The sequence below is a fragment of the Molothrus ater genome, chromosome 1 (genome assembly GCF_012460135.2).
Source record: "Molothrus ater isolate BHLD 08-10-18 breed brown headed cowbird chromosome 1, BPBGC_Mater_1.1, whole genome shotgun sequence".
Taxonomy (NCBI): Eukaryota; Metazoa; Chordata; class Aves; order Passeriformes; family Icteridae; genus Molothrus; species Molothrus ater.
The window spans coordinates 133936771-134008859 of NC_050478.2; the positions used below are offsets into that span (position 1 = coordinate 133936771).

General features: G+C 39.0%; 2 protein-coding genes across 2 annotated transcripts; both read right to left on the reverse strand.

Moving 5' to 3' along the window:
- Positions 1–12331: 12331 nt before the first annotated feature.
- Positions 12332–34393, reverse strand: LOC118701412 (Y+L amino acid transporter 2-like). Its single transcript, XM_036406030.2, has 10 exons — positions 34137–34393; positions 27221–27738; positions 25834–25959; positions 23065–23209; positions 22081–22204; positions 21238–21341; positions 20870–20966; positions 19729–19878; positions 17413–17596; positions 12332–16727 (listed from the first exon to the last, which is right to left on the reverse strand). The coding sequence occupies exons 2-10, from the start codon at positions 27720–27722 to the stop codon at positions 16636–16638; spliced, it is 1524 nt and encodes a 507-aa protein (XP_036261923.1). The 5' UTR covers positions 27723–27738; positions 34137–34393; the 3' UTR covers positions 12332–16635.
- A 2833-nt stretch (positions 34394–37226) lies between these two features.
- Positions 37227–58355, reverse strand: RIPK2 (receptor interacting serine/threonine kinase 2). Its single transcript, XM_036379206.2, has 11 exons — positions 58165–58355; positions 54387–54540; positions 53083–53238; positions 50649–50806; positions 47583–47632; positions 47093–47254; positions 45609–45694; positions 45321–45410; positions 44379–44484; positions 40304–40483; positions 37227–39179 (listed from the first exon to the last, which is right to left on the reverse strand). The coding sequence occupies exons 1-11, from the start codon at positions 58353–58355 to the stop codon at positions 38854–38856; spliced, it is 1659 nt and encodes a 552-aa protein (XP_036235099.1). The 3' UTR covers positions 37227–38853.
- Between the last annotated feature and the right edge of the window lie 13734 nt (positions 58356–72089).

Here is a 72089-nt window from a genome sequence, read left to right on the forward strand (position 1 = left end):
GTGTGCTTATTCAAACACTCCTGACTCCTTATTTTGCTTATATCCTTTTTCTCTCTATGGTTGTATTCACCCCCATATTTGTTTGGCAAATTATCTCCTTCTCTTGTTACATCTGTTTTTTTTTTTCTCTTCTGTTTCTTTTTTAAAATGACACTCCTAATAGATGTGAGTCTTGAAAAGAAATAAAAAGAAATCTGGAACCAGAAGTATTCAACCTCAGTGTTTGATCAAGAGTAACAGTCAGTTTAATTCAACATTATAAGTTTCACCCAAATAATATTCATTTATGTGTTTATTTGACCTTTAGATGTCATTGGTTGAACATATCTGTCTGTTATCCCCATACTGTGGTTCTGAATTTAGTTTTTTAATTCAGGTGTTTTTATATGTCTTCTGAAACCACAAGTTCCCTTGCCTCTGCCCTTTCCTTCCCCACACACACATTCTGTGGCTCTGCTGGTTGAACTACTATTTGTAGTGCTCTCTCCTTTCTCTGAGCCATCAATCTAAAAAAAACCCCAGTGCCTGGTTTATTTTAGCTTTATGGATCACTTATGGAAAGACAGAAAATATCTACTGATTGACTGTATCACATGAAAAATAATGGTGGTGATGCTGTTGTTATGACAGCTTAAAGACATAATCAAGACAGATTTTCTTGCTGAAAACAGTATCTTTTATTAGACCAGCTTGTACCACTGCCAAAATTATATGAGTTTTTGGGCATGTGAGTCCTTTTTCAGGTCTGAAATAGAATCAGAAGTCTTCAAAGCTAAGTACAAGTTGAGCACATTGTCTTATCACATTAGTTGTGCTCAGACCATCTCAAAGGGAAAGTTGAAGGAAGGAACAGTAAGAAAAAGAAGAGTCTGAGGAAATGATACATCAAGGGGAAGATGGGGAGTTTTTTTCTCCCAGAAGCACTGACTCTGAACTCATTGGTTTTGATATCCAGCAGATTTGTGAAAGCACCCAAGTTTTTCTTGGAAAATGTTGTAGGAATCCTTTGGGGTCTGGCCTAAGATATTCAAAATGCAGTGGTTATCTTGTGAGAAATACTCTCTCCCTGATGACTGGGGAACTTCTGTCCTTTACTTGTGTGTGTTCTTTCTTTCAGCTGCCCAGCAGTTGCTTAGTTTCACCTGCATAGTTACCCTGAGAGCCCTCAATGCACCTGATCAAAGGTGCCAGAATTACAGGCATCAGATTTGACTGTTAAAGCATATTTGTTGTGCTGGTAGTGGAGAGATGTTGGTTAAGTTTTGTACTTGTGAAGGGCCTAAATTAATTTAGTTTGTTATGGCCACAGGCAGCTTGCCTCCTAGTGGGTTTAGTGAGGCTGGGGCCTGTGCAATTGGAAGGCAGGATCTGGAGAGCCCTATTTCAAAAGAGGATTGTTTTCCAACACATCTTTCAATGTTTGTACGTGTGTTCCAGTACATGAAATTTCAAGTGGGAAGGATGTACAAGGGCTTGATGATCTGCTACCACTACGCTATTTCAACACTGGGCATGTCCTACAGTTGGAGCTGTTTTTCTATTTGTAACAGTCAGTCTAATAAAATACATTATTAATAATAGAAATGTGTATTATTAATAATTATATGCACTTGCTTTTAAAAAATAAGTCCTAACATCAAAAAAAATAGGATAAATTATGTTAAGATTAGCTTTTGTACAGTCTGTGTCACCATTTGCCAAGAATGTTGATTGCACTGTAGTTAAAACAACATTTAATAATCACTCTGTGGGGGAGGATTTGCTTCTAGTGTTACATTTAACCTTTTCCCTAAATCTTTTTGTTTAGGAAGGAGTACAACATGATGATCAGTGTATATGAGCCTTGTTAACATTTGTTAACCTCATCTTCATCAACCTCTTTTACTTCTGCTACCAAGGATCTTTCTTGGTGACAGTGCTGAAATACTGTGTCCATACAGTCCAAGTGAATAGTCTACACTGTCCTGTTCACTGTTGGGAATCCAATCTGTGTCCAAATAACCAGACAACTGTGCCTCCTCTATTTGAGTCATGATTTACAATCCACTTCTCCCTGGTTTCCATAAAGCTGTCTCATGATATCTTCTCTTTCAGCCAAGTCCTCAAATCCTTGTTCCCCGAAGCTCCAGTTGTATATTCTGTCCCTACATGACCACGGGTTCCACAAGAGGGAAAAGTCTCTAGAGTTTCATCAAGTACATAGTATAGGTGGGTAATTGGCTTTTGTGATGTTTGTAACATGAGTATTACAGCAAATAATATCAGCAATATTATTTAGTATTAAACATTGGAAAATGTACTGAAGTGATGCTATGAGTACTTGTATTTTTCAGGGTTTGGAGATGACAGTGCTTTTCAGGAAAACTTCCACAAAGCATCATATTTCTTAGGGGAGCACAAGAATTATTTGGCAAAGGGCAGTGAAAATGTTCTCACTGTGTCCCATCTGAGAGAAGGATCTAAGGAACTTGCAGTTGGAGCAGAATTTGTTCTAAGTCTTCATTGGTTGAAAAGAGTGGAAAGGAGAGATTACATTAAGGTAGACCATGAGTTTTGAGAAGATAAAGGTAACACTTCTTCATGGGAAAATAAATTAATAAAAGTAAAAAAGGAGCATGGAGCATTGCAGCAGTTCTTGATGTCCATTGCTTCCTGAACTTGAAGTTATTTCTCTCTCTACTTCTCACTAGAAGCCAGACACTTCAAAAGCAATTCATAGTGTGCAACTGCCTTATTTGCAGCTAGAACAATATATTTCCAAATTGCCTTTCCTTTTTTTTTTCATCCTTCAAAATCACAGGAAACATGAAAAAACCTGCGGTTTTAATAATGGCATCATATGCTCGTGTTTTCAGCATTTAGAGGTTACTAATTTAAGGATAAAGGCTCTTGTGACCTGTACTTCATAGTCTGATTGTAAAATATTGAGCAGAAACCTTTTGTTTTAAAATTTTCTTCTTTCATGTCAAAACTTCCCACAGTGTTTTCTATACCTTCCAGCTGGCTCTACTAGAATTGTTTCATCGTTTCCCAGTAGAGACATATATTATGGAAAGCCATTTGTAATGGTGTATGTTCAATACAAAGTATAATGTGAGATAAATTCTTAGTCTTTTGTGGAAGACAAAATGTCTGAAGAGCAGCAGCCCCCAAGAACATACCTGCAGAGGCTCTCCCTCCGAGGGGACACCTTTGAGGGTCCTCTCATGCTTTCCCCCAGTCACCACTGTGCTCAAAAGCCATCACCTCCCTGAGTGATATTTCTCTTTAGTCTATGAAATCATCATTCAGAATATGAAATCATTTTTCAGAATATGTCTGGGTCATTATATCCTACATGGGATGCAGAAAAATGGTTTCATTCCAGATGACCCCTTATAAGTTTATTAAGTATTAGGATTTGTTATCTGGAAAAGAGCTTTTTTTTCCCCATGTTTAGAAAACAACAGAAAGCATGTAATTTTGTTATTAGCTGAGAATACTATGCAATTCTCCAGTAAAGCAACTGGTAAAAATTTATTTTCCAGAGAAATGCAATTTACACTAGTATTTTGCCATTATTAATTAATAATAATAAATAATAATTCTAAAGTAGAAAATGAAGTATTAATCAGCAAGGTTTAATGGGATTTTGCACATTATAAACATAGAGTATTTAAAAAATAAGGAAAGATTTCTTCACTGTTTTGTTTTTTGTGTTTGCAGCTGTAGACTACACATTCAAATATAGGTGAAACAAACTGCAAAACATCCTTGGTGACAAGATAACAGGGTAAGATTTTCACCACAGACACAAATTTTTCAAATGTCCTTAGACCCAGTTTAATCTTTGTTCATGAGAGAATGAGGAGGAGGTAGAGGGCATAAAATCGAGTGTACCATTTCTGTTTTATGTAGCTACATTCAGCTTTGACAGACATTCATTTATTTCAATCAGCATGAATCTTGGCAGCTGTATTTACTATACTGGCTCAGAATAATCTGTTTAAAGGCAGAAGTCTTGAAGTGCACTGCAGCCACACGGTACTGTGAACTGATTACCTGAAGAACAGAGGTCTGTTCACACCTTTAAAGACATGGCAAGTCATGGAAAACTTATTTCATCAATGTGCTTTGGGGAAGCTGATGACTCAGTACTTGACTTTCAACAGTGTTCATCTTGCACACCTCTGTGTGCAAATCCTTCACTCTCCCTGTTTAACCAAGCTAGTCTGTATTGCCTGCACACAACAATATTACTGCTGGGTATCTCAGTCACGGGTTTTCAGAGTGCTATTGCAACTTGTGTGTAAACAGCTTAAGGTCTGCTGCAACACAAAGTCTTCAGGGACTTAGCCAGTCACCCTCTTTATGTTTACACACTGTTCAGACTAATGTCAGTGACTAAATAAATACAACTGACACCTTTTTATCAGACACTTTATTTTTCAAAGACTAAGAAATTAGCTTCTGTGTGTCTGACAAGTGGGAAGTTCTTGCCTTCACATTTACAACCTGGCAAAGAAAGTCAAATAGATCAAGTGTCTTGTCAAGGACACACCAGAAGAGAGTGAAGTAGCTGGGAAGAGCTATTTTCTGCTATTGAGTCCATGTGCTTTAACCCCAGGATCAGACAAATGAATGCAGACAGAAGCCTGACCTGGAAATAGCAGATTTTCAGTTAAGTTCACTAATGAGGATTTTAATTAGTTGAGTAAGTCAGCATCAATACAATCAGTAAACCAAGCTCCATGACCTAGCAGCCTAGTTCTTTCTGAAGGCAACTGTACTGTAGACAAGTGGATATCAGGCCTTTCTCAGCCACTTTTTACCATTTATTAGCACAAGTCCAGCTTCATTACTTAGTATTTTAATTAATTTAAAATAACATGGCCCTTCTTAGAGTGTAAATCCATTCTGAATGCTCTCATCTGGACTGTGATGGCCACCCATTTCCAGCAAGGGCTGGTATGGCTCTGTGGTTCACTTGTGGGGACCTGCTAGCCCTGTGTCTCCTTCTTCCCTGGCAGTTGGACTTTTCCCCTCCCACCTCTCCAGGCTGTCATTGCTTCTCTTTCATCTGGTCCCAGCAGTGGCCCTCCCTGGGTTGCAAAGGGAACTTTCCACTCTGTGCCAGTTGTTGTAGGAGAGCTCCCTCCACAGCATTGCAGGACATGGCTGCTCCTTAGGGAAAAACAGCTAAAATAAATCTTTCAGCAGATTTCACTCCTCTGATTCTTATTTTTTTAGCACATTACCCATTGTGAAAAGCTTGACACAGTCTATGCTATCACAGCTTGAAATTAATCTAGACAATGTGTCCATAGTATGTCCATATTCTGTGATAGAACAGGGTCTCTGTCCTTTTAAAGTAGCATGATCACCAGTGGAAACAATTTCTTTCCTGGAGGTGGTTTCTTATGTCCCTGGTGTGAATTGATGTTTACAACAACAGTCAGGAATGCTTTTTAGCTGAAGGTTTGTGAATATGCAACAAGACAGTGAATTTTGAATTTGCAAATAGCTTAAGAAGACTGCCTGCATTATAAACAATAGGCTTGCAACAATCATAAGTGCAATGCTTTGTGCAAACCTTGAACTTCCACATCCCACAGAGCTTGTAAACTAGACTGGGTGAAAGGGGAGAGGAAGGCTGAAAAACAGCTGGATAGAGAATGATGCGATAGCTGACAGGCATCAGGGCAAGGAGGAATGAGGAAACCAAGACAGGAATGGTAGGAGAAGCAGGTAGATTCCTTCCAAGCTCCTAGGAAGGGAGAATAGCTGCACAGAAAAGGAAATGTGGAAGGGAGAGCACAGTACTGCTTTGCTGAGCTCTGCTGGATGAGTTGCAGAATGTCTCTGTTATCATTACACTGGGAAAGCTGCACTAGCCTGTGAATGCACCACATAAAACAGCCACAGGGCAGAGTTAGTGCTGGTACCAAGAACTATTTCACCAGTAGGATTAAATGGTTTGCTCAATAGCAGTAGCTGAAATGTACATTTCTACATTTTATTTATATCTCTCTTTTATAGAAACAGTACATATTGGTACTACGTAGTAGTAGTAGTGTAGTTCTCGCTTATCTTCTTTTATCATTTTATGAATTTTATGTATTGAATTTTAATTTTATTAAAATGAAACAGGCTGCCCAGGGAGATGGTGGAGTCACCATCCCTGGAGTTATTTAAAAGATAGAAGACATTGATCTTAGGGACAGGGTTCAGTAGTAATGCTTGATTAACAGTTGGACTTGATGATCTTAGTGATGTTTTCCAACATAAATGATTCTATGATTCTCTCATTCCGAGGAAGAAAAACCACATCTGAATCAAATCTGCACAGAACTAAATAAGAGAAACTTGATGCTGGAAACAATGTGTTGGCAAGGGCAATAGAAGGCCTTTGCAGCTCTCCATTCCACTGGCAAATCTGCATCTCCTAAGACTGAATACAGACAGAAATGTAGAACACCCTCAGGAATGAGAATGCAGGGCAAAATTGTCAGGCTAGGTTTGATAAAAGTTTGGAGTTAAATCAGATAGCTTAATGAAGATACAGATACAAAGTCAATAACATTTTAAAACCTTTAAGGTGGGATCTAAGTGCTGTTGTGAATGAAATGGTAGTGCACAAGACATACAACAAGCAATCAAAGACAAAGCCAAAAAAAGTTATAAATTAAATCTTCATGTCTTGGTTTTACATACTATTACATGGCGAGAGAATAATGTCAATTTGTATTGATTTCCGCCATTTATAGCAGATGAAAATGGGCTCCTATTTTTACCCATCATCAGTGATGTGCTGGTAATTAAAAATATCACAGCTTAAAATAATTTTCTAATTCAATAACTTTTCTTCTACCCTTTTACCCAAGTTCAGAGTGAATGAAAGGAAAAAAATCTTAAATTTTCACCAATTAAAACTTTAGCCAAATTCTGGGAAGATTACTTGAATAATTTTTCATGTCCAACATTTTTTACAGGAGCATGATTTTTATGAAAAAGAGTGGCAATTTTAATGGTGTTTGTCAACCAGTCTATTTTGACTGTTTCAGAGCCTTGTTTCACTTTTCTTTTCATCCTTTCCTTGCTAGACCAAACTCAGATCAATTTGTATTGATTTTTTTTCTGCTTTGCAGGGCATTCCTACAAGTTCTTTAACTCAGATCTCATACAGTTCTCTTCATTACATGGAAGACTTCAAGGAAGCTATGTTACTGAAAGAAGGCCTGTACCATCCATCACTCATCTTTTCAGTGAAAAGCACTGGATTTATCAATGCAACAGCAAGGCAGAGCTGTTTTTGAAAATATATTTTATCAAGTTTTCAGGTAACATAGCTCATTTTGACCCCACAAACATTGGCTTGATTTTTGGTCCATTTGTAATGTGCTCAGAAGTAGTTTTTAATTTCAAACTGTGGTCTAATTCTTACCATACCCAGATAGTACTCAGCAGATTCTCTTTTTAATAGTTAATAGTATTATATGAAAGCAATAAGCACTTTAAAGGCAAACATATTATTTTTTTGTATCCTGTTTATTCCTAAAATGTAACTGTCTTAGCTTCCTTGAGTGCAAAGATATAATGAAAGCTAAAAGGGAGGTAGCAGGTACTAATTATAATAATCAGTCTGCATGGGTACCAAATCTGCAATTATAATTTACAGGTTTAAGTGATCATACCACAGAAAATCTGGGAACATAATAAAGAATTTTTTCAAACTTAATTAGGACAAGTCATTAAAGCAAATCTTGAGGGGGAGGAGGGGAAAAAGGAGGCAATGAGAAGAAATTGCTGTCCTTAATACTTCTGTACAAAGTAAAATCACTCTCATGTGAATTCTAGTTATGGCAGTGAAACGGTAAGGAAAGGAAGAGTAAGGGAAAAGCAAGGGAAAGGAAACAAAAAGGAGTAAACTGTTGGTATATGAAAGGAGAAAGAAAAAAAAAAACAGGCATATGGCATTCTAAAACTGTTGTGGGCTTTCTGCTGGCATAGCTGCTGCAGAAACGTTGATGTTTTCCTTCCACACCAGTTGCTGATTTCTACCCTTGTTCCATATCAGCTCTCTGCATTCTGCAATTGTTAATTGCATTTCTGCTTTTAACTGCTCTGTATTTGTGGTTAAACCCGAACTTGAATCTTTTGATTCTATAGTACTTTTTCCTTTTAAAACCAAAAAGTAACTAATAAAAGAACAAACCTACCTGAACAAATGCCCTTTCCATGCCCCATTATTGCAGTGCAAGGTTTGAAATGCAGCTAAAGAATAAACAGAGAAACTAAAAGGCCTGACAGAAAAGAATTCAGCACTGCTCTATTAGATCGCAGGTTTTTTTAGGTTAATTAATTTGAGAGCCTGAATACCAGCTCTGTCCTCCCTTGCTCCCCACAGGCACTGCCCATCCATGCTGGCTCTCACAGAGAGCTCACACCACTTAAAGGCTGACAGCCTCCAGTCTACCAATGCAGCAGCCACTTCATTAGGATTATTTATATCCTGGTAGATGTCAGAGTGTGAGTATTCCTGTTCTGGCTGAAGGATGCTGAGTGTCTGTTCCCTTTGTGCAGAAAGCTACTTGTACCCCTCTTCACGTCCTCAGCAATGCTATTGCTCTGTCTGCCTGGCTGTCATCTTCAGCTCTGCTCAAGCTACTGTCATTTATCCTCAGATCTCCCTGGCACCACAGGACTGTTCTGATGCCTGTGCTCAGCAAGAGCACAGCATTTCTCTGACCGTGCCCTAAAGTGCACTTAGGGATGAGAAATATATATTGTGGCTCTACTTCACACCAAAATCATTCCTGGCTGATTATTTCCTAGTGCCCATGTTTGTGTTGCAGCCTATTTTGTTCTACCAAAACAATGTGGTAGAGCCACACAGCAGCTGAAAACCAGCATGGCTTGAGCCCAGAGTGTTGAAGTCATGAAGATGATTCACTGTCAAAATCTTTTGCCCTATGTCTTGTTTCCAGGGAACTGATTTTGCAAAAGCACCCTGCTTTGAACCATTAGTGGAAATTGATTGCCTGTGCTGTATTCAGGAAGCTGCACTATGCCACCCTGGACTGTGCTGATACATCTTCCCAGCCACACAGGAGGCTGAGCTGTCAGCCCCCATCCTTTCTCTAAACTGGAACTTAATAATTTATTGCCATGGATATCAACAGGAGAAAAGAATTACAGTGCAGGAGCTCAGGGCTCTCTCTGCTCCCCTCAGCAATTCAGCCATAATGAAGAATCATAGACTCAGACTCATAGAATCATAAAATAATTTGGGTTGGAAAGGACCTTTTAAGAATCCTGCCATGGTCAGCGATATCTTCAACTGGATCAGGTTGCTCAGAGCCCCTTAAAGCTGCTCTTGAATGTTTCCAGGATGGGGCTTTCTTTGAGCTTCTTTTTCTGGCAGACACACCTGCAGCAACCCTTTCATTTCCCTTTGCATCCCTTGCTAAATTCTGCTTCAGCTGCATCTTGGCCTTCCTGACCTTGCCCATACAAAACTGGCAAGCATCCCCATACTCCTTCCATTTCTTTACCATCTGGATTTGTAGCAAGCAGTACAACTAATGCAGATACTCTGCCTGGGAGTAAAGTAAGCAAAATGAAGAAAAGAATATGAAATCTGCATACCCTTCCCCTTTTGCTACCTTTTGCTGCCTACCTCTTCCAGATATCTCACCTACTTTGTGCCTATTGTTTACTTGCAGATATTACTAGGAGGAGCTGATTAAGAGTACCTTCATGTATCAAGAGAATTACTGGCAGCAGATGAATATCATAAGCTGAGATGGAAGGTGAGGATGGCTTGGTATTCCATTAAGTGAGCAGAGCGAGGGGATTGCTCTAGAAGGCAGTTAAAGTGGAAGTGAATTCAACAGAGTGATACAGAAAAATAACAAATATAGAACAAAGGCTATAGCTCCCCATGTACTGACATCATATTGGCAGCAGGTCAACAGGCACCTGATGCCAACATTGTATTTTCCAAAGAGTGTCTTTATAAATATTTCTTCACTACCAAATAGCAGAGAGACTTGGATATTTCACAAGTTTTATCTGACAAAAAGATAGAGAAGAAAAAATGGGATTATAAGGATGGAAAACTACTCAGACATTCAAGCAGAACAATTTTTTTCATTTCCATAAAATAGCTAATTTATTATCCATTAGCTATGATTAGTTTGTTTATTATTTATGGTTAATATAGAAATTCTGAAAAGTCTGTCCTCAATCCTTTTCATTCATGCTGTTACATATTAGAAACAGCCAGAAGGAAAAAAATCTGTCTGCTGCTACAGACACCGAGGCAATGCTGTAAAGAAAGAGGAATGTTTGAACTTTAACCTCATCTTCATTGGACTTTCTGCAGGTTGTTATAGATACATATTATTCAGAATATGTAGGTGACACTTTACATTGGAGTTAAGCCTGTACATCTCAGTACTTTTGCTGGGGCAGGAATATGCACATGGCTCTGGTTCTACTGCTCCAAGCAGAAGATCTGAAAACAGCAGGCTCTTTTTCCTGAGAGCACCAGGCAGAGGAGTTCTCCCTCTTGTGGAGTCAAATGTGACTCAACTGGCAATTTAAATTCTGCTTCCATGATCACCCAGTCTCAGAGACAGACAGGACATAAATCCTAAGATAGCAAGTGAGAGATGGATGCAATTTGCAGGATCCTTCATATGATGGCACAATACAGGCAAGAGGAAGGTCTAATCAGAAATAAGGTAATATCACTATGAAGACCGTTTTCTGACCCGAACACACGCTTTTGTGTGTTCAAAACTATTGCATTGCAATAGTTCTGAAATTCTTTTGCACATCAGGCATCTGGTTCAGCAGCTTGTCCTTTAACTTATGACCATTACTATCAAATTTGCCCTTCTTCTGTTTCTAAATGACTCTTTGCATTTCTACATAGAGTAAGGATTCATTACAGTTTTAAACCAGTACATGCTCTTTTCCTTTTTCTTTTTCCCCCCTCTGGGCTCTGCATGTAGGTAGAATGTTTTCAAACATCATCAAGCAGGTTTTCTTCCAGTGTAAACTCTTCTTGTCCTCCTTCCCTCCCTCCCTCCAGCAGGTGTGGCTAGTAAGAGCTTGAGACAAGAGATGTGGGACTTCAGGTGGCTCTTCAAAATGCAGTTTATTGTATCCAAGATGTTACAACAGTCCAGGGTCCTGGGTGACAGAGTCTGTGTCTACAGCTGTCAGCTCCAATTATAAAAAAGCCTGAAGACCCTTTTGTTTTGGCTACAATGCATTGTATACTTTTATTTGCTGAGCATCTTAAAACGTAAGAACCAATCTATACTTTTACTATTACCTGTAGCCTATCCTAACTACTATCATTACCATATTATGGTCAATACTATCCAATCACAACATAGTATGTTACAGTTTAAGCTTAAAATTGTTTTTCAGTTTTTCTTGCAGTGGAAAATTCTTAGATCTTTTTTATACTAGCCACATTGACATGTCTTGTTTGCCTGTGGTATCTTTCTGCCTGGTAAAAACATCCTTTTGTTTGTGGTCAGCTTATCCTTTGCTCTAAGTCATAAAATCTCTTTCCAACTTGACATAATCTTTGCTTTCTTAGTTGTCCAGTAAGACCAGCTCAGCAAACCTCAATTTACACATATATTATTCTTCTATATCAAAACTTGCTTCCATCTCTATTTCTTTGTCAGATTCTACATTCAGAGACCTTTCTGCCAAGCATGCATACCTGTTAAACTTTCTTGTCAAACGTTCATCCTTTCCAACATCTCCCCCAATCTGATGAACAACAAAGATGCTAGAAACTATCTTCTTATTCATCATTCTCTGCACACATTGAAGTACAGAGGGCACCACTACTATAATTACAATTACCACCACTAAAATAATCAAGCCTACTTTACAAAGTTCCTTCAGCCAAGGTGCAAAGCTCCAACCATCAAACAAACAGTCTAGCCAAGATGTCTCATCTGTTGAAATTTGGTTAGCTAAATCTCTTAAGTTTTGCAGCTGTTTATGAATAGAAGTAGAATGATCAGACAAGTTCATACAACACAATCCTTCAAAATCTTCATAGCCATGCCCATGTGCTTGTAAAAAAAGTCAATAGCAGCTCTATTTTGTAAAGTGGCATGTCTGACTTCTTCTTCATCTGTCAGCAAATCCCTAATCATAGCAAAGTTTACTTCTTTACTGAGCCAACACCCTAATTTGTTTGACTGTTTCAGTGCAATTGAGGACAACTGAGGCAAAAAAATGCTTGTAGCAATTGATTTTCCAGAGTTCCAAGGGTGAAACTCACTATCACAGTTGCTGTCATAATGATGCCCCAAGGAAGATCTTATTTTTCTATTTTTCTTTTTGATTGCTCTTTTGACACTGGGAGCAATTATTGTAAGTTGTCCCAGGGCACAAGGGCCACCATCTGGTTCTGAGGGAATACCTTGCCAAGCCCTGTCTCCACAGATGAGCCAAATTCCTTAAGAAATCGAATAGGAAGTTTGTTTAAACAATCTGTGTGAGGTTCATCGTGTGTAAGAAGCTTAGTTTGACAACACCAAGTCATATTACTATAAACTGGGTGATAAGGAGTAACATTTAGATGAGGGCTGTTTTTTCCCACAAAATGAAACAAGTAACAAGTGTCCATAGTTAATGAGCCTAAAAATTCCAATTCTTGAATGTCAGATTTATCAACTTTATAATTACCAATATAAGTTTGGTGTCTCGGGCTGGGAGTTGGGGAAATGTGATGATTGTCATATGGCCGATATTTATTAAAAGTGACATTATCAAAAGTTTCTGGGAAAGGCACTCCAACTAAACAAGTTGAAAGAGTTTTATTAGGGGACTGTGTTGGATAAGCAGATGGTGTCGGAGCCTGCGGACTTGGCTAAAGAAACCCAAACATTCATCTTTGGTTGAATTACAGGTAAAGCTTCACTGTAAAAATAAAAACAAAAGGGTAAAAGCTGCATTCACCCACACAAATAATAATAAAACCCCATTATTTTCTTGAACTGTTTCTGGCAGACAATTTTCGCTGGGTGATTCTGCGTAGTTCACGTTTGGTTGCCAGTATCTCAGCTTCCACTTGCAGGGTCACTGGCTGGTGTGGAAGCATCAAAAAGCATTGATGGGTGGTGCAGTTTCACGTTTTTTGCTGGCAGCCACTTGAGTCCTGTATCTGTAGAAATACATGCAAACCCCTTGCCCCATGTTATAAGATCATATGGTCCTTTTTGTCCTGATTCTAGATTTTTAATTAAAACTGGGGGGTACTCTTTCAGTTTTGCTTTTTTGTTGTTCATGAAATATCTGTAAATGGGGGGATCAGGCTCTTCTGCAGAGCTATTCAAAAAGTTATAAACATACAAAGCTTTATTCAATCTCCTTTGAGGTATATCCTGGGCTCCCCCCCTTTCTGTTGATCTAAAATGTGTTTCAGAGTTTGATGTGCTCTTTCTACCATTCCCTGGCTTGTAGGAGAATAGGGAATACCAAATGCACGGCAAACACCCCAGTTATTTAAAAATGTGGCCAATACTTGTGAAGCATATGAAAGACCATTATCAATTTTGATTTCTTGAGGGACACCTAATGAGGAAAATGCTTGTGAAAAATGCTGCCAAACATGCTTAGCTGTTTCTCCTATATGTACAGATGCAAAAACTGCTTTTGAAAATGGTATCAGTAGAGACATGGATATTTTTAAATTTCCCAAAAGAAGGGTACTTTGTGACATCTGTTTGCCATTTTTGAAAACTTTCCAACCCTCTTGGGTTGGTGGCTCCTGTAGAAGGGATAGGTTGGACAAGCTAGCAGTCAGGGCAAGCCCATATAATGGCTTGTGCTTGCTCTAGGGAAATGTGAAAATCTCACCTGAGTGCCTGTGCATTTTGGTGAAAAAAGGCATGACTCAATTTAGCTTGTTCAACAATGTTAGGCAAGGTAGCTGCAGGAAGCACTGAAGTGGAATCTTTAATGTCTCCTGCAGCTCCCTCACCACATGCTGCTGATGCCAATGCATCAGCTTGTGCATTCCCTTCTGCCATAAATCCTGGGAGACCAGAGTGAGCTCTAATGAGGGCAACAAAATAGGGATTAGTTCTGTGTAACAAAATTTGATAAAGACAGGTGAGCCAAAGACACAATTTTTTGTTCCTAACATCTTTTAAAACATATCCTCCAATTCTCTTAACAATGTTAGCAACGTATGCTGAATCAGTGACTAGGTTAAAAGGCTCTGGAAAGAGCTGAAATGCTCTTACCACTGCTGCCAATTCAACAATCTGAGGAGAACCTTTGACTTTTTGAACATCTTGTTCCCAGGATTTAGTATTTTTATTTTGCCATGTAACTACTGCCTTGTGTGTTTGTCCTGGCCCATCAGTGAAGAGATTCTAAAGGTCCTTCCCTGATAAGGGGTTTCTCTTTGTAGCATAATTTAGCTTTGATCAATTTGTGTGCTGGATAATGAATGGAGCAAACACCTGGAAAATCTAACAAGGCATACAACAAATCTTCTGACTTTTGCATGGCCCAATCAAAATAGGATTTAATTATAGGTAAATAGATGATTGTAAATTTGCAACCTGATATAAAAAGAAGCCTTGCTCTGCCTTTGATGATGATTTGAGAAATCATCTCTAAAGATGTAAAGATTGTCTTTGGTGACCTGTAAGCAAGAAAAACCCATTCAGTTATGAGCAAAAGATCATTTTGAGAGGAGTCCCATTGAAAGATGAGGCCATACAGTCTCAGTGTTTCTCCTAAAACTGCAAGGAAAAAAGGTTTATCTGGAACATAGCGATGTGCTTGTCTATTTTGCAGAGCATCAGTAATTTTCTCTAAAACTTTGCAAGCTGCAGGCATAAGAGATCTAGGGGATGATTTGGTGGATCCCTCAGGGCTTCCTGCTGGCGGCGGCAACATGGTTAAAAGATCTCTTCCAGTCATGGGGGAAGCCCTGGGATTATTTGGAAACAAATCTGGTTGGTTTTGGGGGTTTATTGGTGATGGATTTAAGGATTTGGTGTGGATTTAAGGGATCCCTCTCATCCTCCGAGGTAGAGTACTTTTAGTTTGGTCTACCTCTCTTACTGCAGCTGCAGTTGGTGTTTTCTTCTCCCTCTTCCTCCTCCCCCCTCTCTTGGCTGGAGAGGTGGCACGGAGGGTTCAGGTGGAATGGTGGGGGGAAAGGGCACTGCAGCGGGGGTTTCCCGGAAAAGATTTCTACAAGCACACAGCAAGTGGGGAGTAAATCTGCTGCTGTTTTGTCGTGGTGAGAAATAGCATTATATCATTTCACCCCCGGAGAGTCCCAAAGGTCTCTGGTAAACAGCTGTAGAATCGGCACTTGGGAAGTTGGTCTCAGTCCATGGTAGAAGATTTTTAAGCTCTTGTTTTGGTAATTTACTTGTACTGGATTTAATTAGAGATTTTAAATGCTGATACACATCTCTCTGATTGGCAGACACATTCTGCCCCATTGACTCCCCGCTGCTCACCTGCTGTCCTCCTTGCAGCAGGTGCTGTACGTTGAGCTCCGATCCAGGTACTGTGCAGCAGCAACACCTGTCCAGCCTCTGGTCACCTTCCTTTCAGGTGCCTGTTCCTCCTTTGGGCTCTTCTTTCTGAGTTCACCAGGAGGTCTCTTATTGCTAAAAGTCGGAGTTTGCCTACTAAAATGTGGGCGCCATTTGTAAGAGCCTGAGACGAGAGATGCAGGACTCCAGGCGGCTCTTCAAAATGCTGTTTATTGTATACAAGATTTTAAAGCAGTCTTGGGTTGTGGGTGACAGAGCCATGCTTACAGCTGTCAGTTTCAGCTATAGACAAGCCTAAAGACCCTTTAGTTTTGGTTAAATTGCATTATATATTTTTCTTTGCTGAGCATCTTAATACATTACCAATTAATACCTTTACTATTACCTATAGCCTATCATAACTACTATCATTACCATATTATGGTCAATACTATCCAATCACATGAGTTAATATGTTACAGTTTAAGCTTAAAGTTGTTTTTCAGTTTTCTTGCAGTGGAAAATTCTTAGACCTTTTTTCGACTTGCCACATTGGGATGCTTGTTTGCTTATGGTATCTTTCTGCTTTTCCTAAGACCTATTTCTGCTTGGTAAAAATATCTTTTTGTTTGTGGTCAACATATCCTTTGCTCTAGTCATAAAACACCCTTCCAACTCGACTTAACCTTTGCTTTCTTCGTTGTCCAGTAACGACTGGCTCAGCAGCTGTCAATTTAGACATCTATTATTCTTCTATATCAAAACTTGCTTCCATCTCTATTTCATTCTCAGATTCTACATTCAAAGAGCCTTCTGCCAAACATACATATCTGTGAAACTTTCTTGTTAAACTTTCATCGTTTCCAACAAAGTGCTTTATAGTTTCAACATGTTGCACGATAACTCAATATTAACAAACAGAATTTTAAAAAGAAATCCTGGAAAAGAGAGTGTTTTATAAAACCATCACAACTTAACTGACAGCAAACTGATGCACAGTACAGTGGTTTGTACTCTAGTATGACTGAACATATGGGGAGAACTTCAGATGATAAAAATTGTTCCAGATAGGAGATGTCAAGGCAAAATTCTCAATGTTGAGGCAACTCTATTTACTCTTAGCTGCTGTGGGTTCCACGTCTATGTCCAGGTCTGACAGAGCACAGTAGAAGAGCATCTGAACATACTTCGTTGTTGTAGCTGTACTGGCAAAAATGTGTGACAGAAATTTAAATATATCTTAGACATACATCTGGATTTTGAGGATTTGAAAACACTACACAGATATTAGAAAAATCTTGAAACACCTTAATCAATAAAATTAGGCATAAGTTATAAATAGCTAAAGGCAAAAGAAGGCAATTATTAAACTGAAATTCTTGTTTAATCAGGTTTTCATCAACATTTTCATTGAATTGATAGCTGAATTCAAAGTATAATAAATAAAAATATTAAAGATTTGCTTTTCAAGACTGCCTGAATTTGAGGACAGGCAACTACCCTTCAAACCAATAATTAATTATTTCACTGTTTTTGAAAATCTGTGCACTCCTCTGATTTGGATTGTTCCATTCTTGGATGGAAAGTGAAGCAAAGATGCTCTGGTATTTCTGCCTTCCAGGGTATTAAAAAGATTAGGTTTAGTATTCACAATCCCACGTGGCTTTTATTGGGCCAATATAGTTATTACACTTACATATTGGCCTGTTTTGTACAGGTGAGCATGGTTTTGTTTTCAGGACCATGTGCTAAAGCAGATGATCTCAGACATGCCACATACCAAAGCATAGCCACACTTCATATAAATAAGGATTTTAGGAAAAATTATTCTTTCCTTCTTCTGACCAAGGTTTTGACATGGTGATTGGGACATGATGTTGCTTACCAGAGAGCCAAAGTAGACATTTAGGTCGTTTTTCAACTGGCAGATAGACTCCCAAATAATATGCAGGAATGCCTGAGAGGGCAATACCAACCCCAATAAGGGAATTGATTGTGTCACTGTAGAGAGGCACTATAATCAGGAATAGGGAACACAAACAATATACTATAGGGAAGAAGAGGCTAAGCTGTGAAGACAAAAAAAAAATACAGCATTTATTAAAAGATGCAACAAACACTCTGTTGTAAAAATTCAGGCTTTGCAGATTAAAGTTAGACATGTCAATAATAAATGTACTGAATCTTTTTGACTGCTTATAGTCAGCATAATTTATTAACTTCTGTGTACACTGCTGAGAATCTCTTATAAGTAATGGGTAGCTTTCTCTCCAACTTCAGTTGAGAATTGTTACGTGTATTTTTGGTTGGGAACTACCTCTCTAGACCTTCAATTACATTCTTGATGTTGTAGAACTAAAGGACTGATTTACAACCCTTTTTGTGGGCACTTAACAAATGTCATATGACAAATAAGGAAAGTTGGGCCATGAAGCTGATAAGAAGACTGGAGCACTTTCCCTACAACAGCAGGCTGAGAAAGTTGGGGCTGTTCAGCCAAGAGAAGAAAAGGTTGCATGGGCACCTCGCAGCAACCTTCCAGTGTCTTAAGGGTGCCTACAGGGAAGCTGGAGAGGGATTCTTCACCAGGAACTGTAGTGATAGGATAAGGAATAATGGGTACAAACTGAAAGAGGAGAAATTTAGGTTAGGCATTAAGAAGAAATTCTCCACTGTGAAAGTGGTGAGACACTGGAACAGGTTGCCCAGGGAGGTTGTGGATACCCCAACTCTGGCAGTAGTTCAAGGCTAGGTTGGGCAAATCCTTGAGCAACCTGGTCTGGTGGAAATTGTCTCTGCCTGTGGCAGGGGTGGTTAGGACTAGGAGATCTTTAAGGTCCCTTCCAAACCTTGACTTTTTATGATTCTATGAAGGTTTCAAAAACCTCTTTATGAATTTATTTTTCACTTTTTATTTTTCCTGTCTCTAGTAGTGAGCCTTCTCAAGGGTCCAGGAGTTGACATTTGAATTCCAGCTGAAATTGGTGAGAGTTTACTGTTGTAAATACTTTTTTTTTTCTTTATAAAGGTTAAAAATGTAAGTTGATGAAAACCAACTACTGCATTTCTGAAAAGGAAATGGTGTATGTGGAGTTGTGGTGTTGACTAAGCTGGCAAATGCTGACAGGAATTAAACAGTCTTTGTGTAAAATCTGACTGTAATCCTTAGTAGAATCAGAGGCAAAACTGCCAATAAGGCAAGATTTAATCTTTATCTTCCACATATTTTGTGGGAAAGTTTGGAAATTGAGTGTGAACATGCTTCAGGAAAATTTAGTCTGCTGTGGAAAATTAGGAAGGTTTCTAGGAGGAGATACTTAGAATATTTTATGCCTTTGTTTGAACTTTTTAAAAATTAATCAGGATGTGACACTTAAATAGAAAGAAAATGTGTTTGTAAAAATGATGCAGGAGTTAGGAAGAGAGATTGACAAAGAAGAAATATTTAGGGGGTTTTAATTTGTAATTCTCTTGATTTTTACTGCATCACTGCAGAGCCGAAATGCAGGTCACGGAGCCAATAAACAGGAGGCAGTGCAGGTTTTGTGTGCCTGCTGTGTGTTTCCATCCTTGCTTCCTGGACAATCACTGGATTAAAACTAGAAAGAGGTTTTAGGCACACTTTGTTTCTGTGCAGTCGCCCTTGTCTAACTGATAGTCAAATGCTCTTCTAAGTCAATCATTAAACTTGCACTTTACTGTCTATAACCACTCCCCAGTGGGAGGGAACGTTCAAAATATATTTGATAATTTAAGCTAACTTCTGTGTGGGCAGAATTGTGGACATTTATGGGCTTTGGATGGATTTTACTGTGTTTGTTAAATCATGTAGGTTTGATCAGAGTGTTAACCTCTCTGGAGCTTCCATCACCAGCTCTACTGAGTCTGCTGTTCTCCCAGAATGGGCTAAAAACCTCAGACATTTTTTTATTCCTTGTTTTGAAACAAAAATTATAATAAGTCTGAATGAAAGAAGAATAAATGGTGTGTATCATTTCAATATCACAGCAAAACTTCCAGAACAGATGTTCTTGTGGACTCTTAATGGATTTTGCTCCTTTATCTTGTATTTTGAAAGAATTTCTATGGCTAATAAATAATCTATAATATAACTGGTACTGTTATGGTTGTGATAATAAAGGTCATATAAACACATGCATTAGGTGGCTTTTAGAGCTTTCTTCCTGACTTTTTTACTTACTTTAACAGGTCGTGGTCTATGTGGCTGAGTATATCTCAGATAGATTAGTCCTGCAATAGATAGACCCACAAAGAGCCAGTAGTTGAAGCAGTAGTAATTAATAAGGAGGAAAACATCTTCCACAAGAAGATAAAGCAAAGTCATTAAGCCCTAGAAACAATAAAAAACAAAGACTTTTTAACGTGAAAATAAGGACAGAGTAAAATTATAAACTGATCTGTTTCAGCCTATTTATATGAGCTTAGGATTTAAGTCCACTCATAAACTGAGACCATTAGAGTAAATTCTGTGCCCTGCAGGTGTGCTATACTGCCTGCAGAGAAAGACCTAAACCACCAGGAATTCAATGTCTATTTTAACAGATGAGCAGAAAAACTTCCCCTTTCCACATGAAAAATGTGAATGGTTGTATACTGAGAGTATAAATCAACTTGCTAGTGAAGACAGAGTCCCTGTGAGAAGAGTCTTTATAATGAGATTATAATTTTTAGTAAATTTTTTGATGTCAAACAGGATGAGTATGATATTCATAACCAATATGTAACACAGAGCAATGGCAGATACCAAATAAAATGCATGCTTAAATATATGGATTATTTATGAAAAGAATTTCCAGTAATTCTATAACACAAGATCTCATTTGTATAGTGGCAACAGTAAAAAAGTCAACAGGGTTATAGGCATCCAATGGTAGAAATTGAATTTTAAGAGCTTTGTCATTCCTGTTATTACTACAGTTGTAGAACATCAGCCTATGGCAGGGTCGAAGAGATGTTCCTGACATATTCTCCTCCAGTGACACTTTAAAAGCTCACATAAGAGACATAAACAGCTCTTGTCTATACCATTACATCTTTAGCCATTCTCTGTTGTTTCAGCAATGCTATTGTACTTCTCACTAATATTGTTTGGAGAGCACATGAACAAATCAAGCCATTCTCTTTCCACTGAAAAAAACCCCCTCGATCAAACAAAATAACACCACTCCCACGCCCTCAATGAGTTTAAAAGTTGTGGGCATACGCAGAAGATGTCTCCAGGGCAGGAGAAGTCTGTGAGAAGTCCAGGGCAGAGCAGAGATGTTTTACCCCAGGTGCAAACCCCAAGTGCCCAGCCAGGCACGAGGCTGGGTGTCACTTACGTTGAACAGGAGAGCAGGGACCGGTGTGAAGCACTTCACATGAATCAAACTCAGACTGACAGGGAGGTGTCCTTCCCTGGCTCCAACATAGAAAAGCCTAAAAAAGACTAAGGAAACTCAACCACAGGAAGAGCTTTTTGCTTCCTGACAAAGCAAAGAAACAATTCTTTTAATACTCTGTTGTAAGTGCTGTTCTCTTCTTAAGTGGCTTTAGTTTATCAAATGTTGCTAATCATGAGAAGACATCTGATTGTGACAATACCTCCATCATAAATGTACCACTTCACATGGCAAAAATTACCAAACTAATAAAGAGGCAGATTATAGATTCCTCTTCAATTATTTAAAATAAATCTTCTATTCCATACCGAGATGCTGCAATAATTGATGAGTTTAAGCCACTATAGCAAGACATGGCCACTGCTATAGGAATTATCCACTTGGCATGACTAAGGGTTTCACCTGCAAATGTCTGTAACAGAAAAAAAAAATGATGGTGAGGCCTACTATGTTAGGAATATGGATAATTCTGAGAAACTCTCATGAAAACACATTATCCCAAATGTAGCATCATAGCCCATGCTTTTTGGTGGCACCCAATAATGACTTAGGAAATTAGAATTGGGAAAAGCTAATCAGCATCAAAACAAAATTGGCAGATACATTAAAAATATTTTTAAAAAAATCTAAGCCTAGATTAATTTAGTGATGGAAAAAAGGATGATGTATTGACTTTAAAGTATTCTGACAAATCCCAACTGTAGTAATCCATGAATTATTATTTTCTTTCTGTATAAAATATTGATAAGGTTTTAAAAAAACATTATAGTGCACACTTCTGCACTGCAAATATTGCTGTGGTTGTGCAGCATTAAACATTACATACTGTACATTAGAATGATAACAAAAAAACCTGGTTCTCCAACAACCCAGACTTTCTATAGCTCTTTGGTCCTGGCAAAAGCATCTTTCCTATGATGTAGTGTTAAGAGCAGGATTTACAGAGTATAAAAGACAATTTTTCAAGAGCATATTTATTGGATATATTCTTGATATGCACCTTCTAATATACTGGTACTGTTACATGAAAAAAATCTTTCAAGCAGCCTCCAACATGATAGTATTTCAGCTGTTTGCCAAGCTGAAATGCTGCCATGCTACCTGAAATTTTCCTGTAGTGTCTTTTGTTTGAGTTATGTTCCACAACTTACCACAGCCACCGCATCACTTGTGAGGAGAGCCGATATGTCCAACACTACATAGTATGCTATATTAGTCAATAAGTAAATAATAGCTACAATAGGCATTGAAATTGCAATAGAAAGAGGTAAGTTCCTGCAAAAGGAAAACGGAAAAATTATTCCATGTTATTTAAAAAAGAAATAATTAAATAGAAGATTGTTCCCAGAATGGATACCTCCATCACGTCTTGTAATCCATCATTTTGAATCATGGGGTTACAAAACAACACACAGCCATGTGTGAAACAATGCCATAAAAAGCTTAGTTTGTTGCTTGTGTGTCTGTCACAAGTTAAAAAAAAAAAAACCCTTAAAACATTCATACATGTAAATTTAATACACTGTCTGTTATAGGCAGCAATGTAAGAGAGCTCTGAAACAATGAGATTTAAGTGCAGACTTAGGTATTTTCTTGATTGTGGCATTTTTTCCCTGACTCATAACCTATCCATGTTCCCAAGACAAGATGGACTATATCAGCTTGAGTGGCTGACTCAAGCCAACTCCCACAGGGCTGACATCCCTACAGAAGGGAGGAGATGATATTTGCCCATAAACAATAATGTTGAAGATCACATCATAAAAGCCACAAAGCTGACACAGTCTTACTCTACTGGTGGCAAAAAATGTCTTGGAAAAATAATTCTGCCTAACTGAAGAGATGCAGGGAATTTTAGAGGGCCAGATGCACCTTTGCCTTTCCTTGCTTCCAGCAGGGATTTGTTCTTCTTCTTTAAAAATTGTAGTCTGAAGTGGAAGATGTAAAATACACATATAAAGGTAAATGATTCATTAGTGTGATATAAGTGATAAATGAGCACAATAATCAGAAAGAGTTCTCCTACTTACTCCTTCATTTGAGAAGAGAAAATAATTTGGCTAATCAGAAACAAATACAGAGTGGCTTGTCCTGCCATCACCTGTCAGCGGTTCAAAGGGAAAGCCTGTGTTTACCTCTCAGGATTCTGCATTTCCTCGGTGACATAGTTGAGCGTGTCCCATCCTGAGTAGGAGAAGAGGGCAGAGTAGAGAGCCAGGGCAATCATCCCTGGGTTTGTTGCTGAGCCCTCAAACGGAGCTCTCAGGTTTTCAGTTTCCCCTGTACAAATGGCAGGTGCCAATTGACTGTTACATTTCAAGGATTGCAACTTAGAAGGGCACTACACCTCAAGTGCCAGCTAACCAAAAGGAAATAACACCCCACTGCAGCCAGGTTTCATTACTGTATCTAAAACTGCACAACTTACATTTTTAATTAACAAACAAGAGAGTTTCAACCAGATGTTCAGACAGCTACACTTGCACAGGGAGAAAAGAGAACATTTTCACATGTTTGTTATCTGGATGTGACTTTTGTAATTCTACCAGAATTCACAGAGTCCCCTCCTGACATTACTGCTGACCCTACCGAAGGAGGGAGCCATACCGAGGGCATGCAGTACCCTGTCAGCCAGGATGAGGCGCTTTGCAAACCCAGTTTCAGTTCCTGAATCTGTCTCATATCTCTTCCTAACAGCTGTGCTTTTATTTTCCCCAGATGAATTAGTGGCCACTAGAGGGGGACCTCCTTTAGTTTTCAGTGGGATGCTCTGACCCACAAGGGGCTTCCCCAAAACTAAGGGATGAAATTAAAAATTTTTCCTTTCAAAATTCTGCTTTAGTTAAGTTCCATTGGTTGAGATGACAACCTGCAGAGTGCTGCAAAATAGGCCAAATGTTAGTGAAACTGCACAAGCCTTCACTGACATGCTGGAAAGGGGAAGAAAGGCCTTACTGAGATTGCAGAAGGAAAGTCTACCATCTAATGAAAATTGAAGTGGGTTAAGTATTAAGAGAAGACAGAAACATGCTGAAACTTCAATTAGGAAAGAAGGTAATGTCTTTTTGTAGTCTTTTTTTGTAAAATGAAAGCACTGATTCAACTAAGGAGTTTTTACATACTACAAATGCAATTCAGTCATCGAAGAGCAGGAGATTGTTTGAACCAAAGAAGAGAAGATATGAGATGTACACATACTTTGGAGAAGAAAATGGTTGGAAGGTAAAAGAAAGAAAAATCCAAAATGTTCAAGAAGAGTTTTTGGGTTGTTTTTTTGGTAAAGACAGTTCATATTCAGAATCAGTTATATTTACAGACCTTTAACACAAGAAGTGTATCCAAGCACATTAGAAAGAATATGGCAGGGCTAAAACATCATAACTGTTCTTTTCATTAAAACAGCTGCTGAGTTTAAAAGGGTCATTGACCTGATCACAGCTTCCTCCAGAAATCGACATCATTCCTCCTCCCAGACTTTCTCGTACTTAAGTGCTCAGTTCTGCTTAAACAAAGCAGAGATGAGACCTTTACTACCAGTAAAAGCTCTCAGCACTTCGTGTGCCTCACCATCATGTTCCCTTTATGCTTCAACCCTCCCTGAGCCCACAGAGCAATGCAGAGGAAACAAAATGAGCAGTATGTGGGACCAGAGGGAGCAGCCCCTGCATCCAGCAGCACGCCAGTGAGCAGGAGGGGAGGCAATTTTGAAGGAGGCAATTTGAAAGCAGGGGTGGTGCTGCTGCAGAGGTGACATCACAGAATCACACTTTTGCAAAACTGCAGCAGTTTTATGAGGGGAACTACTCCTTCATGCAACTGTGACCCTTAAGCAATGCTTCTTCTCTGAATCTTCGCCTCTCTGCCCTTAGGGCTGGGTTTGGCTGTCCACGTTCCTTTAGACTCCAACCAGCTGGTGACAACTGACATGCAGAGGTAATGGCTAAACAAGAAAGCTTTCCTAAAGTCTAATGTAGCTTTATGGTGTAACACCTGATGCAACTGCAGCCAAGGAAAGGAGGAGGCCAGCAAACATGGAAAAGAAAGCATGCTTGTTAGGTTTTACCAGCTAATTTAGCAGGAGAAAAAGATAATTCCTAAACTGGAGAGGGAAAACCACCTTTATTTCAATGGAATAAAGATAAAGGCTATGCAATTTAAGAATTTCAAAGAAAATGAAAATGTAAAAACCTTAGTAATCTAATCAGCAGAGCTAGAACTAGAGGAGAATTCACTGTACCAGAGGCCCAAATTAATAAAATCAAATCTATTGCTATATGCAAAGCTCTGAGGTAGCACCAGAATAAACTGCTCTCCAGCTTTGCAGTGTGTTCAGTTCAGTCCAGTCATTGCTGATAGGAGGTGGCTCATCTGCCCTGTGATGCCTTTCAGTAGCACCATGCCACAGTGATTCACAGAACTGCACTCTTGCGGTCTTCTCCTCCGTTTCTAGGAACAAAGATGCCCTCCCACAAATGCCACCTATGATTGACCTGGTTCTCTTCTGGGCAGGGTGCTGTGGCTGGGGGGTGGTGCCAGTGGGGTGAGGTGGGGGGAGAATGGTGGTGGGGGGAACTGTGAGAAGCAATGCAGTTTCTGTTTCCCTGTCCTGTAGTAATGCATGAGTTAGACACCGAGGCTGACTTTAACTAGTCAGCAGGTAAAGTGATGTTAATTCAGCTGCTATTTGCTATTCAGACCAAGCAGCACAGGACTTGGCCTGAATAATTAATCTCCTATTGCTTAACAAGCCATAAAATACATCTGATCTTCGTATGGCAGACTTTTTTTTTTTCCAGAATAAGAAACACTTCGTATGTAAGTGTTAAAGATCTCCCTACATGCATTTTAAAATCATCATATATGATTAATTTAATAGAATTTAGGTAAATGAAAATGATTCTTACCTTTGCCAATTTTGTAAAGGCCAACAGATATCACCAAGATTAGAGCCATGACTTTGGCATATGTGAAAATATCTTGTACACGGGTACCCCACTTTACATTAACACAGTTAATAAATGTTAAGGAACCTGCAGAGAAATAGAATATGCATGAAAGGAGCCCTGGATGTTTAACATCACTTAAGTCATATTTCAAACCCATCTATCCATATACCACTTCTCTTTCAAGGAGTAAAACTGAATCAAATTTCACCACTTCAGGACCACCCAGATTCAGTAAAATGAAATACCTGGTTTAAAATTTACACAATGATTTTCTGTTTTCATGACAGTGGGTAAGATAAAACACATCAATTTTTGAACTTTAGGACTAGCTCCTTCTCCTTTTAAATAATATTTAAATTTTATTAAACTCAACAAGAGCTATTGACATGCAAATGATAGTATTTCTTTATATCCTGTATATCAAAAATTTCTTCCCGCTGAGTTAAGCTCTAGTTTTAGTACAGAATAAGGACAACTGCTGCACAAACATAGTTTGCATGCTGTGAGAAGATACTGAATTGAACCAGGCCAGTGTGCTATTACTCTGTGCTCATGGCTTAGAAGTTTCCTCCTTTCCCCAAATTCTCTGCAGTCAGGCTTGTCCCTCAGCTGGCAGCAGGTCCAGCCAGAGGCTGAGCCATGTGCCCATCTGCTCTCACTCTAGCACACACACAGGGCAACACAGGCAACTTCTCCTTCTTGCATGAATCCCATGATTCAAAACAGAGATAGATGAGGAAAGGTGATGGTGTGCATTGGTACCAGGTATGAAGCCCAGCTGCTGGAGAAGAGAGCAGAACAAATGTAGCATGGTCACCTAGAGTGCTCTCAAGCATAGATCAAAGTGGGATTTTTCTTATCTAGAAGTCTTGTTGGTCTTTGCTTCTGTTTCCTTGACCTGCCCATAATCTATACTTCAGTTTTGAAAGGAAGAAAAAGGGTTTTGTAATTCTCAAAATGAAAATAATTTAGAAATCATTCCATATAGTAAGGGCACTAGCATACAACCACACATGCTCAAAGAACTTCTTGCCTTCATTTTCATAAATTAATCTGTGCATGTGACAATGTCCTGTCAGCCAGTTAGGCCAGTGAAGCATAGACATACATGTACCTTTAATCAGCAGTCACAATTTCTCCCTGCCAAATTGTTGTAATTCTCCTCTCCCCTCTAGTAGTACCAGCTCCAAACACAATACAGACGAATAAAAGATTATTAGTTCTTAAGAACATGTTTTTGATAGGTAATAATTATTTTCACAGAATGCAAAGAAATAGAAATTTAGAAAAACCTTCTCTGACCACGTATAATTACAGTTCTTAACTTCTGGCAATCACTACTTACATACACACGCAGCTGCAATCAACCTCACTGCGTCATACGGCGGCTCACAGTGGGGAAAAATTGGCTGAACAATATAGTTAGCAAATGTGATTGCTATCACTGCCTGAGTTGTTGGTTCGATAATTAGCAAGGAAGACCAGAGTCTAATGAAGGCCACAAAGGCCCCAAATGCCTCCAGAATATAGGCATAACTGCCTCCAGATTTTATGATGGATGTTCCCAGTTCCACGTAACACAAAGCTCCAAACAGGGAAAAAATCCCACCAAGTGCCCAGATGATCAGTGAGAGTCCATAGGAAGCACTATACATTAAAACACCTCGGGGTGATACAAATATGCCAGAGCCAATCATGTTCCCTACAATTAAAGAAACTCCATTTAGTAATGTGATTTCTTTTTTCATCTGCATTTTTTCACTTGTCTCTGCCATATTGTCCATTTCAGCTTTTGCATTCTCAGTTCTGGACTTTTTATTGCAGCATTTTTGCCAAGGGGTTGGCATCTTCAAAACACGTTACCTGAAAACAAGAGGAGAGAACATCTTCTGTAATGCATGTGGCATCAGAGACATGGATAATATAATTAACATACAAGGCACAAAAGATACAAAGAACAACTATTTTGCCTGATTTTATCTTGCAGTTCAGGAACAGCACTCTAGTGAAGTTTTTTAACTTTCACGGTTACATACCTTTCCAATGCATAAATATGAGGCCACTGTCTTTGGTTATAGATTCTGAAGCTTTTGTTAACTCTCAGTTCACTATTATTATCTGTCTTGAATTGTAATTCTGTGCTATGTTATTGAAAATATTTTAAGGAAGAAGGAGACACTGTATCCCTAGAAACACGTTCTAATACAGCTGGAGTATCTTCTGCAAGAATACCTCTTCCTAAAATTTGTTCTTATCTCACAAAGAATTTCAATTTCATTATTATTTGTTTTATCAAATGACATTCACTTGAAAATTGTTTTGCTGGGGAGCTCCAGAGAAAAGACAGAAAAAGAGCCTCAAAACCTCTAATATCACAAAATAAATGTTAATATGAGGGTAAAAAAATCTTTTACTACTGCGGTGAATAATGCAGCTTGGTTAGCTATTAACCTCACTTAACTCAGGAGAAGCCACTAACATTCACAGGGATTGAGTCTGGAACACTCTGTCCCTGGAACACTTCTGTGTAAGAGTCCAACAAAACATGCCTGTAAAAGCATCTCCCTCTGGTGCTCACAGGACCAGATCCAAGTGTGCTGGGAGCTGGGAAGCAGGACCTGACTGCAGAGCTCCATGGGTCAGTCTGCCTTGTGCACATCTGCACCACTCTGGGGCCGAGGAACCCAGGACTGCAGGGACTGCCTCAGTTCTTGGGTCCTGCTGATGTATAAGGGGGCTTAGAACAATGACTAATTTTTGGTATCTGTCTCAAAAGACATCTGTTTCTCCTTCCCTTCTCCCCTCCACACACATTCTAAAGCACTTCTGAAGATAATTTCCTTAAAATCCTATGATCTAGATCCAAGTTCCCTGAGTAGAACAAAGCTCATCCATGCAACACTGGCTAAACAAAACCCATTTGATTACAAATGTTTGCACATTACATTTACACATTACACGTGATTCATAAATTTGTGTTGTTAAACGTGGGTCAATGGCCAGTTTAAAACATTCTGCCCTCCCCAAACTTCCTTAAAGGTTTGCTTTCCTTGTAAAGTATGGCTGGTTTAGCAACCCTGAATATATTTTAATTCTATGTCTTCCTTCCCAGCTTTTTTGATGCAACTCACTTTCCTAATTGATCAAATAGCGAACAAGGCCTGATGAGTACTAAAAATTAAAAGATGCCAAACTCTCTTTAAAGATTAAATGCTTTTCTCATCCCAATGGCACTTTCCCTAACCACAGGAACACTGTGGGAACACTGGAAAAAACTTAAATATTAACTCTTGTCAAAAGTGTCCAAGCATTGACTGCAGTCTCCCTTTTGTCTTTTTGGCCTCCTCCTCACACACACAAGTGACTCCTGTTACTTGTCATATCATCCCTCTATGAATAAAAAACATCATCCTGTTTTGCAGGGATAAATTTCATGCATCCAACACACCATTCATATATCTTCCTTTAAATTCCTGATGAGCTTCACTTGTTTCCTTCTGTGTGACAGAAAGGAGGAAAAAGTCACCTTCCCCACCCAATATACTGGCCAATAGGCCAATACTTCCAGAACCTCCTGTCTCCATTTCTGTTCTTGATGGCTACATAAAATATCAGCAGAAACTCCTCCCATGATAGCAGCTGTTTGGAGAGTTCATCATGATAGTAACATGCTAAAATCTGGACACAATTCTGTATTAATAGTCCTTTTCTAGCATAGCTGGTTTAAAATGATTGTATGCTTCTTATGCTTGATGTATGATTTTTAATTTTTTTTCAGATTTTTAAATGTGAGCTCTGGCTGTGAGCTGAAATGCACAACTATTTCAGTCAGCACAGCTCAAAGGGTGTGGGAATTTAAAATGCAGTTGTTACCCAGGCGATGTTAATGTGGAGCTATGCAAGCAATGATCAAACCCAGGGGCTATCACTTTTCCTGAAATGAGGCCTCACTGATAAGTAAGATACAGTTATTTTCCTGTAAAAAAGAATACATCAAGTAATTGGTAGGTATGGGTAACTTGTGTACATGGTATCAAACCTGAACTTGGATGTCTAGCACAGAGGGCCTGCTAGCTAAAGGAAATTTGATCATTTAAACTGGCAATGCTACAGAAGCCTAGTAGCACTTTTACAATCTGCAGATTTCATGAGAGCACTAAGGTAAAGTTTAAATTATATTCGTAAGTAACACAATGTTTTGCATATTTTCCTCTTATCTCTTGTGCTACCAAAAGTTTATTTCCAATTTCTAAAAATGTGTAACCGGAGCTGTATAGGGAAGTATGTCTTCCATTAGTAGGTGACTGCTGATTAAACCATTATGAAAGAACAATTAGAAGAAACAGTGCAAAATTCAGTACTTTGAGATATGTCACATTAGCAGAACTTTTACCCAGACCCTCAAATAAGTCCACAGATAGGTATGGCCTGAGAATCAAAGGGTAAGAGATTCAGTTTCCATAACCAAGATGTGCAACTTCACTGTAATTAATTTATATAATCTGAAAGTAGAATTTTTGGACATAATTTTTTCAACAGCTTCTGCCTGTCCTTCTCCACCAAGACAACAGTAATATTTCTAGCAGCTTTGACAGTGCACTGATTTCATTCAGTGCCATCACAATGTTGGAGCAGTTACTGATTTCTTTATTCAGGACTATGTCCTTAAATAAACAAGATTCACTGAGTCGTGACTGATGCTTGTTCTCAGCAAAGTTTTCATGCTATTAAGAAAATTAGTGGGATATAGGACATAGTCTCCTGTACAGATCTCCCTGTATAATAGCATAAGAATATTTTTTTTGTCAAGTGTATAAAGAATTTACTGCTTTTACATCCCAGGCAATGATGAAAACTATTCAAAGATATGCCCAGTGTCTGTTGTCTAATTCTTTACCTCATTTATAGCTTCTGCTATTTTTTTCCTACTGAACCTGGTGAATAGTCCTGTCCTACTGTTGTCACTATAACTTCATCCTCATGCCACCATGTTCCCTTTCTGGGACCATCACCGTTGCTTCTGCCTTGAACTGGTGTGCCAAGAAGCTTCAGCTGAGAAGCTTGCACGTTCAAGAACGCTTCAATAGCTCTTCTCCATCATTTGGACATTTAGGTCACATTTTGAAGGTGCACATAACCCAAGTGAGAGACAGCAAAAGCTCCTAACTGAGAGAGCTTATTGGGGACAACCATCAGAGCTTTAATAAGGTGATTTCTTACAGAGGTGGCCATTTTCAGTCGTAAAATCCTGTATTATAATAGATGAAAAATATTTATGGTGAATCTTCTAGCATTCAAAGTGGCTTTCTGAGACCAGAAAATTTTAATTTATGTAGTAATTAAAAAGCTGAGGTTCTTCTCATTCTGTTTTAACATGGTTGGGTATTGTGACGATAAACTTTATGGCAGTGAAATTACTAGTAAAGGCATTTTAGAAACTCTTGAGTATGAAGTCTGAAGAGCAAAGCATAAAAGTTTTCTGATGCTAAAGAAGGTCCTTGGTGTCTTGGTCCCACGGAGTGGGACAAGCAGAAGGAGCTATTGGTTTCTGGAATCAATGTGGCCTCAGAGGCCACGGCAGGCTGAATGACACAGCTGCCAGCACTTGCCTCTGCCTTGTGTCAGCAAGTGAGCTCTGCTACACAGCTTCAGAACCTATTTTCATTCAGGTCCTCCTTTTTCTTAGGCACTCTCTCAACAAATGGAGGCAAATTTTCGTCTCAGGGAAACACAATGCCTTGAGAGCCCAGAGAGCCATAATGGCCCTAAATCCTTTGCAGCTTCATCTTCATCACACAGCTGTATATGCAAAGAGCAAGAGAAAGGACCTTGGAGACCAACACCTGAGAAGTTAAGTTAATTACATACAGGTAATTCTTAAAAGGTTGTTTCTTACTTAAGCCACTGCCAAAAGTCATACACAAAAGTAGATAGTAGTTGAAAACTAAAGCTGAAATCAAACACAGTTCTTCCATAAATTACTGTAGGACTGGTTTGGTAGGGCAGGATTTTCTCAGACACTTCCCATTCCTCAGGGGTCTATATTTCATGAGTGATTGCTTCCTTCTTAAGGAGGTAATTCAACTTTGCCAAATGATTCAAGAAGCTTGGCCAGGGAAGTGCTTATGTACTTCCATAGGAACTTACAGACTTGTGCAGTCTTACAAACAGCTTCCAGAGCGACTGAGATGCCTCTCTTTGTTATTTAGCAATTCTCATCTTTTAATTCAAGAAATATTAGTAAAACAATAAGATCTCAGAGATTAGTTATTGCTGCCTTCAGCAGCTTCCCTTGGAAGCTGAGGAAAGTAATTTAAAAAGTCAACTCTTATGAAAGATGTTGGAACATGCTGGCCATCAGATTTACACCTCATTTCACAGGTCTTTTGTTTTGGTGAATTTTGTCTACCTTCACAAATTTTCTCAATAATGAAAGTGCCACCAATGAACCAGGCAAAATCAAACCAGCTAAGAAAACTGACAAACCCCCAATATTTTCTAGTTTCATTCAGCAAATTAGTGAGATTAAGAATAACATTTAAAATTAAAATCTAGCACATTTTAATTATGTGTGTAGTAGAAATCAATGTACATGTAGAAAGCCATTCTAAAAGTCATGAGCAATCTCTTATTTTCTCTAAGTACATTCTGGGCAATTTTCTCCTGCCTGTAGAAGATTGGCCAAAAGTTAAAAAAACCCAAACATATACATTTATATTAATAGCTATTAGAACATGAAATCAGATGAGCAAGCAGTTTTCAACGTGACCAAAAATGTGTAGCTCAAATTTCAAAACACTACTATTGAGTATGAGCATGAACAGGTCTCAAAGGGAGTATTCATAACAGCTTGTACTGTTGGACATTTCCCAATGAGGAAAGCAAACAAAACAAGATTATGCAGTATGAGGAAAGAGCATAAAATAAAATACTCTCAGAAATTATAATACTAAAAACTCAAACAACAGCAACAAAAAATCCACTTTGATCTCATCTGAAGCAAACATTTCTCACTCAATAGGAAACAAGCATATTTCTTTTTGGATTTCAAATTCTATGTTTATAAAAACATTTAATGAATTATTGCTTCACATGCCTTACTAGGGTCATAGACTGCCTTTCCCACAGAAGGGACTTGCTCCACCCCCAGCACTACATTCCCACCCCAAAACAAATCACAGAGGAGATTTGAGAGAAAAGCTACTGTAGCCCAAATCTAAGGAAAGTATTAAAAAGAGAAGCTAGCAGCTTACCGAGGGTAGGTGACATGCTTGCTTCCTTTAGCAGAAAGGCTGCTGGAATAGAACAGTGCCTCTCTAAGGCTGCTGCTCTAAATAAACACCTCTGTTTAACTAGGATGTGTAAGTTAACATCCATATGAATAGCCTCTTCTCTCACTTTAGCCTTGACTTACCTGCTATTTTTATTACAGTAGCATGAACATTAAAATCAATGAGAGCTTTCAAGAAAGACCTCAGACTCTCCTGGAATGTGGTTTCCCCAAACAGCCTCAACTGAGGTCTTTAGCAGGCAGAGGCAGGAAACTGCTGCTCTCTATTCCTAAGAAAGTTGTGATAGAAGTAAAACAAAAGGAAAGTTGGGGAGGGGGGGAAATCCTTCATCCATATGTCACTGAAACCATGAATAACTACTGCAGTCTAATTCCTTCTTGCCAATTTAGAAAGCCTCAATGGAATTTTTACTAACACTACACAAAGATGTTTATTCTGGTGGCATAACTTGCTAAATCAGAAAGTCTTTCAGAGGGATAGGCTAGCAAAGAGTTGTAAACTGAATTTAATAGGTATTATTTAATTTCAAACTACTAAATGTTTTTCTGGTTTTTTTTTTCCAGATTTTCTTCTAAGTTTAATCTACACATTGTTAGATATTAATCAACTTGATTATTTTTCTTATTTTCAGAATTATAGATCTGTGTCTTTTATAATTTATGACATGATGCATGAGACACAAAACAGACTGATCTGGTGTTAAGATCTTACTTTAATTAAATAAGCTTTAAAAAAAGCCCCCTAGGATAAGAATAAGCAAAGAAAGAAAGAAATTCTTTACCCAGTGTATTCAGTTAGTCTTCTGAAGTAATAGGTGGTCCTGTGATGTCCTGTAGCAAAGCCAGTATGGTATACAGCATCCAAGTAAACATCCAGAAAATAAAACTCTGCTTTTTTGGCAGAGTGAAAAGTTAATAAATGCAAGATTTAACTGGGATTTTTGTTTTCCGTGAAGAATGATGTACTCACGTGCCAAAGGGCATCTGGAAGGAGCTGATCCAGCAGGTCAAGAGTCTTGTCACTAGAGCTGAAGCACCAGATAACAGCACTTCATCAGACTGGACTAATCACACAGGAAAGTAAAATATTTGAATCCAAGCACAGATATTCCTCCAACACACCTGAGCAGCCCAACTAGAAAACAAGCAGGAGCATAGAATCATGTTGTACATTCCATTCTGTAACCCATGGTGACCAAAAGGAATAATAAACACAACACAAATCTTTCTTTTTAAAGCCAGTGCTCCTCCTGCTTCTTCATTTTAAAGTAACATCTTGTATAAACATGCTTTTTATGGTAGACTGAGACAGCTATACAGTTAATGTTTACACAGAAATGGCTGTGTTTCTTTAAAACCCTATTCAAAGCAGGTGTAGGACGAATTCTTTGAATAAACAGTTTTCAAGTTTTTTCTTCTATGAAGGATGAGAGCTCTCTAAGTCTGCCTGCCTGAAAAGATTGCACAATTCCAGCTGCCTGCAAGTTTGTGGTTACTTACATTATAATGTAGCAATTTTGGCAATGGGATTGTTTTGCAGGGATGTTGTTCCTTGTTGGACAAACAGAGGCTGAGCCCCATGTTCCTTAATCAGGGCCTCTGTCATTTTAAATTCTTTTTCTTCTGCCAGGGCAATGTTCACAAACTATAGCCTAAAGCCCAGAATGTATATTTTCAAGAATGTGTAATTATTTTCACTCTGAAATTTGAACTTGAGTTTGTCCTGTTTCTGATCTGGGGCACCATACTGGGTTTCTGATTGTGTGTTATATTGAGGGACTTTGCTATCAGACCACCTTTATACTGTCCATTTATCCTGCTCCTGAGCCAGCCTCAGCCCTTTGTTTCAAGTCTGTAGAAGCTGCATGTTCAAATATGAAACAGTCTTTTCTTCATTAATGTCTCCCATATTTCTATTGGTCTGACCCTTATGGTTACACACTACTGGACATTTGCCATAGATTTACAGGAACAGCACATAAATCAACATTGAGCAATCATAAAGCATACACCATGCACAAAAAGGATTTTTCCTGAACATTTTATTCTGTAAACACAAAACCTAGTTCCTTTGCCAAGGAAGATTACATTTAATCTTGCATTTTAAGTTAGCAAGATGGATAATGTAAAGAAGTGAATGTGAATGCCTTTGTAACAAGTTTTTCTTACTCATTTTTACAGTACTTCAGGACTTGATAAGAATGTTTGCAGTGAAGCTTCTCCTGTACCAACTTACTGTTCACAGTAATTCTTCTGTGTGTCTTAGTTACATATAAACACACATTTCCTGATTGAACAGCAAAGTAAGGCATGCTTGCCTGACTAAACCTGTGGCATTTTCTGCCCACACTTCTATTACTGTTCAGGAAAGCTTTTCATACTCTGCACTGGAATCAAGGCTAGTTCAATTATTTCCAGAGCCCTCTTCATTCATACCATTGCTCAGCTGCTGCAAACAGCTCAGTGGTGCCCTGCCAAGTCCTCTGCTTCCTCCTGTTCCGTAACTCCTGCCCTCTGTGCCTCAGCCAGCCCAGGCTCCTACAGTCCTCATCCACAACAGATGTGCTTACACTGAGCCCCTGATTGAAAACACACTGCCAAACACCCTCTACCATTAGCTGCAAGACTCTGAATGACAAACAAAGGCCACCATTAGTGTCATCTTGGTAAAACCAGATCTTTACTTACTTTGCCATGAAGTTGATGCAGGAGAGAATGTAGCTCACAGACCAACAAACTTCTTCCAACCATGTTAACTTCAGGTATGGCAGCAGAACACAAGGAGCAGACACTACTCAGTGACAAGGTGCTAAAAGACCATACAAAATCTAATGCCAACAAACACTAAATAATATGTGTAGTCCTATGTTTCTATTTTCCCCTGTGTACATATAAAAAGATATTTCTATGTGCACATTTTTAAAAGGTTTTCAGTGAGCTGTTACAACTCAGAGAAAAGCTTTTACTGTCAGTCTGAAACATCAGCAGCATTTCCCCTTGGAGCGAAAAAGCAGGAAAATCTGTTAGAAATTGCAATGAAGAAATGAGGAATGTACAAAGTACTGTTAAAACAACTGTAAAACAACAGAAGTGTCAGAGTGTGGCTCATACTGACTCTCACGTGTGTCACCTCCATAAACCCTTCACTGTGTGAACCTCCACCTCCCTTTCCCTATGCTGACCCCAAATTATTCTCCTTATGCCCTTGTCTGCATCTCTCAAGCCCCAACTGTGGCTGCCTCCTCCTCCCTTTCACTCAAGGAAATCCATGTGTGCTTTCCACATTGGAGAGGGCTGGTTGATGTTGCCCAGAGTGGTAGTGTCTGATGCCCTGGAAACATTCAAGGTCACACTGGCTCTGAGCAACCAGGGCTGTGGGCAACCTGATCCAGTTGAAGATGTCCCTGACCATGGCAGAAGGGCTGGACAAGCTGACCCTTAGCAGTCCCTTCTAACCAGAACTATTCCATGATTGTACTCCATCATGGAGAGAGGCTCAGGGTCCAAGGAAAGAGGAGGGAGATTGGCCTGAGTTTTCATACTGAGTAGCCTCAGGGTTTCCTTGGAGGGCTGGGCTTTGGCTGGAATGCTCATGGCCTTACAGACGTGGGCATATTCAGAGCAGGGGGTAGAAAATTACTCTTTCTGCAGCTGTGCCACCTCATGGTGATGGCACACAGAGGAGCAGCCCATAGTGATTGCAGCAGTGTGACAGTACCATTCCTGAATGTGACTCCATAGGGCCACATTTAATTGTAATTAAGGGAAACCAAACTAGTTCTGTACTGACAGGCAGGAGTCAACAGGGAGACTTTGAAAGCTGCAGGATGCTCTTCTCCCTGACCTAGCTGTCTTACAGGGGGTCCTCAGGAAAGGTGCTAATACATGAACAATTTTGGACACACATTGAAGAAATGTTACTTGCCACCTTGCAAAACACAAATATTAAGGACCAATAATAATGAACAATGTGGCTTAAAATGTGATGTGCAGTGAAACACACAGTTTTGGCACCAGCTTTCCTCAGACTTCTACGTGCTAGACATCATTAGGTCTACTCTGGGAAAAGCACAGCCATTTATTGCACCATAGCCCTGATTTCAGCTATCTAACTTGAATTTTTCAGCTTCCAAAGGGAAGCAGGATAAAAGGCAAATACCCAGTTTATGTCAAAAACTTTATTAAAAAAATTTTAAACCTCTCCTATACAATAAACTATACATTGTATTCTTATGATTCAGTTCTCAAAATCATAAAGATACTGAAAAAAGTAAGCTGTTGGCAACCACTAATGACACTGAAGCTTGAATCATTGAAATGGGGCAATGGTAATTTATATGGTAATTTAGGTATATTTCACCATTCTTTCATGTGGAGATTGGATTTTCCCAGATTTTAAATAGCCTCAGCAGAAATTGTAATTATTTATTAGTGCTTGCAAAAATAATCTGCCTGTGCTGTGTTCTGCCAAATTAAGACTAGTAATTTTTTACTAGTTTTGAAGTCATCTAGATAAAGTCACTAAGGTCTTGTGAAAGTAACTGAAAAAATACCACATACCTTTTCCTCTCAGGTGGCCCCACTTGTGCCTCAACATGTTACCATCCTTCAGACAAAAAGGACAGCAGAGATGTGATCTAGAGAAGGTTAAGGCAGGTGATAGCAGAAGAGACCCCTGCACATTACTTCCAGCATGGCAGAGCAGGACATGATTGATCTTTGTACAGAACCAACTACTTATGTAGCTCATCACGTAAATACCAAAAATAAAATTGAGTTAGAAGTTTGATCTAGCAATATGACATGAGAAGTATTTATGGCAGATGACAAAGGTAAGGGGTGGTAAGATGGCAGGTGACAAAGGCAAGGCAGATGGACAAGGAAATGTTAAAGAGTATTAAGTGAGGGTGCCCTTATGCAAGTTCTTCCTGGATCTCATCCTACAATGATTTCAAGAAGAGCTGAAGTGGTTATAACCAAACAATGCAAAATTCTATAGCTGCAGCCTTTCTCCTATATCACTTCTGAGCAGAACAAAGATGACAAGCACACCGTCCTCCTTCCCCTTGGGCTCCTCTTTGGACTAAAATTCTTCTTATTCTGTGGTCTGAGGCACTTGCTCTGGCAACAAAATGGGAAAAACAAAACAAAACAAAACAATAAAAAATCCTGCAAAAATGCAATATAAACTTCCTCCCACCTACCACTCCTCTCCTGTAAGCACACCAGCATGGCTTAAGGAATGAAGTTTATTACACACACAGCAGAACAGCCCTGGAAAAGAGCACCTAGGTTTTTTTTCCCCTCCTCTGTGAGAAAGAGCAGATGGAACGAGAAAAACAAACATGCCATGTTTAGATTAGATGTCTCAATCCTGTGAGATGAAAGGAAAGGATGTGTATAAACAGCAAATATGTAAAATGGTGAGCCTTTAATGTTTTTCTTTGTCATGTATAAACAAAATACTTTCACAAAATGAGTCAGCAACTGTCAAGTGTTTGGTTTTATGATTGCACTCCAAATTATTAATTGGTCACTGACCAAATGCAGGCTAGAACTCAGGGTCATTTCTGATACTCTTACAAAGGCACAGCAAAGACAAAGCTGTACATAAATAAAATACTATATTAGAAACAAGAATCATGTTGTAAGAAATATTCACATGGTTTCATAAAGAAAGAATAAATTTAAAGATGCAGTCTTTGAGAATTAGATACAATATCTGGATAAGGCTGAAGTCCTAGTTGTTTGTTATCTTTCAACTTCTGTACTATAATTCTGGCAAATTCCTCTCCTTGGCTGTCTGAAGTATCAAGCAATTGTCGTACTTTTGATGTCCTTGTAGGTTTGGTGCTTATAAGTTCATAATCTTCTTTCATGAGTAAAAATCTTGATAGAAGAGCATCCAGTGATTGATTCAAACATGCTTCAGTCATCTGATCAATAATTTCTTCTCTTTTACTTTGGATCCACTGATGAGCTACATTCTTTTGTATGGTTTCCAATACAAAATCTGAGATTGGAAAGGATTAGAAAAAAGGAAGGGATGGTAACTGTCAACAAGTATTGCCACAGAACAAAGAACAAGCTGAAAAAAACCTGTTAAAATGATCCAATTTGACAAATTTAATGGTTAGAGTATTTATTCTATCTGAATTACAGAATAATTTAGGTTAGAAGGGACCCTCAAGGAAGTGATCTGATGTAATAGCCTGCTCAAAGCTGGGCCAACTTCAAGGATAACTCAGGTTGCTCAGGGCCTTTTCCAGCTGAATTTTGAGCATCTCCAAGTGTTGGTACTTCTGCAGCCTCCATGGGCACCCTGTTCCAGTGTTCAACCCGACCTGGTTCTAAAAAGAGACAGTTGGTAAATTCACTTTCCAGGGGGATTTTTATTGAAGATTACTGAAAACATCCCTGTGGTTTCCTGGAATTTTTCTCAAGGTGACGTTTCACACAGTGAAAGGGTGTCGATTCTTTTATTTTCAGAAGAGGGATGATGCAATAGATCTTTATAAAGTTTCATGTTACTGTGTGGCCCCTCAAAAAATATACCTGAATAATTACTCATTAAAGTTTCCTTTTGTTAACTTTTGTATTAACTTTTAACAGTTATTTGACACATAAAAATACAATGTAGTGGGCTCCAACTAACACAGAGGATCATTACAGCTAAGATGCTGACACAGTTGCTGCTTCTCTCAACTCCACCATTGCTAAATGGAAGACTGGAAAGCCTAAAAAGTGAGAAGTGACAGGCAAGAAGGTGACTAAGTTTGAGCTAAGTTTTCCTCCTGTTCTGCTGGACTGTAGCACTGCAACAGAAGTAGGAAATAGAAATACTATGAGCAGAGGGAATGGGATAAAGAAGACTGATGGCAGCAGGAATCTGATTAGGAGGAGAGAAAAAAAGCTAGTAGGTACAGGTACCTGTACTTGGCCACATTTTACACTGTTTTTGCTTACTTTGTAGTATAAGTCTACAAGGACAGAATTACTTAATTTTGCACTCTTAATTTGCAATGTTTTGTTTTCATGTGCTGGTGAGTAACAGTTCCAGTTTCCATTTCATACAGACAGACATTCAATGTTACAACACTTATTGTGGGTCTCGGAGTCAAACAGTGTTTGCTGTACCTGGAGGAATCGGCGATGACCGCAGCACACGGGATGCAGAACTTGGGGCATCTGAAATACCCCTGGCAGGTGAGAGACCAGCACTGTAAGGATGCACAAGGAGTTTGGCACTCTGAGTTACAGACAGATTTTCATCTGTGCTCTGGCTGCTAAGAGAGTATAGACATCCAGAATTTCCATCTTAGACAAAAAAAAAAAAAAAGACAAAAAAGACAAAAAAAGAAAAAGAACAAGCTCTATTACTTCTGTGTACAAATAAAATACACCCATCTGAGACTATTTAGAGCAATTTCACAGAAATCATAAACCAACTACTTTTACATCATATACAACAGATTAGTCCTTATACTCAAATTCTGAATACATTTATGTCCCTCATATTTTACCAAGGCTTGACTATGGTATGGGGTCCTGCTTTATTTTAAAGAAATAGGAGTATATGGGAGTATAAATCTGGTAGATGTGAACTTCAACAAAAAAGCTCTGTTTGAGAGAAAATTTTTGTAGGGACTAGAAGAACAAAATAAATCCTTTGAGTATGTGGAAAGGTCAGTAAAAGTCAGCAGGAAAGCAGACTAATTTATTTTGATGAAGTTTGGCAGTGTAACAAAGATGAAAATATTAAAATAAAGATTCAGATGGGGGAAAAGGACATGAAGAGCAGTGGGAGAAGGTAACATTCAGTTGGAGGCCAGTGGAGCTTTTTGTAGTCCATCAAAACAGGACATGACTTCATGAAAGCTTCATGTAAACTTTTGCAAAGAAAAGTAAAAAGGATTTCTACTGGGGGGGGAAGTTGAACAGCTTCTAGCTTTACAATTTTTTCATAGTAGAAATGGTGACAGATATGAAAGCAGCAGTTGCAATAACACAAGGAAGAGATAACAAAGAGCTGGTGAGAAACAAACTACAGGACATGTGCCTAGCTCTGCAAATAGCTCTGATTAGACTTTCACAGTGTCACTTGATAAAGACACAGTAACTAAGAACCAGAGATGCAAGAATTCACATGAGTATCTAAAGACAGTGAGGTAGCCCCATGGACAACTCGAGATTACCTGTCCAATGGGGAAATCTGAAGTTGTATTCCCAGCTCTTTCTTGACCTGTAGAAGAATATGTCTGTAAGTACACAGAGCAGGACTAGGAAAATGTGGAAGAAACTCCATTCCCAGTATTTTAAAATGGTGGACTAGAACTCATAGTAACTAGTATTTTATTTCATGAACAAGGCAGAAAGTTGGGCAGAGCTATGTACTGTGAAGCAGCAGTTATTATCTACTGCATGAAAAAGGGGATTAGGAGACAACCACTGTGAGTGAAAGATCATTTCAGGAAAGAATTCCAAGCAGCTGTGCTGGGATGTTATACATTTTTAGACACACAAATTTAATTTCATAACAAAAAGACAAAACTACAGGGTTTGTACTGGTATGAGAGAATGAGACCAGTGAACACAGCATAAGAAAATGCAATCATAAAATCACACAATCGTCTCCATTGGAAAGACCCTGAGATCATCAAGTCCAGCACTGCCCAGTCCACCACTGCCCCGTGTCCTGAATGCCATCCAAAAGGTGTCTACACATCCTTTAAATACCTCCAGGGCTGGTGACTCAACCGCCTCCCTGGGCAGCCTGTCCCAATGCTTGACAACTCTTGCCATGAAGGAATTTTTTCTAATATCCAATCTAAACCTCCCCTGGCACAACTCAGGGCATTTCCTCTTAGCCTACTGCTTGCTGCTGTTGCTTGTCAGTTAAGAGGCCCCCACCAGGCCATAATCTTCTCTCAGGTAGTTGCAGAGAGCAAAGGAGCAAGATTTCCTCTCTGAGCCTCCTTTTCTCCACACTAAACAACTCCCTCAAAAAAAAAAAATGCTATTGAGAGTTAGTCAAATGTTATTCAGAAAAAAACAGATTGACTCAAGTTATGCAAAAAGAACCTAGGTCACCTAGAAGAATGGAGTAACAGAAATAGAAAAAGAAGGAAAAATATGAGATATAGACTTTCTGTTTCAAGCTGGGGCTAATGATTAGAAGTGAGATGAGGAATAAAAACAATCCCTAAGTAGATTGTTCTGTAATGAAGGATCTTGTGAGAAAGGAAAAATAAAATTCTAAGGTACAGTAAGTAAGGGGGATTTTGTAGACAAAAAAAGTTTGTCATGTCTCTCATAATACTATGTAGCCTTAATTCACTTAAGTCAGAACATGTACCAGGAGGACTAGTTAGGATACAACGTGAATAAAGAAGTTTATTTTACAAAGGGATTTCAAAAGAGTGCATCCTGTTCATCCAGCAAAACAAACTATATTAAAGGATTACTCTTGTATCAGAAATGAAATGGGAAGAGGGAAAAGACCTGTTTAAGGAAATACCCAAGTAAAGCTCACTAGGGAAGGGAAAAAAAAAAGTAAAGATGAAAAGAAAGGCTAAAGGCTAGAAAACAAGTCTTAACTCTGAAGAAGCAATATTCCGAAAAGGTATTCTGATTGTATTGATGGAAAAAACAAGAATCTATAGTCATTAACTCAGCTAGACTCCGTAGTCATTAACTTCTGCCTTCATGCCATGCCAAACTCCTCTCTTGCTAACAGCTACCTGGAATAGAATTTTCACCTAAAACAATTGCATGTGAGTTTGAAAAGCAAGATGAATGTCAGTCCTGCTTCCCACTACAACTACCTGATGCAGCTATTGGCAAAGCAATAACAAACTCTTCTGCAGTAGAGTTTTGGAGGCACTATTTTCACAAGCTTTACAGTATCTATACATAAACAATAAAGTTTAAGCAATGATTCTATAAAACAACCACCAGCTGACCAATCAGATTAATTGTACCAATAAATTTTCATTGATTCCCTCCACAGGCAGACACAACAATTCATAACAGGAACCAGCAGCAAGAAAGGCTGATATTTATCATTATCTTATGTGATTACCCTTACAGTCCATGCTCATGCTGAAACTAATATTCCATGTTCTAAAATTCATCACAACACACTTATTAAGCTAGGTAAATATGAGTTATTCTTCATCTTTGAGGTTTTTATGCTGTATAGATAAATGCTTCAGTTGAGGTACAGCCACAGTACCCTGCACTTGCTTTCTGCCATTTTCCCCAGTAACTGGAAGTGCTTAAGCCTCCTGTAATTTTTTCACCCAAGTTCCTCCCGTATTTATACCTTTCTAGTACACTGAGTAGAAGTTCAAAAATGTGTATGTGTTCAAACAGGAGCTGAAACAGGAACTGCCTGTGCTCTCCTACCTCTACCAGAGTATCTCTGGTTTTGCAGCACCTCAGAATACTTTTTGACCTTTTTTTTAGCAGTGAAGTCAAAAGTCTTGTCTGCTTTCATACTCCTGGTCCCTGCAATGCCAGAGAACACTCTATTATTTTGAAATATGTTTATATTCTGTCAAGGGAAAAAACTTAAATGCAGTTTTAGTTTCACAATGTGTTGCTATTCCACCTGGGTTCTATTGTATGTTTCTGGCTTCTGATATCAGCAAAATCTCAAAATTGAGTTTTCTCAGGGAATTTTGCCAACTTTTATTCATAAAAGGGGACATCTACAAAAGGTCTGTGCAGATACTTTTGCAAAGAAGTCTATTAAAGACATTTTTACTTACTGAATTAAAAATTATCTGGAAACTTGCACTGGAAACTTTGAGTTTACTCAGCTTCTAGAAGGCCTTAAAATGTGTAGCCTTTTTTATATTCAGAAGTAGTTCACACAAAAAAACCCCCACAAACACCAAAAACAAACAAACAAACAAAAAACCCCAGTTAACTAAACTGCAAGAGTCTGAAGGGACAAGAAAATGTTAGCTCTGCACTCACAACTCTGAATAGGAAAACTGAACCGGTGAACTGTAAAGACTTCTCAGGTGACAGGAACATAAAATCAGAGTTTAAAAACTCTTTTTTTACCCAGAACATAAAAGTTTACAAAAGACATTTTTTTCTGACATAAAGAGACCCAGCTTTCTACTACACAAATGCAGTGTCACAATGTGAATGTAAAGCTGCAATGGCAACTTAAATTTACACAAAGTCAAGAGTATCTCACCTGATGAGAGGATATTACACGGGGGAATAGACTTGAATTTTGATGTATCTGGAGGGATGCTCTGAAGGGGAAGTGCATCACACTCTATGGAGCTAGAGTATGTTGGCTGAAAGAAATCCAGGTGTATATTGAACAGGCACATTAAACAAATATGAAGTTGCAATGTTTTTACAGAGAACTTTTCCATCACCACGTTTTCCCTGCTATCTAAATGCTCAATAGACAGCACAATTAAGATATGGTAAATAAGAAGAAAGAATGTAATCCCAATACTTATATATTTTCAAATATGACAGCAATTTTGTATACAACTACTAGTAAGAACCAAAAGCAGCAGCATTAAGAATCAAAATATAAATGCAAATCTATATTATACTATACAAGCAAGCTCTGTAGAGGTGTAAGGGAGCAACAGACAATCTCTTACTATTGGCAGGCATTGTGGGCTGCATTCCTCTTTGAGGGGATCACAGACTCACAGAATATGTGGAGTGGGAAGAGACCTACAAGGATCATGAAGTCCAACTGGTGGCCCTACATAGGAGCACCCCAAGAATCATTTGCCCAAGAGCACTGTGTAAACACTTAAACTCTGGTGGGCTTGGTGCTGTGATCAATTCCCTAGGGAGCCAGTTCCAGTACCTGATCGCCCTCTGGGCGAAGAACCTTTTCCAGATATCCAACCTAAACCTCCCCTGGACAGCTCCATGCCATAATCTCTGAATATATGTAGATTAGATGCCCTTCTAATTTCTGCATACTCACCCTTTTCTATCTTCATATATATGGCTTTGCATTTGCTACACCCTGGCTCAAGTGATGCATTTTATGCCTTTCCTGGTTGTACAGGAAGCAAAGTGCAGAACAGCTCCCCTTACCACATTAAACTCCCTTTAATCTCTCAGAATGCGACATACCAAATGCAGCACGTAAAGTATTTACCTTTTCAGGATTCAGAGGTATATTTAGAGGTATCTGCTCCACATTTGCTTTCTTTCCACTCTTGTAAATACTTTGTGATTCATATAGTGACTGGAAGAGAAATATTTTCCTGTATTAAATTTCTGCTACAAGACGAAATGACAACCCCACGCAAATGGATGTTTCAACCAGATACAAGATTAGACAAAGGAAAGTGACAAGAAATGACAAAGGAGATAAGACTTCTTTTAGCAAGTGAAAGTCACCAACTAACTTGACCAACTCATGACTGTGACAAAAGCCACTTACCTTCGATCTCTTTAAGAGAAGTACTGCTTCCAGCATAGCTATTTCATCAAATGTTCGCAGAACTGGCTCCAGGTCTATTAAACATTCTGAACAAAGGAAGAGTACTTGGTGAATGGTTTGAAGTGGAAATCAAGTTGTCACTGTACTAGAGTGTCTTTCTTACATTTACAAAAATAATTTTTCTATTGGCACGTATGAAACCACTTATGCTGCTAAAACAGAAGCTGCTTGCTTCTCTTAGAACAGTTCACACCACCAAAAGAAATGTGTACCAAAAGACATCCAGGATAATGCTGGACTGGATAACACAAGTCTCACACTCATGGAATGGAGAGATTGGTGAGTTTGCTGTATTTTAAAGTAGCCCCATCAAGCCTGATTAGCTGAATAGGACCAAATACCATAAGACCTCAGAGTGCGCTGCTGTCTTCTCACTCCAGAAGAGGTGTTAAAGATTTATACCAGAAAAATAAACAAGTACACCCCCAACACAGCAATATCCAGAACACATGCCTAAGGCATAAGGCAGGGCCAGAGAAGATGGGAGAGTCAAAGCACTGACCTATCACACCCAGTGAAACCAAATGACGCTGGCCTCAGTGTGCCTGTGTCCCTATGCTACAGTAATTGCTTAAGTTCCCCATCAGTGAGCTGCACTTCCCCTAATTTTGCAATAGTTTTGCAACTTCTTCTTTCCTTTTATGATAGTAAAGTAGTGGCAAAAGGAACACATGTTTTTTTTTCAAAGACCATCTTACTACACACATGGCACTAAAAAGAGAATCCAAGTTAGCTCACACTGTAGTACATATGCCAGATAATTTTCCCTTCAGTGTGACCACAAACTTACATTACTATTTTTTTTTTGTTAATTGGCATAGGAAAACAAGAATGCATATGAAAATGTCACAATGTGTCTATTTTTTTTTTTATTTATTTTAGGAAATATTGTATTTAGATACATTTCCTTGCTTGGAAAAAAAATCCAGTTCTTGCTTGATAAAGGAGATGCAAGAATTAAAGTGTCAGTGAAAGATTTACACTGAGATGCAAATACAAGCTGAAGTCACTACGACTTATCTGATGTGCAATGGTTCATTGGCTTGGTTGGATGCTCATAAATCCCACAGTACTGGTTTTATACTTCACTTCTCCCATCCTCTCTTAAAAAACTCCAAATTATCTTCAACAATAAACAAAAACCTCCAAACACAAGTAGTTAAACAAAACATGCAGCTTTTTTACAGGTAAATTAAGAGATGGTAAATGCAAAAGACTCCAACAACCAACCTGGTTTTATGGCACACACATAATTCCATTCATAAAAGTTTGTTTACAGACATGAAGGAAGCAGCCAAACACTTTATGATAAGCAGCAAGACCAAGCACATAGATCTCCTGATAACTTTAGCACTTTCCTTTCAAGACTATAGCCTTGCTCTGTAAGTACCACGTTCAACAGAAATCTGGCAAGGTAAACTCACTTAAGAACGATGGTCTTTCATCTGGGTTTTGTGCCCATCCACTTTCCATCAGCCTTATGATAAGCCCTCGATGAGGAATGTCCATTGATAGACTTCCCTCACTCAAGTCTAGTCGCTGTCCTTGTGACACGCTGTACATTATCTGCAAGGGGTTTATAACTTCTGTCAAAACAGACATTGTGAAGTCATTAGAAATATATGCAATATAAAGAGCTTACTGTGTAGGAGGAGTAATTCCATTTGCACACACAGAATTTAAATAATCAATATAAGGTTACATTTCTTGATTAAGGAAAAGGTATTCTTAATTTATGAAACAACACTGTAATTGAAAAATTGAAATACTTTTCTAATTTGAAAAGTATTTCAAAGTGTTGTTCAATAAGCTTAAAAGTTGAATTACTAGAAAGTAACCCCTATAATTAAGTCCCCAGGTTTCATGTTTAATCTCCAGGTAAGGCATGAAAAATAAAGGAAGACATGGTCTTACCTTCAAATGGCTGTTTCCTTGACATCACTTCCCATATGATAACTGCATAGCTGTTTACAGTACAAAAAGTACAGAAGATGTTATTTTAGACTACAGACAGTTAACAACACAATATGCTCAGCTTTACATTGTATTTAAAACATTTTGGTAAAATGATCCTCTAAGCACACATGGGACTGACTATAGCTAACTAAAATGTTGACATGAATATATGAAAACTAGCAGGTGAACTCATCTTGAACTAAATAATACTATTATTAGGTACAGACAAAATCCATGGCATATAAACTCCTGTTCCAAATCTGTATCAACTTGGCTCTGCTAATATTTTGTGAATTACGTACACGGAGTTTAAATCTCAGCACACAAATTAAAGTGAGCCCCAGAGAGCCAACTGCTCTGTCCTAACTGCAATATTCTGGCATCTTCCCAGTATGGACTGACATTCCCAAGGGAAGCTGGATATTAGCAGGGAGCATGGCTTTGAGCCACAGCTCTATCCCAACACATCCTCACAGAGACAGGTAAGATACAAACTTGCACTTGGGATGCCCACTCCAGCTTCCTCCCTCCCCATATATGCTTTCAACATCTGCAATCTTCTGCATAGGGAGAGATGTCACTTACACACAGCACTAACTTTCCAAAAAAGACACTTGGGAACACTACTTTGAACTAATGCCACGATATTGAACACACATGTGCTTACTCAGTGACCTTCTTTTCTATTCACATCAACATGAATGGCAAGTGGTTCAGTGAGCACAAACTTGCCCCATCTTTAGTAAACTAGTCACTCCAGCCATCAGGATATGTTAGAAAGAGGTAACTTTGAACAACTTTGTAATTTAAATAAGGTTAGCAGATTTCATATAAAAGCAGCATTGAATTCTCAGTCCTTCTCTGCAACTTTTCCTTACATACTCTACCCTATCTGAATGAAGCTCTATTCCATGAAAAGATCATAGTATTAATCACAGCACTGTATTCAAGTATCTGGTTCTGGATTTAGAAAGGACAATCCAGGCTAAAGCTTCATTGCTTCCATAACTTCAGAATGCACTCAAGGTGCTGACAAGTGTGTATTTCCATGTTTTCAGTCCAACTCTTTATAAGCATTGTGGCAGTGTCATTCCAGAAAATAATCACCATGATCAACTGCTGTTAAGGCTTGCTCCCCACTCTTGGTATGAATGTACTGAGCTTCCTTCCTACATCACTAAGAAGTACCAAATTTTGCATACAGTTACATTAGTTACATCAACTGCCTTAAAGCAATGTACCATTTGACAGCTACCCAATAAGAATTCAAAAAAATGAAGTAAAAACAAATAACTGATGCCTAAAATCAAATCATATAAACTGATTTTTCCTAACTATTTACCCCGTTTACATTTTAACATTCTTCAGTGATAAAATTTACTTATGTAGCTTTTAATAAAAGCAGTCCTCCCTGTCTGCTTTTATTAAAAAAAGTCTGCTTTTGATGTATTCCTGGCAAATCCATGCAATTGGTATAGCAAATCATCCCTTTTGTAGAAGTTAAGCTGCTTGACTGTTGTTTAAATAATTTGTTTCTTTAAGAAAGATCCCTCTTCACAAATTAGCTTCAGTCTCTCAGCAACACTCAGCTGTGATCAATTAATTTGACATCCAGAAAATATCCAGCTATTTAATAATATCTTTCATTCAGTTTGGAGTCTCTCTACAGTTGAAGATTATTTTCTCAGTTCTACAACACTGCAGCATTGCCCTTTACACAATTCCTGTTTTCCTTTCTTATTTCTGCTTTGTAGCATCTCCTTCTGAGAGTGTGCATGGCACCTCCTGTGTGGCCTTTCCGGTGGTTCTTCACTGTCTGCACCTTCATGTCTTCCTGCCTTGAACATCTCTCTTTCCAACGCTGTCTCAGTCTCTCTTCTTTCTTCTCACATAATCTCTTTCCTTCCTAATTTATCTGTTTTTTATGCCCTTCTGATGTGTTCTCATATTTTCTCCAATTTGGTTGTTATTCCTCTGAAAATATTATTTTCTTCCTAAGAAACATTTGTCTTCTTCCTCTCCACCCATTCATTAAGCCATCAGTCACCCTTTCTTTCCCTTCAATACACCTTTTTTTCTTTTCAGTATTTTCCTTATCCATATCTTCTCATCAAAGGGTACAGAAAGCAGGTGTGTTGTCAGCTGTAGTCTTTGGAAGGGATATCAAGGAACTTCATGTGCTTCTTAGGGTTAAGGGAAAATTAAGGGAAACAGTGGTTTCCCTGGAAGTCAGTAGGACCCTCTGGGCCTGGGTCACCTCTCACCAAGATATAACCATGTCAGAGATCAATGAAGGTAAAGGTGGCAGACTGCACCAGAATGATGTGACAATATGACTTTGGCACAGTGATTGGCAAGTTCATGCCTCCTCAATCTTCCTTTACACATGATAATTCCTCCCAAAATTCTTCACATAATCTCTGAGCTCTCCAAACCATTTTAGACCAGCCAATTTTAACTCCAATATCCTCAGAGAGATTTCCTTTTGTTATATGGGTCACCACCACTCTATTTACTATTCTACTACTTGTACTCAGGAGTGCCAACACAAAACTACCACAGCTTTCACAAAGTAAATTATTCCTTAATAAGATTACTGTAACTACTTTCTCCAACCCCGCTATCCTGTTTTTATCTACCTCCTTTCCAAAAATACATTTTCTTCTTTCCTCCTAGTACATTCTGAAATTATGTTATTTGATTACACAAATTATAAGTGTATGTGCATTGACTTGATCGTGTGAATGGCTTTCTTCTTTCCCTGAATTGTATGTGTACATTCATTTACAGAAATCAGTCCCCCACCTATTTCTGTAGTCTCAGCTTAATTTTGAAGCATTACACTTGTCATAGCACAAAAGTAATTAAATCCAGCTATCACTCAATTCTTTATTTCCCAATTCATTTAGCCTATATAGCCATGATATCATCACTGAAAATAATAAAATTGCTGAGAATATGCTAAGTTCAGTAAATCATATCTGAGCTCAGATTTCAAGCCCCCTAGAGATCAACAGGAGTTACCTGTAAATATCATGTTTCACGCTTGCCCGGGTTTTCTGACTGGGGTTGTAATCCTCAGGTGGCATGTAGACAATTGTCCCTCCTTCTGGCAAGGAGGACTCGCTTCGGGACTGGGACATGGATATGATACGCCATTTGGACATGCCAAAATCTGCAATCTGCAAAGGTCAAATCAATTGTTCTGAGAAGAAAAACCAGTTTTATCTGCTGACGGTTGCTAGAAATTCCTGAAATACACCCAGAAAAAGGGGTCACCCAAAGCTCTTAACCTGACACACAAAAAGTATGTGGTTCTCCTAGCAACAGGAAACATCAACTCCAGTCCATAAAGCATTCCCAGGTTGTGACTCATGCTATACCTATAGCACTGCCCTAACCTGCTCTTTTAAGGAAGGACTCATGTACACTATGGATGAGGAATCTGCTGTAGATAGCTGTGCCATATTAAGAAAATCACTTTCTTATGCTAAAAAAAGCAAACAAAAAAAATCATTGATTACTTGTAGCTCCCTGGTTGTGAAGAAAGCACAAGTTTAGTATAAATCGCAGTAGTTGTACATAACTCAGCTTGCTAATATCCAAAGGCAGTTCTTCTCACAGAACAATTTTAGGGCACTTCACTCCCCAAACTATGATGTATTAATCCTGAATTAATAAATTTGATATTCTGAAATTCTGTGCTGCAAAAAGTTGCTGAATAATTTCTTTACTGTGCACTCTGGGGCCTTGCTCCTTTCTACACAATACAGTGCATCTACATGAAGAAGTAACTGACTTCCCTTTACATCCTCAGACATCCATAAGCCAGGGCACCAGATGTATGATTAGGTTATGGATAAGGAGAGAGACATTTAGCAGAATGCACCTGCTGGCTGAGCTGCAGTGTCTGGCATATATGGGACATAAGCAGCCAGCTACCAGCTCTGCACTTGTCCAGCATTTGCACAACAGCAAAAACATTTTCAACAAAGATGCCTGTGCAAGCACTAAGGCAATTAAGACAATAGAAACAAGCTTTCTGAAGAGCATACATCGAAATCCACAATGAAAAGTAACCTTTCTTCTCTACAACTCACTCTCATCAAGCCTCCTCATTGTAATTGGTCTTAAGTCTTGCTCGTTCAGTAGGTCAAGAGACAGTCAGAAGCACCCTGTAAATGCTGTGACTTTTATACATATGCAGTATCTCTTCTGTTTAGCATGCATGATAAACCTTGTTTGCATTTCCTGTCACTGTACTACTTTAGAGAATCTTGCTTCACTTAAAACCCCAAGGACACTCCTTACAGGAGGCAGGGCAGGTATGCAAGAGTTCACCTCTTCCCTTCAAGTGCCTCAGCAAAGAAACTGTTCAGATATGATTAGGCAGAGCACCAGGCCACACCAAAGCTGCTAGGGATTAAAAACAGAGTGGATAAAAAAATGACTTGGACTAGCTGCCTGATCAGGTTTATCAGGAAGCTCGAGAGATGGCAATTCCAGCACAATTGAGTGGGAGGAAGTATGACCAGCTGAGGGTGTGAGCGGGGACAAAGCCATGTGAGGCACTTTGCTGCCAAGAAAAATTTCTGTGCAATGGAGAAAGAAGAAACCAGCAGTGGATCTTTGCTCAAAGGAGTCACAAGGAGAGTCAACTTACAGTAGCAACTGAAACATTCACTTTTCAAGTATAAATTTAGTGCAAAATATCTCTTATTCCATTTACTTGAGTAACATATTCTATCAATTATAAAACCAGATCTTTTTAAAATAACAACAAACAAAACAAACTCTTGCAATTATGGAAGCACCTAAACATTTTGTCAGAAGTACTTTCAGTCCCTTTTTCACATCACGGCAGTGATATTTTAACAGGCAGAATTAAAGTTTTCAATTACTGATACTTCTGCATGAATGTTTGCTTGTTCTAAGGAGCTTCACAAAAGCCACCTTCCAACATAGTAAGATTTTGGAGTTTTGCTTTACATGTTCTGTTACTACCCCAACAGAACAGAAATGTCCATATTGCATGGTAAGTATCAAATGGAGCATTAACATCTGAATTTGACCTACTGCCTATCAGAAGTAACTTGTCAGAGCATCTCAGGCAGGAACACTTTCTGTTTCCTTCTGAGGAAGGGCCAGATATAGCTAGCCTTGGAAGGCTGACAAACAAGAGTGTCACCACTATTGAGTATGAGCTACTGCTATAGCAGAAACAGCCCAACTTCTATCTTCCTGGTCTTTTCAGACAGATAAAATCCACAACTGAGTAATACAGAGTTTCCAAAAGAAAAACTCCAAAGTTCTGTCTGCAAGGATAGAAATAAAAATCCACCATACAATTACATCCTCCTCTCTGTATGGCCACAACCTCACCCTTCCTCCTCTACAATCATGAAAACACTTTCACTCATTCTGGATGCTGAAGAACATAAGAATTAAATAACCCTACCTTGATATGAAACTCATCATCCAGCAAAATGTTCTGTGTTTTTAAGTCATGGTGCAGCAATGGAGGATTCATGTTGTGCAAATAGTTTACTCCCAGAGCAATTTCATAAAGAATGCGGAATCTCAGGCACCAGGGAATGTCGGGATATACATCTTTCTGCCAAGATAAAACCACAAAACCAGAACATAATCCTCTGTTCTAACAGCACACACAAAGACTTATTTTATAAAAAGAAGAAGAAAATTACTTGGGCAAACAATAATCTTTTAAAACATACAAACTCCTGAAAAAATTGTAATGGTGCATTAAGACTCATTAGCTGTTAAAGAAACATTATCAAAAAATAATAATTATGCAGTGCTATGTTTCCATTCCCTAGCATTCACATAGTAGTTCATGACTGCTATACATGATGTTGAACATTTACTACACTACTCATTCATATGGAAATATGAATTACAGACGAACTTCTGCATCAAACTTGTAACCCACAATTCATGACTCCTACACAAAGAATGACAAAAATCATATCTGCAGCTGACACTGGGGAACCAAAAAAAACTGTACTGAAACTATGCACAAAATACTACCTTTATAAATAGTAATACAATAAGAAAAATGTAGTAAAACTCAACTGAGGTCTTAAAAGTTACATTGACACTAATGCCTTTATGAAAAACACAATTGAGCTCTCTAGGCATGAGATGTGTATTGATTTAAGGTAGAGAAGAGACTTTAGTGCTATTGAGACACAACTGCAGTAGCTTTGCAGTAACAACACTGCTCAGGCCAAACTAATGGGAGCAACTGAGAGTTCAGCACAGGAGAAGTTACTCAAAGAATAAGGTCTGGTAGAAATAATCATACTTGTTTATATTAGTAGTATTTAGCTTCTATAAATGAAAGTAAAGTTTTTCTTTTTTTAAAATATTCAAACTCATGGGAAAAAAAATCAATATTTGTATTGGCAGTAATTCAGAAACCCAGACTGAAGCAAGCACAAGTATTTCAGAATCTAATTAGAGAACAACTGAGATTTTTAAACTGTATGTAATAATTCAACATAAAAACTCATTATAGGTCACAACATTAAAGAAAAAATTTCACAACATTAAGTCAGCTGAGTTTAGTTGTGGTTTTGAGATACAGAAGGTCTATCTGAGCACCAAAACTACAAGGGATACTGACTGTCTTCTAGCATGAAATATTATAAATAAAATATTTTACTATATTAATTAAGTATGAAAATTGCAATCTACTCGAAGCAGCCAGGCATCATATTTAAAGACCATAAGTACACTTACCCCATGCAATAGCTGGTTTAATGACCCATTGGTCATGTATTCTGTTACTATCCCCAGAAATTCAGGCTCGTTGCAGATTCCCAAAATTGGCAGAATGTAACTAAACCTGGCTTTGTGTAATATCTCTGCTTCTTTTAGAAGGTGGTTTCTATCGCTTAAAGAAAACAAGCAAACAAATAAAATGCATTACCATAGCAGTACTATGAAACTCCAAGCAAATGCTGGGGTCACTATATTCTCTGTCAATTCTTTGTATGCACCACCTTTTCACCAGTGGATTTCTACCATGCTGCTTTGAGAACAAGACAGTGTAAGACAAATCAGAACCTGCAAATGCAGACAAGACAGCTTCCCTGGTTTTGTTGTACCACACAAATCTATTTCTATCACACATTTCATCCATGTTTCCAATAAATAAGGATAAAGTCAGAACTTCCAGCTTCCACCATTCCTTGGAACCATAATGGTAACAACCAGCTGTATTTCTCCCACTTTACTGAACACCTTCAAACCCAGCTTTTCACTCAAGCCCAATATTTATCTCCTAGAGAGTGAAGATTTTTATACACATGATTCTCCAACCATTTAAATCTAGTCGACTCTAATGTACACTAATATACAGGGGCTAAAGGAATGCACTTTTGACTTCTGAAGGAAAGTAAGTTCCTTTCTGAAGGAAAAGGATCAATTAACTATGCTTTGTTTTCACATAAATTATTCCCTCAAACAGTTCCTGCTTTGAATTGCTCTATGGAAAAAACATCCCCTAGATGCACAGGAAGGAGGAATAGACCAGCCTCATGATGGGTGCCTTTGCATGCCTGAATTTGACTGTGTGGATCCACTCTGTTACCTCAAAACTCCTCATAAATGTGGATTTGATGCATCTTTACAAATTTAGGCCTTGCATCATGTGGGTTTGAGAGGGTCAAGTTTTATTTAAGATTGAGTATGATTCCATTCCTGAAAATAGAAAGCATATGGTATGCCTTATATCTCAAACAGTCTTTAAAAAAATGGGTTTGCTGTCAATGAGGATAGTTAGACCATAAAGCATAATTCAGTGAAAAAAACAGTTAGATCTTAGTGGAGACTGGTACAGGTACAAGTACATGACTAGGATATTTAAATACAGGACATTTACAGCACACTGATCCTTTGGATGTGAGCCAGTCTGACTGAGAAGCAATAGGGCTGTGCTGGGGCCAGGGCTATGCCCACCACAACTTGTTCAGCAGAGCACTGTGCTATGTGCACAGCGCAGCTCCAGGGTGAGAGCTGGCTCAGACACTCCCCAAAGCACTCAGGGCAGTCTGGATCCATCAAGGTGGGTTTAGCACTCACAAAGAAAAGGCTGTCAGGATATATGGGGAAAAGAGGAAGCCTTGTGAAGTAAAGCATGCAGCTCTTAGCAGCAGGAAATTCTGAATTTAGACAGATATGAAATAAAGGTCCTTTTCTCTGTGTGATGGAAGAAGACTTATAAGAAACTCTAGGAAATGGCAGAAGTAAAAAGGCAGCCTTTGAGACAAGCATGGGATCGAAGAGACAACCCCTACACCTTCCTCCCTCTCTCCAGAAATGACTAGGTCTGAGAAAGTTTGGGGTTTTCCAAGACAGTAGGGCACATTAGCATGGGATTCAGCTGTGGCTGGGAAATGAATTGCAACATACTGCAATCTATTCCTGTGCCTGTCAGTCACTTCACCTTTGTCTGCTCCATGCCAAAGGGCACTGAGTAATGCCTAAATGAGCACATTCCCACAACAGCTTCCCACCTGGCTTTGATCTTTGGCTGGTCACATACCATATTCTGGGATGCACAGCACATGCTTCCCACTCGGGGAATTAACGGCTTCATGAACTCATCCCTTTTCCTGACGACACTTACAGACTGGAATTTCATATTGCCTACTGCACAACCAACAAAGCACTTGCTGCTCAGACTCTCAGGTATAATGGTTTTTTTATAGCTTTCAGTCTTCTGACAGCATTTCTGGGCTTTGCATGACATATGGTGATGCTTTATCAAGGCTGACCCAGACCAGAAGCTAGACAGAGTTAAAGTAGGTACTATTAGAATACCTCAATGGACACACCTTGGACAGTACAAGAGCCCAGCCAGGGCTACACCCAAGATGAAACCAAAATGGTCACAAAATGGACAACCAGTCATGAGGTCTCTCACTTTTCTAAGTTCTGGTCCATTGGCATATTGGAGTTAATTGTCCACTTATAGCTTTAGGTTATGAAGTCTGATCCTTTTTGTTTTTCTCTCTTCAGTCCACGCTGGGCCTGAAATTTGGGTGGTTGTTCTTGGTTCCAAGCTAGGAAAAGAATTGTTTTGTCTAGCTTCTCTGTGAAGTGAGAGCTTACTATCCCTTAATATGAAGCTCAGAACTACATCCTAAAGCAGTACAGAATCTGAGAAATATAAAACCTAAAACCTAAGGCATCATGGTAAGTGACTGAATTATTCTGATTACCTCACTTGCCCTTCTAATCATAATTTCACAGGTTAGATGTCCCACTAATCCAAATTCTTGAAAAGCTAAAATTAGCCTTGGTGTTTTCTCCTAGCTGTGTTCTGAGGATAAATGCTGTATTTCCAGCTGGGATTTAAGCAGATATTAAAAAAAAAAAATCCCAATACAAAAAGTCCCCCACAACACCCATCAGTCAGTTCCCTCCCTCCCACAGCTTATCAGAAAACACAACATAACTGAGATTCCACTTCTGGCAAGATTTCAGAGATAAAGCCTGTGTATACACAAACCTGAGCAATAAGAGGTGAAAGAGCTTAAAACAACTTGTCTTGTATTCGAGTATATTGAGTCACAAGACTAGAAGCCTTTCTGGGTGAAGCTATCCTACCTAAAGGCCTAATACTACATCAAAGAAACCTGAGGCAAAAGCTTGAAGACAGCAAGATATGACTCAGAGGCAGGTTAACAGTCAGGTAGGCTTCAGACAGCCTAAGAAGAGGGAAATTTGCATTGATTCGTTAACAAATTGTAACTATGGGGACTGACTAAGACAATGACGAATGAAAAAGTACAACTTGCTGTATCCTTACATGGAGTGACAGCTCCTGCTGCCACTTTAGTACCTGGAAAATGGGGAACCCAAGTGTTGCATGGAAAATACCAGCTTTACAGGGGGTACAAGCCTATTATTTTAAAACAGCTTCTCTCAGTACTATGAGATCTGGGGAAAAATAATAATTTTGCGTGGTCTCAGAGAAGCTTCTTCTAGAAGCCATCTCCAGTGGATAGAACAGTATACTCTCGATATGCCTCTTTCTATGTAAACACCAAATCTACAGTAATCACTGTACTTTAATATCCTGTGGATACCTCAGCAAAATGGTTAGCAACCAACAGACCCAGCAAGAAGCCAAACTCTGTCAATCCCACCACGAAGAGGCTCAAGGTGCACAGTGCAGAAGGGAAAAAAACTCCAAAAGAAACAGCTTAGTGTCTCAGAGACACGAAACCAGCCCTTTGCAATAATCGAAAGTGAGGAAGCTCCGGGGCCGGTCCGTGCTTTCTCTTGGCCCAAGCTGAATCATCCTCGTGAGATCCCTTCTCCCCGTGAAATTAAAGCAAGGCTGCCTACCGAAACACCAGTATCTAATCCACAGACCTCAGAAACCCACTCCGGCATCTTGGACCGGCACCTCGACCCTTTCTGGGGGCTGGTTCAGGGAAAGGCGGGCTCGGCCCGGCCCTGGCCCCGGCAATGCCCCAGGCCGGCGGCCCCCTGCCCACCCCGTTACCTGTCTAGCAGCGGCCCCTGCAGGCATTTGAGGGCCACCGGGACCCTCCAGTCGGCGTGGCGAGCGGCGGACACGGTCCCGTAAGCGCCCCGGCTGATAAAACGCAAGTCCGGGAGTTTGCTGGAGGGGATGGAGGGGAGGCCGTAACTGAGGGCGCCCGCCCGGCCCCCACCGCCGTCCCCGCCGCTCATGCTCGCACTGCGCCGGGCTCGGCGGGGCTCGGAGCGCCGCTCCTCTGGCCCCACTCCCTCGCTCCCCCCGCACTCCCTGCCCCGCCTGCTCTCCTGGCCAGCGCTTCTCTCCTCCTTCTACCCCACCGACGAGCCACTTCCTCACGGAAAAAGCGTCCCACGGCTCGCGGGTCGGGGAAGGCGGAGCAGCCGGGATGGGAGGAGCGAGCCGGGGGAGCGCGGTGCCGGCGTGTCCCGGAGAGCGTGCTGGCCCGGGGCAGGCGGCGCGGCCGCGCCCTCGGCCATCCCGTCCGAAGGAGCGTCCCCTGCGCTGGACAGGAGGAGGCATCCCGCTCCGTCCGGGCGCGGGCGAGTTCTGCGCTCGAGAAATGATGCAGGATGCCAGAGCCGAGCGCAGATCGCCGCGGCGAATAGCCCACTGCATAGAATCATAGAATGAGGTGGGTTGGAAGGGACCCTAAAGATCATCTAGTCCCAACTCCTCTGCCAGGACAGGACACACCTTCCACTAGACCAGGTTGCTCAGAGCCCCATCCGGTGTATACTCATTGCTCAAGCGAAGTGAGAAAAGCTTTGTCTCATGCAGTCGCTTATCTCCTCTGCTCTTGTCCTAGGAAGATTTTTCAGGATAGCGGCATTTCAAAAAGATAATTTCGAAATTTCCAGTAAGTGCAAGTTCATCCTTGCCCGTGCTCATTGCGAGCTGCCTGTGCTGATGCTCGGATGTATTTATGAGAGCTTTATGTGAAGATTGCGCAGGAAGATTTTCTAAATAAAGCCTGATCACCAAACCAAGTTCTCACAGACCAACAGAGTAATTTAACATAAAGGTAGAGATTTGTAGCTTTCCACACGGAGTGACAGTTCCACAGGATGAAATTAAGGTAAACAGAGCAACTCACTTGCCTTTCCATGTGTGCAGATCGTGGGCTAAGTGCCTGTGGCTTTTCACCTCTCTTTTGTCCCACTCATGGATATGGACCAGAGAATGACGGAAAAGACCTAAGTTTTCAAGTTACAATACGTTCAATATTTCACAGCATTCATTTTAAGACATGGCAACAACTCTTCAGCTCTATCTAGATCCTAGCACTTTGGCTTTATAACTTTTCCAATTGTCTTGTATTTTCGATGATTTATATCCTTCAAATGCTTCAGCGTTATGAACGTATGAGCAACCATGTAAAGCAACTTACTCTACTTTCAGTTTTTATTTACTTTACTCTCAGTTTTCAGTTAGCCTGTGTCCTTTAGACACAGTAGGTGGTTTCCCAAAACTGTAATCTTGAGGCAATGTTTACAATATGCAAGTTTTGGGTATCTGTTCATGCATATCCCTCTCTGTATTAATCATGTTGATAGTACCATTAGTCATACAATTTTAAATTTGGTGTATAAGGAAGATTTTGTTTCCAAAAGAAAGTGATATGCAAAGGACAATTACCATGAGCTTGCATTATAAAACCACTGTGTAAATACATACTTACAGTCTTTGCCATTAACATGTCACTATACTGAAGATTTATTTGTGCAGCTGGTTAGTGTGTGCTGTGTTGATTTAATGTATATTTATAGTGTTAAGTACACTGACTTAAACCCCAGGAAAACTATTGTAATTCTAAAAGTGGATGTGGAGGCAGCACCGTTGTAGCAGTGCCATGCTCTTCTTATGCCTATCCCAGGTACAGTGTTCCTGGAGCTGCCGTCCTTGTGACACCCCAAACCCTAACTCCAACCCTATTGGCAGCTTGGGGGCGAGGCTGAGGTCTTAAGGTAGATTAAACTTTTGATAAAACTAAAGTTTTGGTTAAATACTGTTTCTAAATGATAGAAACAGTATTTATAGCATGTGGCAGATAAATAGCTGCCTGTGGTTTACTTCCTTGAAAATTTTAACTGGTGAGTTTCCCCACATAATCCTTTTCATTTTTAAGTGTTGGATCTGACTCGTCAATTCACATGGAAATTTCCTGAAGGTCCCCACTGATAATGAGGTAAGCAAAGTCTACAGCAAAGAGGATACTTTTTCTGTGTGTGGTATTCATAGTGGTTTGATTAGTGTTGTCGTGACTGTAATTTACTTGAATTTAAACTGGAAAAAAATGGTTCTGAAAGTGTGAAAGGTATGATGGTGGGCTTAGTCTTCCTTCAGCTTGTGAAATCTAGGAGGGCAGCTAGCTACTGTGTGATCAGTACATCATGATGCTGACTTGTAAAACACTTTCCATTCCTTGTATCTCTGTAAAAGATCAAGTAAAATAACAACTGAAATTAAACACATTTTCCATACTGAGGTCGTATTTGCTTTTTGACATTCTTCCCTGTAGGCAGCATAGTCTGGAGAGAGCTTTTACATTTCTACTGTAAACAGGTATTCACATTGATGTTTGAGAAAAGGGTATAAAATATATATCTCTCCCTGTGCATCTCCACCTGAAAACCAGGCATCTTATACATAGATATACATGCACCCTTTTATGGCCATGTGTATGTTTTTAAAAATTCACACTACCTGCATGTTTTTACTAGTATAAAGACTTCCTTTTTTTGGTTTGTTTCAGTCTTGTCCCTCCACCAAAAAATTTTAGTGCCTTCATTTTTATGGACCAAATTATTAAGGATATTAAGGACCAAATCTAGTTGTGGTTTTTTTTGCAGTTCACCAGATTGACTATATTTCCACAATGTCAGGAATCTGTTGTCAAGACAAGATGTTCAGATTGAAAGAAGCTATGGTTGCATGATGATGATTTTATATGTCAAACAACTTTACTGTGTTTTTGCTGTTGGACTTAAACATGACAGACCCTGTTACCTACTAAAGATTCTGAAAAATTTGGGGAAATGGCACTTTTTTCTCTGAGCACTTGATAGTCTCTGATTCTTAGTTGTGTCTTTGGAGCTGCATAAAATATTTTAGAAAATGAGTTTTCATTCAGTAATCACAATGCCTTTGTCCCTGCTTCTTATTTTGTAGATTTTTTCAAGCTTTTGCATAAAAAATATAAGGGACATTTGGTTATAATAGCCTTTTTTAAAGGAATATTTTGCCAGAATATTTTGCACTATCCACATTGCAGGAATGAAGGACTTTGGTAGTAATCTCTTCAATTGTGTTTGGTCTTACTGAAGCAAGTATTTTTTTCTGAAAGGCATCAGGTGCTTAGATTCTGGCTGAGATCCTGTTTTGCCTGCTGTCACACTGGCAATGTAATGATATACTTGCTCAGATCTATTGGTAATGAGTGCTACAACCATGGAAACCAACAGCCCTTGAAATCCTCTGTGTATTCTCCTGCCAGCCTCAACCAACCCTTCCTTGTTAGCATGTGCCTCACTCTAGGTGGGCTATTCCTGAGCATCTGAGCTCTTTTGGAAGTTGTTACCTATGGTTTTAGATGTTTGTTGACACAATTTTATATTAAGAGAGCTGCATGAAAGTACTTGTATCCAGGTATTACAACATGTTGACACTAGCCAGCTGACTGAACTGAGGAGCAGAGCTGCTGAGAGCTTTTCTAGCAGTTTGAGGGAAGGAGGGAGGGAGGGAGTGCTTGGAGTTTGATGCTTCTGAGTCACCTGGATTTTTATGTTGTGCTACTGTTGGTGCCCATGTGGTGATGACACATTATGAGTGTAACACCAGGATAAACTCTACTGCTCTTTTGAACGTAAATGACATTTCTTTTCAGCCCTAGCAGTTTAACAAAGCCACCCCACACCTGAAACATTTCAATGCTTATTTGCTATTTTCACTGAGCTTCCTCTTTTCTCCACTTGCTTGTGGGACCTGAGCAACTTTATGAAGGTGGTCCTCTTCCAAGCCCCTGGCTTTGCCTGAACCCAGTGGAGCTTTCTGTGTGGAAGTAATGCAGAGGCAAAAGTTTGGCAGAGGAGGAAGGAAAAGAGGGGGTGATTTTGAAAGATTCTCCTTAGACACAGTAACACTGTGCTACTCTTCTGTACCTTTCTTAGCAGGTGGATTCTCTGGGGCCAGGTGAAGCCCAGGTCCATCCTAGGTGCTGAATCCATTTTTTAGCAACAAGGATGACTAGCATGGGATGACTGTCATCCATCTGAAACAGAACCTGCATCAGAAATGCCTGTTAAAAGTAGTTCCTAGCTCTAGATCCTGAACCACAGAGATTACTGGGAGAGCAGTATTTCTCATGACCCAAAAGGGATTATTCTAATAGAATTCTTACAGAATTATCTCCTGTTGGAAGATGAGTGCCAGGCCTAGGAGTATTCCCTGACACCTCCAATTTTACAAGCACAGGTAGTATTAGGTTCAGTGGTCTGCTGCATTCAGGATTAGTCTATGTGCATTTTTTATGCTGGGTATTTCCTCTAATATTTCAGCTTCCCCCTTCCCCCTGCTCCTAGGTTTTAACCTTTATTTTGGTTTTCAGCCTAAAATGCTGCTGTTCTTGGTGTTTCCCATAAAATTAGTTCAGCTGAGAGAAAGCTGAAAAAATTTCTTTCAGCAATGAATTAGAGCAAGTTTTTCTTCCCTTTTATTTTCTCTTTCAAAATTTAAACTATTATGCAAGTGCAGCAGATTGATGCAATGCCAACAGGTCAGGAGAGGGGATTCTGCCCCTCAGCTCTGCTCTGCTGAGACCCACCTGGAGTACTCTGGGATCCCCAGCACAGGAAAGACATGAACCTGTTGGAGTGAGCCCAGGGGAGGCCAGCAAGATGATCAGAGGGATGGACCACCTCTCACACAAGGAAAGGTGAGGGAATTTGGTTTGTTTAGCCTGGAAAAGAGAAGGCTTTTTGCTATTTTCAGCCTTCCAGTACCTGAAAGGACTGTACAAGAAAAATGGAGAAAGACTTTTTACGAGAGCATGTCGTTATAGGAGCAATAGAATCAAATGGAAAGAGAGTAGGCTTAGATTAGATATCAGAAAAAATTCTTTACTGTGAGGATGGTGAGGCACTGGAACAGGTTGCCCAGAGAAGTTGTGGATGCTTTGTCCCTGAAAGTGTTCAAGTGCAGGTTGGATGGAGTCTGAGTGAGCTGATCTAGTGGAGGTGTCCCTGCCTATGGCAGGGGAGTTGGAACTAGATGATCTTTAAGGTCTCTTCCAACCCAAACCATTCTATGATTCCATGATTCAGGGCACCTCCTGGAGTGTAACAAATCTGCTAGGTCTGTAATTTCAGTTCCCAGAAATGCATAATGTGTTGGAGCTCTGTCCTCTAGCTTGAATAGCTACAATTCTTTCCAAATAGCTGTCAAGCTGTCATTCATGACAGAGTCATAGAGGAGAACAACATTCATTACTTAACTACAAGAATGCAAGGCAAGGTCTAAATAATCAAGTGGATGCACAGAACCAGGTGGGAAATGTGGGAGTTAGAAATGTTATACATTTACATTTACTTTTTTTGTGGTTTGTGTTGGCAGTTAAATAAGGGGAAAACTGGCATGTTTATTTGACAACATCTATGTGTTTTGAAATCAAATTAAGGTGCAGCTGCCTATCTGTAATGAAATGAGGAGTTAAGACTTGTAAGAACTTAGCATACTTAGTAGCATACAGTATTGCATTCATAACAGGAAAAATAGCCCAGATTTCCAGCTCCAGGTTTGAAAACCTTCCAAGGAAAAATTTTGCCTAGATTTTTTGATTCTAATAGTTAAAGCCTCAGTAATTTTTTTAGTAAGTGCAATTACTTCTCATTCATTTAGGAGCAGGTATTTCCTGATAAGTATTATGTTGAAAGTCTCTGACTTTTAGCAACAGTGCTTACGCTTCGAGGAATTTATAGTAAGCCAGAATGAATCAACGAGTTAATCATTTTTTCAGGCATAAACACATGGCCTTTTCTTCCTGCTTGTATAAACAATTAGCATGTGTCATCTGAGAATAACGTAAGGCATATTTTCGTCACAAATGTAACAGTTTGTGGTGGGGTAAATTCTAGAAAATAGTCTGAAGAAAAAGGCCCAAAAAAACCCAAACCAAACCAGACCAAAAAACCAAAACAGAAATGAAGGTGGAATATTTTCTTGAGCAATATATATGCAAAACCTGTATTAAGTGAGGGCTCTGTTTACACAGGGTGCAACACTCCTACAGTTTCAATTTGTCTGAATGCCTATAGGTCATTAACATGACCCTTTCACAAGTGTTTACAAGAGTGGAGCAGAAGGAACTTTTCTGTGGCTGTCTTCCATGAACACACTGACACTTGGTCAATATACGAAGTGCCTGTAAAGAGTGAACTGGCCTGGGGTTACCACAGCTCACCTTTGTACAGGGTAAAATAACCCAGAAGGGCTGAGATTGTAGTTGGGCTGGAGCAGAAAGATTCGGTTTGGAGCTTATTTGAAGTGATCTGAGGAATGAAGGTGTTTCTCTGGAGTGCAATTCAGAAAACTGGACACATCAACATGATTCAGTTTTTGCTGGCAATGGCAAAAATGTAATATTATCATCTTGGGTAAAGCACATGAGAAGAAGATATCCCAACAATCACTTCTAACACTGTTAGATCTTTGGTGTCCTTTAGGCATCCCAATGGCATCTCCTGAATCTGCTGAATTTAGAAGTATGTGAGATAAGTGAAAAACTTTTCATTGTACTCAGACATCAGTGTGAACAGGCTCAGAACTTCCATGGTGTAGCAAAACAGTACCAGATTCCATATTTTTCCATTATAAAATACAGTTTTATGCTTAAGAAAACCTCCTAATTAATTTTTCACTATAATGAAGCTTTAGTACACCACAGCTGCATGCATGATGGTCATCTAGTTCTTATGGCTAAATGGAAATCCTGGAAGAAATTTGCTGGAGTTCACTCTGATCATTCTGTGGGTAACAAGGCCCACTGTCTCTTTGAATGCCTTGATATACTTTTATATTAAAAAGAATAATCCCTTCTTCTTAATAAGAGGCTTGCACATCTTATTCCTTTTCCAATGCAAAGAGCTTGGAAAAAGGTAAACTCCTGCAAAAGACTTAGACTGGTTCTTAAAACTGCGTATTCATGTTGTGGTCATCTGGTAGAACTGCATGCCACTTTTCTACTGTATTCTTTCAAGTTTGTTGTCAGTATTACTGTATGTTTCACATGCCACCTTGTGGTCGTCTAGGAAAAAGAAAAATTGTGTATGATTTGGCAAACTGGAACTACATTTCTGTGTAAATATTTTCAGTAAGTGAAAAATTCTAGTATAGATTTATATCTCAGTAAATTTATTGAAGCCAAGTTTTCAAGAGTTTTATAGAGTACCTTTTAAGAGTATCAAATACAAATTAGTTTAGAACATGACCTTCAAGCTGAAGGCATTTCTGCTGTAGTAGTTGTGCTGTACATATATGCAAAATAAAAGAGGAAATATGCAGGATGTGAATCCTTTTCATCTCTAGCATAGAAGCATGGGCAAGGAAACAACTGTGATTTAGTCAGTACTGACTTTTCAGGAGCTGTTGTCATGAGAAATTGATTCTGGAAAATCTATCAAGTTGTTATGATTATAGAAGATTTTCACTACCTAAAAAAGAGTTAGATTTTCAAATTGGAAAACACTGTAGTTTTAAAACAATTAAGAAGTTTGTTTTCCTGTTGCACCTTGAGTGAGTGTCAAAATGGGAAGTTAATCTCATCTACGTTTCAGGTAAATGAGAAATTCTGAGACAAGTTGAGATTGGAAAATTTAGTTTAACCTATTTCTGTAAGGCTAGAAGGGTTTAAAGTTCTTGTAGGAAAATACTTGATTTTTTTTAATTCATTATTTCTTTAGGAATCAAAGGCCTAAGCTTGGGTTAGAAATATTTTTACTTCAAATAACACAAACAACCCAAAAGATATATTCTGTTTCCTTAAATAGTGTCTAAATTGATCAAAGATAATTGAAGAGTACAAGGGATAGATGGGAAAGAGGGAGAAAAAAACAAGGAGGAGGACAGGTAAGATGAGTTTTATGCATCTGATATTTAAAAAAAATCTTCCAGTGTCCTGATTATTCATTTATTTTGCAACTGTCCAATTCTTTTTAGTAAGACCATCAACTTGGACTGACAGGAAGGAGATAATAGGTTTAGGTTGGCCTATGTAAGATGTTAAACTCACTAAAATTTTCTGTGCTTATGAATGTACATCATCATACGTTGCACTTCTAAAAGTCTGCTTTTTATGTGCTATGTCTGCCTGACATTTAAAAAGAATTATCAGCCTTTTCTGATATCTAAGTGTCTCATACTTTTTTGAAAACCATGGTCATTGTACATTTTGGAGTACAAATTGAGATTTTCTTTTTATCCTGTTGTAGAGTAGATGCCTGCTTCTAAGCTTTTGGATACCTTTGCAGCAGTCTGTTTTGGTGTTAGACAAATAATACAGATGATTAATTGCTTTATTGATGGAAATGGCCAGGAGACCTAGAGAGACACATATAGAAGAATAAATTGGGCTGTAATTGGTCTGTGACCTTTCAGAAGTTCTTTTGTGTAATGCTCTCACAGGGATGGGCTGGCTGGGAGGAGCTGATTTTGTGCTGTATAAAGTAGTGATGGGATGACCTTTATTCTCTCCAGGTGCCCATCCAGCTGCTCTATCACTCCTCAGCAGGGCCCAGGGGAGGATTGTAGAATGAAGAACTCATGTGCTGAGATGAAGGCAGTTTAATAAAGAAAAAGGAAATGCTGCACAAATGAAGCAAAAGGAAACACAAAGATCTATTCTCTACTTCTCATGAGCAGGTGATATCCAGCCAATGTCTGGGAAGTAGGGCTTTGGTATGTGTAGTGGATTCTCTGGAAAATAAATACCTAAATGGCAAATGCCCCTCTTTCTTCTTCTTTCTCTTAGTTTTATTGCTAAGTACAATGTTATTTGGTATGGAAGATCTCCTTGGTCAGCTTGAGTCAGCTGTCCTGTCTTTGTCCTCTCCCAGCCTCTTGCCCACCCCCAGCCTACTGGTCTTTAAGGGTGTGGGGGGATGTTGGAGAGACAGCCTTGATGCTGTGGGAGCAGTGCTCAGGAGTAGCCAAAACACTCATGTGTGACACTGACACCTTTCTAGCTACAGGTAAAAAGCACAGCACTGAGAACTGCTGTGTGAAGGTTGACTCCATCCCAGCCACACTCAACACAATCTTCATGCCTTATTTCATACCATTTGCATCATGCTTATGTCCCACATAATTCAATACAATTATACATACTTTGTCCTTTTGTATTTAAATCTCATTACTGAAATCTCTTCTTAGCAACACAGCTTATGCTACATTATTTAAATTATCTTTATACTCAATGTACAGATTTATTCATTCTCATTACCCTGGGTCCCTTACCAGATACTTATTATTCTCCCTTTCCATGGGCCTCCTCTGCTCCTCCAAATGTTTATAAATACAGACTATGTTTTGGGCCCAGCTGCCATCATTTTACACCTTTGTACATTCTTTGGGAGCTTGAGAGACATCTCTCTTGCCTCCTGTGCTGTTTATCTCTGTCAGTGCACTCAGGTGCTCCAGGAAGGGCACTGCTGCAGGTCTGTGCTGGAATCCTGTCAGCTGCAGAAAGTCTTTTCATACTTCAGCCTCCTGTGTACTCACCAAAATCTGCTATGTTTTTCATCTGCTTAAACCCCATTGTAAATATCCATTACTTTAGTACTCTCAATTAGTTTTCTTACAGAAATGCTGTAGAAATAATTTATTTCCAATGTAGCATATCAGGCAATAATGACTTGGGAACATCAGAACAAGAAAACAACAAGCAAATGCAACAGGGTGGTTTTGCATACCATATGAATTTGAGAAGGGGGTTGCTTATCCCTGTGGGCTATTATTACAATGGTAAAAAGGGTTTCCTTTTCTAAATTATTTTTCAGTTCCTCCAAAATCTCACACCATATGCGGAAGCTGTTACATGTCATGCAGATCACTCCCTCCTTGAAATCTGAAGATCAAAGTCTTTGCATTGGACTCTTAGCATGTTCCCTCAGTATAGCTCTAGATAATGATGAAAGCTTCCTGTTGAAGGCACAGCCTGCAGATGCAGGGCATGATATGGAAGTGTGTTTGAGCAGAGTATGTGTTATAGAGATGTGCTCTGAATGAGAGCCATGTTTGCACTCATACCTGTGAAGAGTTCCAGTGATATCTGAAGTTTGTCCCTGATGGAAGGTGTCTGCCCTCACACCTAAGGCTACACACCTTAGCCTTTGGCTACACAGCTAAGCCTTCATGTGTGAGCAGCATTTTTAAATTTCTACATTTTTAAATGTAGAAATGAAACACACTAATGAAAAAATAGAAAAGTAAAAAGGATTGAGAATTTTTAGCATAAATCCTGTCTCACTGTGGCAATGGGCACTGTGAAGGGAGTGAAGAAAGAATCAACATATTAGGAACATGATTTAGTGAGCACCAAACCACGAGTGGTTCATTGAATAACTGACTACTTAATGATCTCCCTCTCCTGCTGCCCGAGAGAGCAAACTGTGAGCTGAAACTGCACGCTGACAATCTGTAATGAATCTGTAGCTGCTGTGCAAGCAGTGCCAGCTGTCTAGCACCGTGTGCCACTCGCATTGTCCGCACATTGGCATTGCCACCGCAGCAGGGGTTTCGTGCCAATACACAGCAGCGTTTAACAACCATGGCCACTCGATGTCACTGTTGCCATTCAAATCCGTACTTGAGAAGACTTCAGCTGTGTTTTGATATTCGCGAGGATGTGAATGTGGCATTTCAGATGAGCAGCTTGACACATTTTGGCAAACTGCTGTTTAAATAATCAGCTTTATTAAACACACTCGAGGACAGATTTTTCTTCTGTGTGTTCCTCAAGTACTTGTAGAACTAAAGTATAAAAAATGTTGTGATCTACATTTCTTATTTTTCATAGAATCCCTTTAAAATATACACAGGCTAATTTAAGGTGCCATCTGTATTACAAATCTATGGGTAGAAGCTTTTACATGTCAGTATATTTTTAGTGACTATTCTTCATACACAAGCACATTCCAAGAGATCTTTCGGTCTTTTAATTTTTTATAGAGATGTTTATTTGATGCAGTTTTAAGTATTCATGTACATTTTGTATTGCTAGAGAAGAACACATGACTTTTTGGTAGAGCAACTGGATAAAATTATTATCATCTTTGGTAATTATTTGCCATAAATTTCTATTAATGATTGTATTAGAGTTAAAAGATATGAAAAATATTTTAAAATAATCTCTCAGATATTATTTCTCTCCTAGTATATTATCTAATTTGCATTTGAAAGGAAAATCAAAGTAAATGCTGATCAGCTTTTGCATTAGTTGATCAAATTCTGGGTTTCTTAACTTCAGGTCAGTACAGAGGGTTTAAGAGGGCAAGAAAGAGATTAAAGAGAAGTCTCTTTCAGTGTACTCATGAATTTCAGCCTGGGGAGGAAGTGCCAGAAAGACTGAGCCATTTAGGTATGACTGTCTAAATCCCTGAAGAACTTTACAAAGAGTGAAGAAATTTCAGACCTTCATACATTTCTCTGAGTCAGGTATTTCTTTTATGGCTTCTACAGAAAATGCATGAAGTCTTGAAGACTAGACACGTGTTGACACATATGATTCACTCTTAGCATAGCTTGAGCCCCTGGGAACCTTATTTATCTGTATTAAATTGCTCTGTATTAAATTGTCCTTCCCTTCCCCTTGGTGCCAAAGCTTATATGAGAGAGTTTGTGCTGCCTTTGCCAAAGAAGCTCTATCCTGAAGAGGGGATATTTTTATGTATGTTTTCTGTCTTGATCAGTGACAGAACAGCTTGGAAGCCACAAAGTCTTGCAAAACAAGGATAACCACCAAGGGAAAGGTACTAAGTTCTGTGGCAGTTTGATGAAACACATCTTGAAGGATATCTTGGAAATAAATCTTTAATTGCATTCCTTAAAAAATTTTTATTAAGAAAAAATGCTGAACTTTCTAGACATCTGAAAGTGTGCGTTTAAGGCAGGTGTTCAAACTATGAATGTACTGCTCTGACTATTTTTATCAGTAACAGAAGTTTTAATACTGTTAATAAATGCTTTCAAAAATAAGGTTTGAAGTTCCCTCCATACCTTTTGTTAGTAAAGATGGAAAAACAGAGTGCAATTTGGAAGTACATAACTTGAGACATCTCATTTAAATTATTGAAAATAAAATTTAAAAAACCCAAAACACCTTACAAAAAGCCAATACTTCCCTGCTGAAGTGTTCCTGTTGCCTCTGTAGCAGACATAAAGATTCAAGTTAAAGGACAGCAAAACAGAAATAAGCAGCCTTGGGGTTAGTGAATTTCTCATCTTTGTCATTGGTTTATCTTATATTCTCACAGAGTTTAAACTCTAGGAAGTGTTTCTTAAAGAGGGTATTTTATTTTGCCATACTATGAAAATCTAACCTTTTAAGGCCAAGAAGATAACTTTTCATAGCTTGTCTTTTCCAGATGAGCACTCAGTTTAATTGAGGGACTTGTTCTTTTGGAAAAAAAATATTAAAAAATTTAAGAATTGCATAGCCTTATATCTGAAATGTGTTTTCTCTTCTTGATTTTGATAAAAGCATTGTTGAATAAAGATCACAAAGAAGTTTCCAAAATCCTGTGGCCTACCTGTGCTGAAAGAAGATTTTTTTGGGGGGACTTAATTAATGAAGGAAGCTGCTGAATCTCCTGCATCAAAAAACAGTGCAGGTGAGGGCATTCTACAAATAAAACTTCACCACCATAAGATGACAGCTAATACAATATTTGGCTTGGTGGCAATTTTCTGTCAGTCATTTTTCATGTGCTTGCATTAGACTTTTCATGTGCTTTCATTGCATCAATTGGGTAAAATATTCTGATTTATTTAAGCTTGGCATCCATTGGAAGTGCTGCCTGCAGCACCACCACCTGAGCCTTGACAGCAGACAGAAACAATAAAACAGCTGGAGGAGCAGGAAAAGGATATGTTGCATGAACTTGGGCATTACTCAAGAGACACAAGTTGTAGACTTGTCACTGACAGGTGTTTCAGAGCATTGATGAAGCCCCTTGGCCCAGAGGAGGTCAGTTAATGTTGCTCTGTAATGCCATTCTAGCTGGGTATACTCACAATGTCTCTGTGTGTTGGTGTTTCTCAGTGTTTGTGTGCTCTTTCCAGAAGGTTTGTCTTTGTTTTTAGGACTATAGTGTTCTGATTTTCCAAGGAGCAGGAAGTGAGTTTTGCTTTTCTTTCTGTTGACTCCTTGAGGGTCTCAAATGTCTGTTATTTGAGTACTCATTGAAAGCCTTGTGTTCCTTCTAAGAAGTCTTTAAAGCTTTAGAATATTTCAGTTGGAAATGACTTAGAAGGATCATCTAGTTCAAATGCCTGCGACAGCAAATGCCAGCACAGTTTGCCCATAGAAAGGCTTGGATATGTAGGCATGTCACAGCACTGAAAAGCAGGGAGATCTCTTTCTTTATAGTCATCACTTGCACTTATATGCTGTTTTAATAAACCCTAAAGCTCTTTAATTGACTGTCAATAGTTTCTGTGAGAACAGGAGTAGAAGCAGCAATTTGTAAAATAAATTATCAGATTCAGTTTTCATTTTTATCTGAGGCTTTCCCCAGTATATGATCAACCATAAGGGCTGCGTGTGTGGTGGGTTTTTTGGGTTTGTTTTGGATTTTTGTTTGTTTGGTTTTGATTTTTGGGTTTGTTTTTGTTTTTGTTTGTAGTTTTGGCTCCTATTTTCTTCTCATTCAATGTAC

What these genes read in the sequence shown, in the direction of transcription:
- LOC118701412 (XM_036406030.2), bottom strand. Translation starts at nt 27,722, where the DNA reads ATGCCAACCCCTTGGCAAAAATGCTGCAATAAAAAGTCCAGAACTGAG. An exon ending in CCTTTACAAAATTGGCAAAG is followed by an intron (nt 23,210 to 25,833) that starts GTAAGAATCATT and finishes CCATTTGTACAG; the next exon opens with GGGAAACTGAAAACCTGAGA. An exon ending in ATAGACCACGACCTGTTAAA is followed by an intron (nt 17,597 to 19,728) that starts GTAAGTAAAAAA and finishes TTGTCTTCACAG; the next exon opens with CTTAGCCTCTTCTTCCCTAT.
- RIPK2 (XM_036379206.2), bottom strand. Translation starts at nt 58,355, where the DNA reads ATGAGCGGCGGGGACGGCGGTGGGGGCCGGGCGGGCGCCCTCAGTTAC. An exon ending in CAGGGGCCGCTGCTAGACAG is followed by an intron (nt 54,541 to 58,164) that starts GTAACGGGGTGG and finishes GTTTTCTTTAAG; the next exon opens with CGATAGAAACCACCTTCTAA. An exon ending in TTCTCTTAAAGAGATCGAAG is followed by an intron (nt 45,411 to 45,608) that starts GTAAGTGGCTTT and finishes TTTCTCTTCCAG; the next exon opens with TCACTATATGAATCACAAAG.